The sequence below is a fragment of the Papaver somniferum genome, chromosome 9, assembly GCF_003573695.1.
Source record: "Papaver somniferum cultivar HN1 chromosome 9, ASM357369v1, whole genome shotgun sequence".
NCBI lineage: Eukaryota > Viridiplantae > Streptophyta > Magnoliopsida > Ranunculales > Papaveraceae > Papaver > Papaver somniferum.
This window is the reverse complement of record NC_039366.1, coordinates 111,654,689-111,726,777: the sequence shown is the minus strand read 5'-3', so window position 1 is coordinate 111,726,777 and position 72,089 is coordinate 111,654,689. Positions and strand designations below refer to the sequence as shown.

Here is a 72,089-nt window from a genome sequence, read left to right as displayed (position 1 = left end):
CACGAAGTTTTTGGACTAGAGAGTAAATAATCTAGTCCAAAAACATGTTTTTGGACTAGAGAGTAAATCTTCTCCACGGGTGGACTAGCCATTAACTGGGTCTGCTAGAACTGGACTAGCCAGTAATTCCTACTTTCCAAATTCCTTGAAACTCATGTTTATCTTCACATAATCAACTAAATTGATTTCAAATTTCCATCAACAACAATTAAAGAAACAAATCACATGTTCAAAGATCATTACAATATTCACTGATTCGACCGATCGATCCAATTTCAGTCCCTTTTCATTAAAGAAAAAACAAAAAAAACATATCAATTCTCAAACAAAATATGATATCAAGAGTCGGTTAAAAATAAATCGACTTCAAATTCGAAAAGTCTGGATACACTTCGACTTTTCACCGAAATGTGCACCGACTGAAACAGACGGCGGGACCCACTTTTAACCCTTACTGATCCAAATGCAGAGAAGGTTTGGTACTACTATTATTCGTCGATTCCGCTCTCAATACAGATCGAAGTGTGAAACCTCGGTGTGTAGAATCACTCCTTCAAATTAGTTCAAAGACAAAATTATGGTCCCATTTCAGTGATCAAATCTTTTAATTCTTCTTTAAATTCGAACAAATTTGCCACAATCAAAATCAAATGTTATCGTAAAAACCAGAGTACTGGACCTGACCATGTCGAAGAAACCGACGGGTTATTTATGGGTGATTAGTTAGTAGAAATTCGTGATTGTGGTACTACTATGGATGGAGAGGAAGAGAAATATAGGGTGAATCTACTATTGTTGATCGATATTGAGACTGAGAGGTGAGAGCTCAAATGGAGATATAAAAACCTTGAGGCCGACGCTAATATATTAGCCGGAGATGGCGGTTGTCGAAAATAAGAAGGGAGATGGGTAACCTAATACTATAAATTGACAATGTAAATTACCAACGTATCCTCCACATTTGACAAAATAACTTAAATATCCGGTGACCATGCATTAGGGACAACAACCAGTTTACACATGGAAACAATTACGCACCTCTGGGCTATAATAACACATTTACACGGTTTTTGTTTGATTGGAGAGAACTACACGTCTACACTTTTACTCGTAGTCGTGTACCTTTAGTAGTTTTTTTTTTTTATTGATAAACAGGGAACCTTTTCATTAATGGAATTTCAAGGTTACAATGAATTTAAGATCGAAAATAAGAGAATACAAAGTGACAAGAACATATCGTAAGAGTACAATACCGAGAAATCCGACAAGAGAAAGAGAAGGATTACCAGAGTAAGACAAATACAAGTATGAATAAGATCCGATTAAATCAGAAGAAGGATGGTTTTTCTCGGAATTAAATTCGAACCATTTAGTTTGTTTTTTTCTTTAGAAAGAAATGCTCCCAAAGTAGGAGTGATTTGCTCAAATCTTTTATAACTAGTTATGAAGCTTCCATCGCCAAAAAGACCACCTATGGAGATTCCGTCTCCGAAAAAGTTGATGATGAAGATTCCATCGCCGGAGACAACCAAGATGAAGATTTCGTCATTGGAGAGCATGAAGAGCATCACTATTGATCTTAAAACCCAACCCAATAACCAAGAATCGTCATTAAAGCGAAGATAAACCTCAAAAGAGTAGATAAAACCACCAAAATGGTGTAGATAAGTAGAAAACATAATAAAAACCAAACTAATCTACTAACTAACCTAGAAAGCAAGGAAAAATGAAGAAATCTGCTCAGATCTAGTTCAAAAATGGACTGGATCTGAGCCGTGTACCTTTAGTTTTCAATTTTCTTTCCATTTTATTATGAAAATCCTTAAGTTTTTTTCTTTTTTTTTTATAAGAGAAAATCCTAAAGTTGGCACAAATAGCATGAGCCAAATACGGGACAATCAAACCAAATATTTGATCATTCTTCTCTCCACCCTTCCATCAATCCCCCGGTAATATAGTCATTTCATTCTCCACCATTCAGATTGTGTTATATCTTGTTCCAAATCTGGACCAGTCCTTGTTGTCCCAGCTATAACAAAGTCGTTTTTATTAAGACATACATAGAGCTGCACAGGAACCGAACCAGAACATGAGAACCGGACCGGAACCGATAAAAAAACCCGATACCGGACCAGAACCGGCCAAGGAAGTACAGGTAACGGTTCTCATTTTCAGAACCGATGTATAGGGAGTACAAGTACCGGTTCTTCTAAGATTCCTGACCAACCCGGTACCCAAAAATCCGGTGAATGTGAACCATTGATAAGGTTTTAGAAATAAATCTGGGGACATTGATTTTAGGTTAAGGATAACTCTCTATCACCACCTTATATATTTCCCTTATCTCTTCTTCTTCGTTATCTCTTATCCTTCCTTACAGAGACAGAATCACATCTTTCTTCTCTCTTATTTTTCATCGTCACAGAGAGGGATACCACCACCATGAATCATGAATCCAAAATAATCACCATACAGTTCTCAATCATCTTCATCTTCTTTTATGTTTTTAGTTCTTCTTCTGTTACTTCTTATTTTTTTACAGGTAATTCATATATGTTGGGTAATTTAGTTATAAATTGATTTAGGGTTCTGTTTAATTGCATGTTTGGTTTGAATCAGTTAAATGAGAAATCAAAGGTATTTTTAGATGGATTTATGGATTGAAATTTCATATTGGTTCTAATCAGTTTCTTCTTCAATTGATTAGTTGATTATTCAATCAGTTCTACTGATGATGATTTTGTTTGATTATGTTCTTAATTTATTCTATTGTAGTTTAGTTTTTTTAATGAACACAATATTGATGAGATTAGGGTTCATAGGATTCAGTGGGAGTAAGATGGAGGAATTGGTGAAGAATAATTGAAGTTAGGATTTGAAGCTCAGTAGGTGTGGAAGAAGACGATGATTCAAAGTATTTGAATGATGAAATTTACAGGGTCCTGGTAATGAAAATGAAAACTGAATTAGATCTGAAGAGGTGTTTTTTTTTTTTGTGCAATTTTGTGCAATTTTTTTGATTATGTGTAAATCTGATTAGTAAGACTTTTGATTATGTGTAAATCTGAAAAAAAATGTTAGTAACTATTTAGATCTCAAGCGGTGTTTGTTTTTTTTGTGCAATTTTTTCCCCAAAATTTCTACCATTTTCTTGTACATCCAAAATCTTGTAAATCACGGGGAAAAACCCGGTACTGGCTAGGACCGGAGTTGTAACACCGGTACAAGTACAATTCCAGGTACAGGTACAAGTACAGGTCCTCAAAATGAGGAATCGGTCAACACCAGGTACAAGTATCGGGTTCACAAAAACCCCGAACTATACCGGCCCATGTGAAACCCTAGACATACATGTACTCTGATCAGAAAGAGTTTCATATTTCATGTAAGATGATTGTTTGAAAATTTTACATGAGTTTAGGTATCCTTCTTGATAAACCGACATCCCAATAAACAACCATGTATGTAATAGTGACTACTAGACTCACAAAAACTGCTTTCTAGACTAACCTAACCCGTTTTGGATTTTGAACTTTATATTGGTAAGTTATGCTCCAAGTTAGAATAATCCAGGGATATGAATCCGTTGCCAACTTTTTTCTCTTTAATATGAATCCGCTGCCATTAGAGTTTTGCATCGGACTTTTTGTTTTTTTATATACAAATTGTAATTTTACTTTTTTGTATAATTGTGATCTTAATCGGGCTATTGTTTTCCTGATTTATACGGGATGATACCACTTCTAATAGGGGATGATGCCATTCCATACAAGACAAAAAATTTGTAACGTTCCTGATCATTGGATCGACCAAATGGTATCAGCCCTTAGCAAGAGTGGTATTATCTCATGTAACTGGTTAGTCATTTTTTGATCGGCCTCCCCATTGTGTATGGTCATTTTCTTTATTTCTTTTTCAAGAGTCGGGTCAAAAAAATATGTGTCTGCACACTCGCTCCATAAAACCCATATATTAAAATAACAATAAAACAAAATCCTCGTGTAATACGAAATTATAAAACCGTGGGGTACAACAAAATATAAGGGTCACAAAATTAAAGGATTTTGGTTAAAATTTAATCAGATTGAAATTGAATGAAATTTCGGTCGACCCCCACTGCTGCAGCAGTAATCTAGTTTATTGTTCAAAGATATTCATTGATGCTCACGGTGACCCCAAATCGAAATATTGAAAATGTGAATGTGAAGTGATAAAGAATATTTGATTTTCAGAATGTACACTGATGTTGCTAAAATGATGAGATCACACATACCAACTGCAAACATACTTGTAAAGTTACAAATCCTCAATACGGGATATACACCATAGACTAAGGTGTTGCAACTACACTCAGTGGAAGTGTGGTTGAGGCCGTGGCTCCACAAAGGAAGTCGGAGAGACCACTTGGTTCGATCAATCCTCTCCTTGAAAGGAAGTAGGTGAGTAAGGCACAACTTATTTATATCATCAGAAATCATCTCATAAGATTGTCTCTGAATATGTCCATGAATCAAACTGGAGGACGCTTCGAAGTTTTAAATGATTCTAGAGAAGAGTGAAATCCTAACAGATTATGAGAATGCATATGAGTCAATGGAAGGATCATGCGTGCACAATGATGATATAATCCATAAAAGTTGCTCCAGAAATTGAGCACAATGAGATCGAACCATGCTTTATTTTAATTAATTTCAAATAACTAGCATATTTGGCCTACACAATCCAGGTAGAACTTAGTTCTTTGACAAATATACGGGTATTTGGTGTGGTAGTGCTAACCAACCTAGTGTAAAGCCAGTGGGACATATGTGGTTATTTTATCACAAAGTGTAGTGAGAAGAATGAGGTCTTAAAGTATAAAGAATCACCTTGTGGCGCGAGGTTTCTCACAAACCCCTGGATCGCTTACTATTTTGAACATCATAATGTTCAGTTAATTAATTTGCTTGGTAGTTTCAAAAGAACTTGAAACATAGTAGATGTGGTTATATCACTGGAGATTTAGACTCAAAGATATTTATAAAAGTGCATGATGGCCTTTTGCTTCCCAAGTCAAATGACTTTAAACCACGGAGTGTGTTTGCAGTTACACTGGAACACTCACTTATTGATTTACAATCAGGTGGATGTGGTATACCCGTCTAAGTGACTATTTGATTGGGAAGGGATTAACAAGTAAGGTTTGGTGCCATGTGTATTAAATAAGTTCTTGATTCAGAATTACAGCTATCTATGTCGACCGTTTGGACATTGAAAAAGTGGGGGTACAACAACCACACCCAATATTTCGCTTAGCAATCTGTATGTACAAACTCCAATATACTTTCTAGAGAATCAACTAGATAGTCAGACTCAATATAGATAAAAAGTATATTAAAGAGTTTATATCTCAATCTCTCGATTTGATATATACTCAAGCAAATAGAAATCTGCGAGTCTTTATCAAATACTAGGGAGATAAATTGGATGGTACCAAAGACCAATATCCAAGTATCAATCAATTTAAATCAACAACCAAAAGGTCAGATATTCTAATTGATTGAACAACGCACAACCTGTGATATTTCAATTATATAACAAAATATAATGCGGAAAAGAAATAACACAGACACCAGAATTTTGTTAACGAGGAAACCGCAAATGCAGAATAACCCCGGAACCTAGTCCAGATTGAACACATACTGTATTATGCCGCTACAGACACTAGTCTACTCCAAACTAACTTCGGTCTGAATTGTAGTTGAACCCCAATCAATCTCACACTGATCCAAGGTACAGTTATGCTCCTACGTCTCTGATCCCAGCAAGATGCTACGTACTTGATTCCCTTAGATGATCTCACCCACAACTAAGAGTTGCTACGACCCAAAGTCGAAGACTTTTATAAACAAATTTGTATCACACAAAAAAGTCTATGGTAATAGATAAATCCGTCTCCCACGAATATACCTACAAGTTTTTTTCCGTCTTTTGATAAATCAAGGTGAACAAGAACCAATTGATAAACCAGACTTATATTCCCGAAGAACAGCCTAGTATTATCAATCACCTCACAATAATCCTAATCGACGCAGCGAAAATAAATATTGTCGAATCACAAACGATGAGACGAAGTGTTTGTGATTACTTTTCTATCTTGCCTATCGGAGATATAAATCTCGAGCCAATTATTATAATTGTACTCGTAACGATAGAAGATGCAAGATCAGATCACACAACTACAAGAAAAGTAGCATCATTCTGGCTTCACAATCCCAATGAAGTCTTTAAGTCGTTAACCTGGTTTTAGAAGAAGAAACCAAAGGTTAAAGGAGAATCGACTCTAGTTATGCAACTAGTATCACACATAAGGTGTGGGGATTAGGTTTCCCAGTTTCTAGAGTTCTCCTTTATATAGTCTTTCAAATCAGGGTTTGCAATCAATGTTAGCTTGGTAATAAAGCATTCAATATTCACCGTTATATGAAAACCTGATTAGATTCAAGCTAATATTTCTCAACCGTTGGATCGAAAACTTAGCTTGTTACACACAAATGAAATGTCCAATTTTGGGTTTATGTAGCCGTTCCCAAACATTAACATTTGTTGGTTCAACAATAGTTAACCAAATGGTTAGCCATATGATTACTTTCATATCCACCATATTCTTCTTCACCATAACTAGTTCAAATGACTCAAATGAACTAGTTATAGAGTTTTTCAATTGCTTAGATCTTATGTAACTACACAAGACACAATCGAAGCAAAAATGGTTTGATTCACTCGAATCGTTTCATGAAATTTATAGCCAAGGTTTGCAAAAGCATTCCTTAGTTTATATAAACATGAGTTCAAGAACAACCGATTTTAGATATAACCTGCTCAAGTTCGCGGACTGGGTTCGCGGACTTAAGCTCATGGAAGGAGTTCACAAACATCAGCAAAAATTCTCGGGTCGAGAACTTCCGCCAGTTCGCGGACTGAGTTCGCGGACTTGGCTCACGCTACATTCCGTTTCTCTTGATCAACAAAGTTCGCAAACTTTGGTTCAAGGAATAAGGAATTATACATATATGTGTTTCCACAACAATGCTTATATCCTACCAATGGTTATGTAATCTAAACTCTCATTTCAATTATTGAAACATTCTCAAAGGATGTTATATAGCCGTTATTTACAGACCTGTGGATGGGGAAAAACGGTTTGCTGGTTTCTTAGGAAAGTAAAGAATCGAGCGTGTGGACAAGACTCCTCAACCGAGCAAACTGCTGAACCTCACACAGATGCACTGCAAAGGGAGTGCTTAGATTCGAGAGATCAATCTGTAGGACTCCGGCCTAAACCAAGTCAATGGCCGTTCCAGAGTTAATTCGGTCACAAAGAGGGAGATGGGTTGATCTGTAGGAGGGAAGCTGAGAATTGTGTGGGATCAATGATGATCAAGGATTGTGGATGTATTGAAGGTTTCTGCAATTTTTAGTGAACTGATGAGTTCGAATAAGTTCTGATAGATTGATGAATACTTGAGAGTAGTTACTCGAGAAATTCGACAATTATTGATAGCTAGTAATCATTCGTTGTTTTCAATCATGGATTCAAAGACTTATTTATATTGTTAGAGTCGTGAACACCTTGATCCCTGTAAGTGTGACGGTTTCTTGAGTGAAAGAGTTGGAAACTGGGAGATCGTGGTGAAACCAGTTCCAGATTGTGCGGAGACTTGGTTGCTCATTTACCCACTACTTTGCTAACTCTTTCAACCGCTGACACGACTTACTCACATTTCTCGTTGTGGATGAATCCACGTGCTGTAGGCCGCCAGACCAAAACCCTAATTGATATCCCCCAATTTGACGTGATTGATGTCTCACAAATCGTGGAGTCTGCATGACAGACGTGTATTAATTAGTCAGTTGTTGACTGATTAGACAACGAGTCTAGGTTTTGTTGAATCGAGCATGAGTGATGAATGCTCAGCGATTCATGGATCGAATATGTAGTTCTCTGAAATGATGTCAATATTGTAGATTCAGTGATGAATTACTGACCAGTATTTGAGCGACTGAGCAAGTATTGCTCAATTCGGCGAACTATTGAATATTGAGAATTTGACGAGCAACTGGGAAATTACTGCTCAATTCGAAAAATTAATGAGTATTGATAATTTGACGTGTAACTGAGCAAGTATTGCTCAATTCGACAAATTACTGATGAATTACTGAATATTGATAGCTGGATCAATATTTGAGCAACTGAGCAAGTATTGCCCAATTCGACGAATTATTTATTGGTGACATGACCCAATAATAAAATATTAGTAGATTACCAAATATTATATGATTAATTCAGATGTTGGTTGCTGAATCAACATAAATTCATTAGTGTTTTATTCTTGCTCAGAATGATGATTCGTGGAACATTTATACGAAACCCTAATTTCAGATCAATTATCTGTTAATTGATGAATCGCTCAAAATAGGTCATGAGTGATAGAGGGACCGACCACATGGGATTATAGGATTCCATGTGGTTCCCAATGCTCGAGTGAGCATGCACCAGAGTCCTCAATTGGAGAGTTGGTGAAAGAATGATGATTAAATGCCGGTTTCATCATTTATTGAAATATTGCTCGATTCATCATTAGGTGATAAAACCCAGTTATGAAAAGAGTGCGGGACCGACCAAGAGAGCATGATACCGGCTCTTGGTGGTCACAGGACCAGCTGTTGGTCGTTTGAGCAATCCCCGGGTTGGTTGGAGAGAATTTGGGTCCAGTGTGAGCAATTGAGCAAATTAGGTCAGAATTATGAAAATGTGTGGGACCAGCTTTGTGCGATCCCTAGGGATGACCCTAGTCGGTCAAAAAGGCATGCACATGTTACAATGGTGTCCGAGTTTCCATACTGAGAGTTTCAGTGTTTTCTGATGTGCGTTCGAGCAACATTGTGAATTTTCAGAAGAGTTTCATCTTGACTGAAATTCTTGATTTTTGATGGAATGAACATGTATGCTCAATTGATCAATATTTTGTAAATATTAAAATAAGAGTATTTTAAAATTTAAAAATACCGTGAGAGGCTAGACGGTCGTGTGACCATGTTGGCTTTTGGTTTTTCATGATTCGAGCAAAATTTGAGAAATTACGACGAAATCTTGATTTTTGCTCAAACCAAGGAGTTTCATGAATTGAGGAAAATAATAACTATGAAAGACTAGGGATTACAAGGTGTGGGACCGGCCACGGATATGGCATGGTCGGACGGCTATGTTTCCCGGTCCCACAACACTTTCCCTAAAAATTTATTATTATTTTTCATGAAACCGTGATATTATGGAGAATCCATGAGTTTTGTTGAAACGGAGGAGTTTCATGAAATTGAGAAATAATAATTATAAAAATATAGGGATTGTAAGGTGTGGGACCGGCCACGTCTTGGGCATGGTCGGCCGGTTAGGTTTCCCGCACACCTTTCCCTATTTTGTAATATTATTTTTCATGAATCCGTGAAGTTACGGAGAATCCATGAGTTTTGCTCAAACAAGGAAAGTTGCTAAAATCAAGGAGTTTTCATGAATTCATGAAAATAACAAAAATAGGGAAAAATAATGGAAGAGGCATGGCACCGCCCACGGCTAAGGCACGGCCGGCCAGCCGGTGGGCCCGGCCCATGGCGCCTCTTATTATTTTATTATTATTTATTGTTTTCTCCTGTTTTGCGTAGGATTCCTCATATGTCCATATTTTTGAATGCTCATTTGTGCATCCGGGTGCTCAGTCGTGCATCATTGTCGAGTACACTTGCACCATTTTTGTGGGGCTTACTCAGCGATGGTCCAGATGCCCAGTTATTGAGTATTATTATTAGTTTATGAAATTCAATGGAGAATAATTCATGAAACTGAGCAATAAAAGTGAGTAGTTGTTTTATTATCAATTCATAAAATCAGTCGTGGATTCGACCATGAATTCAGAATAATAATAAAATTACCTATTACCATTCCATGAGATCAGTCGTGGATTCGATCATGAAATCGGAGTAACAAGATAGCATAGCTATTTATTGCCATTCCATGAGATCAAGCCGTGGATTCGATCATGAAATCGGAGCAAAAGATAATTGTTTATTGCCATTCCATGGGATCAGGTCGTGGATTCGACCATGGAATAGGAGCAAAAATAGATCATTCTGGGAATTCAGTAGTGAATGTCACGGCAGAATTAATCTATTGCAGAAGGATATTAGTCAGTTAAAGCGTCATACACATTCTGAAAGGTGCATAGTCAGAGAGCAGCAAGTGTTGCCGTAATCTGAAGGCGTTGATGCTCTCAATCTACGGAGAACCGCCTGGGTCTATCCACGGTATCTCCACATAATCAAGGAATAGTTAGTGTCACCAACGTCCTGAAGGCGTTAATGCTCTCAATCTACGGAGAACCGCCCAATCGTTCTTCTATGTGGAGGGATCTCTCTCTCATGTAGTCAGGAAACAGTGAGTGTTACTGATTTCCTGAAGGCGTTAAGCTCTCAATCTACGGAGAACCGCCCAATTATGTTATTCTACATAGAGGGCATGATGAAATGTCAGGGATCGAACGCTCAGCTAGTGGAGGCCTTTCGACATACATGTTCATCATGGCTTCGTAAAATATGAATTGTTGCATGCCTGAAAGCCGTGTCAAAAACATGCATCATGATTTTACGGTTTTGACCTTTGTCGAAAATCCACCATCAACATTAAGTCCCCTGCTTAGTGAGGGACAGTCATGTTCCGCAGTATGCATTAAATGGTGATTTTTAGTCGATGAGATCGGTGGTTGAACTCAGTCTACAAAGGTATGTTCAGAATCCCTAATTCGCTCCAGTAGTGTTACACATGAGCAAATATTGAGGTGGGGACCCTGATAATATGATAGAGTGTCATCCCGTGAGCACGGAGAGATGAGGCACTGTTGATTTGGACGCCCGGAGGTTCAGTTCTGGTTGGTTTAGCGTTTGCGGGCTCGAGCCCAAAAAGAAATCCTTGTTTTAGGAACATACGTTCGTTCTTTGCTAGTTTAAGAAACAAACAAAATAAACCTGAGTCTAATGATAAAAATTTTGTCTATGCGCTTTCACGGAAGCCAAAAATTTATTTTTTAAATATGTGAGATTTCCAAAAAGGAATAAACTCTCGTTTCAAAGGTGGATGCTCGTGAGAGGGAGCAAAAATATATACATATATTTTCAAAGTTACATGAGTTTCACGTTTAAGATGTATATTTTTGTAAAATCAATGTTTTGATTTTGAACAACTGTTGAAAGTAGACAATTATTCACGGTGAGATAATGTCTGTATGTGAGTTTTCACAATTGTAGAATGGACGTTTGTCAAATTTTTGAAAAATCATAAAATGTTCACACAATGAAAATTTATGTGAAATTAAATTTTTGATTTTCCGCAATTGCTAGAAGTAAGCAATTTTTGATAAAATACTGTTTGTATGGATTTTGTGATCTGATAGTGTATGCACAAAACCAATGAGTGTTCACTCGGTGGAAGTCGCTCACACGGTGAAAATAATGTGAATTGTTCACAGTTTTATGAAAATCACGTTATGGTTTTGAATAACAAATTTTGTTCGTCTTTGCAGGTTTGAAGGAGCGAATAAATTCTCGAGATTGTAATCACTACAGCTTGTGAAATTTTAAATAGGTAAGAGTTGGATGGTTACCATTTTTGTAGACGATGTTGTGAGCACCTTTATTCCATGATTCATTGTTTTTTCGAATCTTGCGCTTCGTATGAACGATGTGCCGAAGTAGCCACTTTGCAAGAATGACTGACTCCCATGATGATAATTCCAAAGATGGTGTTTCCAGAGATGACATCTCTACGGATGCAACTTTAAGAAATGGTACTTCTGGTACCTCTGAGTGATGGTGAGAGATCCTTCATACTGAGTTGTACTTATGGTTATTTCATTAGCTTTACCACAGGATGATCGAATAGTGAGATCCCGAAACAATGTAGACTCCACGGAAATGGAAGAAAGTCTACGGGAGTGGAGAACCCAGTAGTAAGGACTACAGGATGACGTGCAGTCCCCAGCCGTCTCTTTGGTGAGTTGTTAGCGCTCCTTGTGTCATGACTTTTCCCTGCCCGTGCAATTAGGATCACGAGACCAAGGTTTGTTATTTATTTTCAGACTTTTGCTCCATGACGGTCTTCAACTTGTTCCCGGACAAACAATTCAGGAATCCAACACTGATGAAGAAGTCGATGTAAGTATCTCTTTCGTGCAGGTGATCGTGGCATCTCATTGAATGAAATAATAATAATTGTTGTCGATGTACCCAGGAGGAAATCATTGTAGATAAGCAGAATGTTGACGAAGCGTGCTCTTCTTTGGGACATGAGAATATGGAGAATTCCCGAAATCCCGAACCGAATGGAGATAGCGGCGTTGCCGATGGAGATTTCGGCGTTGCTAAGCCTTCAAATGATTTAGAGACTCCCCTAGTAAGTATATCTCCTGTAATATCTTTATATAAGTATGAACTTGCTGATTTGTGAATGAATGAATGAGAATCCATGTGAGTACACAAGTAATTTTGCTGAAATACGTTACCAGAAAATTTCAGACTTCAGCCTTTTAGTAAAAACACTGTATAATCTTCGCCCGGAGTTGGAATTTCGCAATCTTCATATGTATCTTCAAGCCTAGAAAATTTCCAAGCTTTATCAAAGAAGCTTTTTGAGTTTTGAGCATGATTAGGGACTGAAAAATGCGAAACAATAAACTTCCAGGAGACTTTCAGAACTTTTTCAGATTGTATGTTGTCCAATGTTTTGGCCACATCTCTTTGCTCGTTTGTCCGATTGCTGTGAATGTTTGATATGTTGTAGAGGACATCCATACGAAGAGAATGGTATATGACCCATACCTAGATTCTTCACCAATTGTTCCAAGTTCGTCGTCTTATACAGGGCAGCGTAAAATTATCTTAGACGGGCTTGTTGTAAAACACTCTTGTTGTGTCTTTAGACCATTCACTTGTGTCTTGAATGGTTGGTGAAGGATTTTGATGTCATTGATTTATTTGAGATCAGGACCCCTTGATTGATACATGAGCATGGTGCTTGCAGCACCATCTTGTTTTTGTCAGTCGTAGAAACATCACTTCTGAAAACCTGGTCACGGGACCATCACTGAAGTTGCTCTCAAGAGGGGGTGATGTAATGACCATGATTGCATGTCCCGGTGGCAGCATTCCTTTTATGATGAATGATCAGCACATGAGAGTCTGGTGTCACGAGTCTTGGACTGTGAGAGTTATCGCCATGATCAGTGGACCGTCAGTCCCCAGTATTTTGTTAAATCTCTCTTTCCGTTTTCCCTTCTTCTGGCAAGACCTAGATAGAGAACCCAGGTAGAAAAATTGATGTAAAGACCTAGGTGGTCGAAGTTGGAGGTACCTTGATGAAGGACTTAGCGGAATGACCCGGTGGACACCGATGTGGAAGTTATGAATCCCGTCTAAGAATTGCTGCTTGCATGTTGTATGCTCTGGAAACTGTAGGAACCTCATACGACGTCGGAATTTGATGCTTGACCCAAATTTTGAATCTAAGAGACTGAGTTATCACATGAGAAAAGAATCACTCAATTTGGAGTTGTAGAGGTCAGCCAACGAAGCGTGCACATTTGTAATTTGTAATCCCGTACAAATTTTTCAGATTTCGTAGACCTGACGGTAAAGGCCATATCTTTCAGCTCGTATGTCTGATTGATGCTCCCTTTTGGTATGTTTTATAAGAGACATAGAAGAACATCTTTCGTTAAGGAGGAGTTGTCCCATTCCTCACCCATTGGTACGTTTTTGTAAACCCATGGCCTAAAATGTGTTGTATCTCTTTTGTGGAGGCGATGAGAACATCTTGTGGAAGACTTTGGTTTGTGCCCGTCTGTCGTGTAAGATTTGGGAAGACGTTCATGTTACCATGTTTTCAGGTCTAAACATCTTGATATGAATCATTAGGGCTTGAAGAAGTACGATCCATAGAGTAACGCTTCAGAGAATGGATAGTTGATGAAGCTGGATGTTGCGTCTGAGACTGATGAGATCACAATTGAATTTTCTCCAGAAATTTTTGTTGATGCTGAGACCATGAATGGAGTTCCTAAACATGTCCTTGTTGATGCCGATACTATGGTTGGAGTTGATCAAGAGACCGAAAATGATAGTCTTTGCTCTTCCATCCAGTGAGCCTTTACATGCACGAACCAATTGGTGAGTTGAGCATTCCTTAGATGAAGGTGTACTAGGATTTCAACCTAAATTCTTCTGAATATGACTTTACTGTGAAGTGGCTTCGTCATGGAATCGATGTTGTTGTGGTAGATAACAACGACAGTCTCCATTCTGGATGTGATTGGTGAAGGTAGGAAATTCCCAAGTCGTGCATGGCTTGCGATGTAGAGAGTTTCGGGAGACCGAGAGCTAACTATCGAGACTTTGGGTTATCCGGGCACATACTTCGTGAAATGGTTCATGCGTGTTTGTTGCCGGGGGAAACTAGATCCAGTGCATCCCTCATTCACTTAACAGAGTTGAAGGAGTTTGTAGCATCCATTGACGAATGAATGATGTTGCATCTGATCCAGAAGTCTTATCATGGGATAGTGAAAACTTATCGATTGATCATGTTGGTGTTGAATCAACGTGTCATCGTCGAAATATTTGTGCTGAAGCCATAGGCGCTAATGAAAAGGGTGTACTCTTTGATTGGGAGTGCAATTTGAGGAATTCTTGGATACTTGAGCGTTGAAGCGTCGAATGTCTTAGGCTTGATCGTCTTGTCTCGTGTATCTTTTGTTGATTCAAAATTTCGCTGCGATAGTGGGATTCAACACTTTTGCAGACATCAAATATTTATGATTTTGTGGCACTCATGGACATTCCTACAAGTCTGTGGAGAAATGCTCAAAGCGTTCTTTTCCATGCTTCCGTCATCTCTCAGTAGTGAATGTCTCGGTGAGATGATCGATTCGAAGAGGTGTCATATTTAACCACTTGGTAAAATATTGCAGAGGTGAAATTACCAATCACAATGTCTTGCAATAACAGAGATGCTAGCAGAATTGAGTCCCCATGCTAGAATAACATGTGAGGATATGGGAGGAATGAGACTTACCTGAATGCGAAACCTTTTGATGAATGTCAATTTGGTTGCACCATCTTGAATCCAGACTTCCAGTAACTCGATCACTTCTTCAATGAGAAGATATAAGTTTGAATCTGTCTGATCATTTCCTCGTTTGTTGATGCAGGGTTGAGGTTTGTGCATTTCAGGATTGTTTATCCTTTATTTGCGCTTCCGAAGGATCCCGAGAGATTAGAGAAGTATGCTTCTGCTGTGGTGCTTCGGATTTCCTTTTGCTTCCTTCGGCAACAACGTTCATGGAAGGTTGGAGGCTGTATTGTCTGTTGAAGAAACGCTGAGTATCACGAGGTTCTCAGTCTAGGTCTTTCTCTTTCAGTAAAGCATGCGCGGTAGTTGCTGATCGCTTGGCTGCTTCAAGGAGTTCTGAGAAAGTCTGGAACCGGAGATTTTCCAGTAGAGCTCTGTAGACAGGGATCATCCCATTGATGCACAAGTCCACCAGTTGTTGTTCGGTGACATTCGGATCATGGCAATCCAAGGCTTGAACCCTGAACCTCTTCACATATTTGTTCAGGTGTTCAGTGTTCTTCTGAGTTATCCTTCCTAAGTCAGAAAGAGTAATCTGCTCCGAGACGAAGAAGTATTTCCTGTAGAAGGCATCGACCATTTCTCCCCAACTTGCGATGCTTCCTGGTGCAATGTTATTGTACCACGTGTACGCTCGGCCCGTCAAAGATTTTGAAAATTATTTCAAACGGACGACATGGATGTGCTCATGTTCGCCTAGCGCTTCTAGGAACCGAGAGACATGTTCTCGAGCGTTCCCCGTTCCGTTGTGCAATGTGAATGTTGGAGAAGTGTAGCCTTTTGGGAGAGGGATATTTTGTGTAGCAGCAGGGTACGGAGGTTGATGACGGTGGACAATTCGTGTAGTTCCTTTCCCAAGGTCCTCCATGAAGCGTTCCATATCTTCACGAGTGATGAAACCGGCGGGCTCCTTTGATGTCGGTTTCTTTGCAGCTTTGTGGACTTCATCATCGTCGACTACATGGACTGGGACAACTTCTGGATCGGTGGTTGAAGCTTCTTCTTGGCCTTTTCCATTCTCCTGAGTTTTTTCTGACATCTTTTCAGTGAGAGTTTTGAGATAATTGCATAGATCCTTCTGTGTTGCAGCCATATCTGTTTGATTTTTGGCAAGAATCTCTTGCGCCTTCATGAGATCAGCTATGGTAGGCGGATTCTCTCTGAATTCCTCGGGATATCGGTCAAAGAGAGGATGATTTTAGATGTTGGTGTGAGGAGGAGTAGTATCAATAGCACCGATGTTGGAAGCAGGAGTGGTTTATAGAGTACCACCGTTATTGCTAATGCTAGCGTTGTTTGTGTTAGGATTTGTAACTGAACCTGACCTAAGATCAACCATTTTATAGAAGTTGAGATTGCAACCGAGAGATTAATCTCCCACTGTGGTCGCCAATTTGTAGATGGGGAAAAATGATTTGCTGGTTTCTTAGGAAAGTAAAGAATCGAGCGTGTGGACAAGACTCCTCAACCGAGCAAACTGTTGAACCTCACACAGATGCACTGCAAAGGGAGTGCTTAGATTCGAGAGATCAATCTGTAGGACTCCGGCCTAAACCAAGTCAATGGCGGTTCCAGAGTCAATTCGGTCACAAAGAGGGAGATGGGTTGATCTGTAGGAGGGAAGCTGAGAATTTTGTGGGATCAATGATGATCAAGGATTGTAGATGTATTGAAGGTTTCTGTAATTTTTGGTGAACTGATGAGTTCGAATAAGTTCTGATATATTGATGAATTCTTGAGAGTAGTTACTCGAGAAATTCGACAATTGCTGATAGCTAGTGATCATTCGTTGTTTTCAATCATGGATTCAGAGACTTATTTATATTGTCAGAGTCGTGAACACCTTGATCCTTGTAAGTGTGACGGTTTCTTGAGTGAAAGAGTGAGAAAGTGGGAGATCGTGGTGAAACCAGCTCCATATTGTGCGGAGACTTGGTTGATCATTTACGCACTACTTTGCTAACTCCTTCAACCGCTGACACGACTTACTCACATTTCTCATTGTGGATGAATCCACGTGCTGTAGGCCGCCAGACCAAAACCCTAATTGATATCCCCCAATTTGACGTGATTGATGTCTCACGAATCGTGGAGTCTGCATGACAGACGTGTATTAATTATTCAGTTGTTGACTGATTAGACAGTGAGTCTAGGTTCTGTTGAATCGAGCATGAGTGATGAATGCTCAGCGATTCATGGATCGAACATGTAGTTCTCTGAAATGATGTCAATATTGTAGATTCAGTGATGAATTACTGACCAGTATTTGAGCGACTGAGCAAGTATTGCTCAATTCGGCGAACTATTGAATATTGAGAATTTGACGAGCAACTGGGAAATTACTGCTCAATTCGAAAAATTAATGGGTATTGATAATTTGACGTGCAACTGAGCAAGTATTGCTCAATTCGACAAATTACTGATGAATTACTGAATATTGATAGCTGGATCAATATTTGAGCAACTGAGCAAGTATTTCCCAATTTGACGAATTATTTATTGGTGACGTGACCAAATAATAAAATATTGGTAGATTACCAAATATTATATGATTAATTCAGATGTTGGTTTCCGAATCAACATAAATTCATTAGTGTTTGAATCTTGCTCAGAATGATGATTCGTGGAACATTTATTCCAAACCCGAATTTCAGATCAATTATTTGTTAATTGATGAATCGCTGAAAATAGGTCATGAGTGATAGAGGGACCGACCACATGAGATGATGGGAGTCCACGTGGTTCCCAGTGCTCGAGTGAGCATGCACCAGGGTCCTCAGTTAGAGAGTTGGTGAAAGAATGATGATTAAATGTCGGTTTCATCATTTATTGAAATATTGCTCGATTCAGCATTAGGTGATAAAACCCAGTTATGAAAAGAGTGTGGAACCGACCAAGAGAGCATGAGACCGGCTCTTGATGGTCACGGGACCAGCTGTTGGTTGTTTGAGCAATCCCCGGGTTGGTTGGAGAGAACTTGGGTCCAGTGTGAGAGTTTGAGCAAATTAGGTCAGAATTATGAAAACCTGTGGGACCAGCTTTGTGCGAGCCCTAGGGATGACCCTAGTCGGTCAAGAAGGCATGCACGTATTACCATGGTTTCCGTGTTTCCATACTGAGAGTTTCAGTATTTTCTGATGTGCGTTCGAGCAACATTGTGAATTTTCAGAAGAGTTTCATCTTGACTGAAATTCTTGATTTTTGTTGGAATGAGCATGTATGCTCAATTGATCAATATTTTGTAAATATTAAAATAAGAGTATTTTAACATTTAAAAACGCCGTGAGAGGCTATCCGGTCGTGTGACCATGTTGGCTTTTGGTTTTTCATGATTCGAGCAAAATTTGAGAAATTACGACGAAATCATGATTTTTGCTCAAACCAAGGAGTTTCATGAATTGAGAAAAATAATAATTATGAAAGACTATGGATTACAAGGTGTGGGACCGTCCACGGATAGGGCATGGCCGGTCGGCTATGTTGCCAGGTCTCACAACACTTTCCCTAATTTTATATTATTATTTTTCATGAAACCGTGATATTATGGAGAATCCATGAGTTTTGTTGAAACGGAGGAGTTTCATGAAATTGGGAAATAATAATTATAAAAAGCTAGGGATTGTAAGGTGTGGGACCGGCCACAGCTTGAGCATGGCCGGCCGGTTAGGTTGCCCGTACACCTTTCCCTATTTTATAATATTATTTTTCATGAATCCGTGAAGTTACGGAGAATCCATGAGTTTTGCTCAAACAAGGACAGTTGCTAAAATCAAGGAGTTCATGAAAATAACAAAAATAGGGAAAAATAATAGAAAAGGCATGAGACCGGCCACGACTATGGAACGGCCGGCCAGCCGGCGGGCCCGGCCCATGACGCCTCTTATTATTTTATTATTATTTATTGTTTTCTCCTGTTTTGCGTAGGATTTTTCATCTGTCCATACTTTTGAATGCTCGTTTGTGCATCCGGGTGCTCAGTCGTGCATCATTGTCGAGTACACTTGCACCATTTTTGTGGGGCTTACTCAGCGATGGTCCAGATGCCCAGTTGTTGAGTATTTATTATTAGTTTATGAAATTTAGTGGAGAATAATTCATGAAACTGAGCAATAAAAATGAGTAGTTGTTTTATTATAAATTCATAAAACTAGTCGTGGATTCGACCATGAATTCAGAATAATAATAAAATTACCTATTACCATTCCATGAGATCAGTCGTGGATTCGATCATGAAATCGGAGTAACGAGATAACATAGTTGTTTATTATCATTCCATGAGATCAAGCCGTGGATTCGATTATGAAATCGGAGCAAAAGATAATTGTTTATTTCCATTCCATGGGATCAGGTCGTGGATTCGACCATGGAATAGGAGAAAAAATAGATCATTCTGGGAATTCAGTAGTGAATGTCACGGCAGAATTAATCTATTGCCGAAGGATATTAGTCAGTTAAAGCGTCATACACATTCTGAAAGGTGCATAGTCAGAGAGCAGCAAGTGTTGCCGGAATCTGAAGGCGTTGATGCTCTCAATCTACGGAGAACCGCCTGGGTCTATCCACGGTCTCTCCACATAGTCAGGGAACAGTGAGTGTCACCGACGTCCTGAAGGCGTTAATGCTCTCAATCTACGGAGAATCGCCCAATCGTTCTTCTATGTGGAGGGGGGTCTCTCTCATGTAGTCAGGGAACAATGAGTGCCACCGACGTCCTGAAGGCGTTAAGCTCTCAATCTACGGAGAACCTCCCAATTATGTTATTCTACATAGAGGGCATGATGAACTGTCAGGGATCGAACGCTCAGCTAGTGGAGGCCTTTCGACATACATGTTCATCATGGCTTCGTAAAATATGAATCGTTGCATGCCCGAAAGCCGTGTCAAAAACATGCATCATGATTTTACGGTTTTGACCTTTGTTGAAAATCCACCATCAACAAGACCATTTTTATTCAGAGCAATTTTCAAAGTGATTGAAACATAACATGACATTTGTCACTAGGTAAAGATGAATTTGGCTAAAGAGAAAGCTTACCAACACATATTTCGAGAAATAGATAGGCGAGTTACACTCGGCTCGAAATAGCAAATGTGTATAATGAAAGTCTATCTATCAAAACAACTTTTATCTCAAGAATAGGAGATAGAGTAGATATAATTTTGAGTGACATATAAGTTCAAGTCTCCAAATACCTTTTAGTCGATGAAGATCCACCAGTTCCTTGAGTAGTCATTCGTCTTGTATGATGATTGCCATGGAGTCTTGAGCTCAACTACACTTTCTATCCTAGTCCGAGACCTTTAGCTATATAGGCTAGAAATCAAGACTTATAGTTTTGATCATTAACATTGACAAACATGCTTGAGATAGCAACGCATGCGAGTTCGACCGAGCAATGCTCTAACAATCTCCTCCTTTGTCAATTTTAGTGACAAAACTATTAATACATATGAAATACAAAAAATAAATAAATTAACTTTTGTAGCTCCTATTCCACATGCCTAATCTTCAACATTACTCGAAATCTTCGTCACTTCCAAGTACTCCAATGATCCCAAAGGTTGTAAGTTTAGTATCATCGTTGTTGAAAATTCATAGCTATAACAAAAAGAAAACAATAGTCCTCAATCATTGTTATATAGTGTCATAATATCATTACACAACGTCAAAGTCCAATTGTATCACAACTTCAACAACAATACTATGGTGATATGTATCACTCCCCCTTAGTCAATACTCCATCTCACATGGAAACCACTCCCCCTTACATAATGACCCGAAGACCATATGTATTTGTAGTGTGAACTACATATTAATTCTCCCCCTTTTTGTCAATAAAATTGGCAAAGGTACAAGAACGGGATCATAATGAAATTTCCGTAAGAGACATTTCATGACTAAGGAAAAAGACATTTCTGAAGAACAGCCTAGTACTATCAATCAACTCACAATAATCCTAATCGACGCAGCGAAAAAGATATTGTGGAATTACAAACGATGAGACAAAGTGTTTATGATTACTTTTTTATATTGCCTATCGGAGATATAAATCTCGAGCCAATTATTACAATTGTACTCGTAACGATAGAAGATGCAAGATCAGATCACACAACTACAAGAAAAGTAGTATCGGTCTGGTTTCACAATCCCAATGAAGTCTTTAAGTCGTTAACCTGGTTTTAGAAGAAGAAACCAAAGGTTAAAGGAGAATTGACTCTAGTTATGCAACTAGTATCACACCTAAGGTGTGGGGATTAAGTTTCCCAGTTGCTAGAGTTCTCGTTTATATAGTCTTTCAAATCAGGGTTTGCAATCAATGTTAGCTTGGTAACAAAGCATTCAATATTCACCGTTAGATGAAAACCTGATTATATTCAAGCTAATATTTCTCAACCGTTGGATCGAAAACTTAGCTTGTTACACACAAATGAAATGTCCAATTTTGGGTTTATGTAGCCGTTCCCAAACATTAACATTTGTTGGTTCAACAATAGTTAACCAAATGGTTAGCCATATGATTACTTTCATATCCACCATATTCTTCTTCACCATAAGTAGTTCAAATGACTCAAATGAACTAGTTAGAGAGTTGTTCAATTGCTTAGATCTTATGTAACTATACAAGACACAATCGAAGCAAAAACGGTTTGATTCACTCGAATAGGTTCGTGAACTTTATATCCACGGTTCGCAAAATCATTCCTTAGTTTATATAAACATGAGTTCAAGAAAAACCAATTTTAGATATAACCTGCTGAAGTTCGCAGACTGGGTTTGCGGACTTTAGCTCACGGAAGGAGTTCACAAACTCCAGCAGAAATTCTCGGGTCGAGAACTTTCGCCAATTCTCAGACCGAGTTCGCGGACTGAGTTCGTGGACTTGGCTCACGCCACATTCCGTTTCTCTTGATCAACAAAGTTCGCAAACTTTGGTTCAAGGAATAAGGACTTATACATATATGTGTTTCCACAACAATGCTTATATCCTACCAATGGTTATGTAATCTAAACTCTCATTTCAATCATTGAAACATTCTCAGAGGACGTTATATAGCCGTTATTTACAGACCATTTTTCGTCAGAACAATTTTCAAAGTGATTGAAACATAACATGGCATTCATCACTAGGTAAAGATGAATTTGGTTAAAGCGAAAGCTTACCAACACATATTTCGGGAAATAGATATGCGAGTTACACTCGGATCGAAATAGCAAATATGTATAATGAAAGTCTATATATCAAAACGACTTTTGTCTCAATAATAGGAGATAGAGTAGATAGACTTTTGAGTGACAGATAAGTTCATGTCTTCACATACCTTTTAGTTGATGAAGATCCACCAGTTCCTTGAGTAGTCCTTCGTCTTGTATGATGATTGCCATGGAGTCTTGAGCTCACATACACTTTCTATCTTAGTCCGAGACCTTTAGTTATATAGGCTAGAAATAAAGACTTATAGTTTTGATCACTAACATTGACAAACATGCTTGAGATAGCAACGCATGCGAGTTCGACCAAGCAATGCTCTAACAGACATGATAAGTACTCTTAATGGAATAAGAGATCTTACAAGCTATTTAAAATCTGAATTTGAGATGAGAATCCTGGGAAATCTCGATCTTATCTATGTTCTAAACTAGAAGACCGAGCTTGTGGTATATTATTCCACCAGTTTGCACATGTCCATTGTCAGGCAATTTAACAAGGACGTGCATGCTCCTGGCACTCCCATGATTAGTCGAGTTTCAAATGTACAAAAATTACGAATTCTTCTAAAGGAAGATGACGAAGTTGGGTCGGGAAATGAACTTTCCTCATCTAAGTATAAATGACGCATTATTGTACTTAACATAATGTAGTTCACCAAATGTTACATCCTCAATGAACTTGTTATCTATATATAACTCAGCGCCAATACAACGTCATTGAAGTGGTATAGTGAATGTAATTGTTAGAGCATGGCTCGGTTGAATCCACCAAGCATTGGTATGTCAAGTTTGGTTGTCATATTTTAGTGAATCAAAACTCATGTTAAGAGTCGCTTGATTATGTACTGAAGTTAAACTTTGTACAGGTTAGCTTGAAATCATTAGGATATGAGACATTACAAGTATTGCAAAGACTTGAAGATGTGAAGAAGCAAGGAGCTACAACGACAACAATCATCCTTCCACTTGAGGTTAGTGATATTTGACTTGAACTGTTTCATTACCTAACGTATCTTTCAAGTCGTGCATATTGAAAACATTACTGCGAAGCATATTTGAACTCTAGATAGACATATTATTAAGGAATACAATACGAGGTTTATTTCTTAACCATTAAACTTTGTAGATAAGACATCGCCATAATCATATGAATGCTATTGTGATTATGTACGGGTATGAGGTGAGGATTTCATCTTAGGGAACAATGTTTACATGTGTTTTAAGGAAGTAAGTTCATAAACTTGTTTTGTGAACCGAAAAGGAAATTGCCAGGTGTTATTGGTTTTGTTATTCATTGCATATCTTATGAACAACCAATATGTGTGATAAAGTAGAACCGCTCACAACTTGTTGTGTTTTTGGTAGAACCATTCACAAAGGCCTGACTTTTGTATTGGTATAACTTTTATTAGTAAAACCAATCTTAAGTAATCACCTTGGTATGATCGGATTTTGTCTGCCTTGGAGAAAGGGAACCGATCCTAGTATGGGAAAGGGGGAACCGATCCTTGTAAGGGGTGTAGTACATCAAGGGGAACTGATCCTTGTATGGGGTGCAACAAGGTTTATAGCAGAAAGGGGAACCGATCCTGTGAACATGTGCAACACATATAAGTTAGATACCATATATATGTGGGGAACCGATCCTAGTACCTAGTCAACCGAATATTTTGGGAAGCTAGTGTGACTATGCGTAGTACTCACATGGAGGTAAAACCGAAACTTGTTTTGGTAGAACCGTAAACCCATGATTGTGATTGAATGTTGGTTTGATCAATCACATAGTTCTTAAAAGTCAGATGAACCAATTCTAAGCTTGTTTGGAAGTGTGGCAAATCGGTTTCAAGGTTGTAAGTGTGGAAGAGAAATTACAAAGTAAAGATGTCAACAAACTTTGAACACGTGCTGAGAATGTTTATTTCTATAATTGTTCAAAGATATTCCTTAACGGATAAGGGAAGAGAATCCCAAGGTCGAAACACAAATAAGTTAAGAATCTTTTAATTAAGGTTATTAATTTCATTTGTATGAAAATTACAAAATTAGTAATGTGCATTTGCTAATTATATTTTCCAAGAGATTTCGATTGTTATTTTTGGACATAGCATTTCCAGAAATTATGAAAAACCGAATCTGTGGATTTATAAATATCTTGAGAATATTTTCGGTTTTGGAAATTCCTTGGTGTCCAAACTTCCTTGTCTATAAATACACGAAGTTTGCCTTTCTAGCAAACTAATCCTTCGTAACAACAAACGTCCTTTTTTGTCTTTGTTACTGGTGTAGCCGCCTATCGGAGAGGAGAGTAATCTAATTAGGTGAAATCTCTTACGGCCGCTCGTTTTAAAGTCTTCTTTGGGATTGAGAAGCTCTAGCGCGACCCGTTGGTGGGAAACTAGATAATTGCGGTGTATCTTTGTTTTCGATTGATTTGATTGACTAACGATGGTTGAAATCTGATTGCACCTAGTTTGTTTATTCTTGAGAATCTTCTCTTCTGATATAAGATTCACTCAAACTAGTTTAGAGTTTTGACAGGGATCTTTAGACTGTTGTTAGTTCTAAAGACGATCTTGTGATAATCCATTGTTAACAGACTCCGTTCTGTGCGTGATTGATCACAAGAGATTCAAGTGATTGTGTGCAGGTTTTTATTGAAGATTTAAGAATATTTGAAGACAAAGAAGATATTGAAGATCTGACTTGGATTTTATATTCTTTGGTGTGCACAATACTTTTTTAGGTAAAAGAGGATCCAATTAATAATCTGTTTATCCTTGTGGTAGATTGGATTGTTTAATTGAGTAGATCGGCATCAACACGGTTCTTCGGATTAAAGGTGGTGTTCGCTTAATCTTAAACGATTACCTTAGGGTGACTGAACATAAGATAGATCTAGACCCGACGAAGGAGTTTATGTTAAGATAAACGGAAGAGCCTTTATCAGACTCACATCACTTGGTTGAATAGAGTTGATACCAAACAGATTTCTTGTTCGTTTACTGTTTGGAATACGAACCAAAGGGATTGTTCCAAGTACGTGACTTATTCATAGATCGGAGGCGTGGGAATACAGACGAAACTAAGTGAACTATAGGGTTAGTTACTTGGTCTCAACTATACGAAGTTAGGTGTAATTTTGTGTAGCGGCTGAATCCTGAGAGTATTCAATTCTGGACTAGGTCCAGGTTTTTTTTTGCATTTGCGATTTCCTCATTAATAAAATCTTGTTGTGTCATTTACTTTATTTTCCGCATTATAATTGTTTTATTATAATTAAAGTAAATTACACAAATGTTAACTCTTATTTACTTGATAAGCAATCCTATTGTGTTTGGTTAAGTCCGAACCTTTGTATCAAGTAAACATACTTCGTTGTTGTATTGTCTCGATCTCGTATCTATAGACAATCACACGGTGTGAACCGATTAGTTGTATTGTCTCGACTCAGTCCATATACAATCACTTTCGGAGAAAGGACTTATAGGTAGGAAAAGTTTTATCTTGAGGTATATTTGGGTACCCTCACCTTTTCAATTGGTATCAGAGCAGGCAAACACGTAAAGATCTAACAATCTGTGTTTGGTGCGATCCAACCTATAAGAATTGAATCCATATCTGATTCATTTAATGTTATGAAAGAGTATGAATGCTCAAATGTTGAAGATGTTAATACTTCGTTGACTCATGATTCAGGGGTTACGAAAACATCTGTGTCTTTTTCTGAAGAAAAAGAAGATGCTGATAAAGAGTTGATAAAACTCCTAAAGCCTATACAATCTTTGTCTTCTAAAGTGTTTATCTTAAAGACAGAGTCAAATCTTCTTAAGCAGGAGATTAGAGAAAAGGACATTCAACTGAACTTTCTAGACAAAGAGAAAATGGATCTCGCTGTTAAACTAGAAGCTCTTGGTAAATCTCTTACAGATAAAGAGACACATCATATGATTCTGACTAATGATGTTGTTGTGATTTCTTCTGATGAGGAAACTAAAAGTCCTTGCTCGACTTTTACAGACTGTGACAAAACCGGGTTAATCACATATGAAACAGATCAAGACGATGGTAGTTTGCCTAACTACATCAAGTTAGAAGAGGATGAGAAACCAGCTTCTAGATCTACTGATGATCAAACGAAATCTTATCCAAAGGAAACTTTGAACCGATTCCGGGATGACTCTAAGGAATACAACTTTCAGTCACTTGACAGGACACTTATACTTCCTCGACATACGATGGTAAACATTTTGAAAGAAGTTTCTTGTCTTAAAAAACTGAAAGATTATTCCTCAGTAGAAAGACAGATTATACTACATCCCGATAAGATCAACTCAAAAGAGTCATAGGAAAGAGTTGATAATCGCTTCTGGAAAAAGGTTCCTCCGCACCCATATCGAAACAGTTCTGGTTTTGATAAGGAACGACTTCAGAAGGAAGGGAAAGAACGAATCTCTGCCAAAAGAAACAATCAGGATTTTCCGATAGTTGTTTCAGATGATCACACTAATGTGAATAATAAGGAAGTCCTTAGAATGAGAAAATCTTATGAAAATCTCATTGAAAGAATTAAGAGATATCTAGCTATCTTCGAGAATTCTCACATTAGTACATTTTCTCCACATGATCATATCTCTAGAGCTAGAAAAGATCATCGTCTTGGAAGAAAATATTTTGGGCAGAAACTCCCTAGAGGAAACATGAACTATGTTTCTGATAATCACTGTAAGCTGGAAAAGGCTTACTCTGATGCAATTTAGTTGTATCGGAATTGTGCACTCTCATCCCATACTGTGCTCGTGATATTGGATGAGAAAAGGCACAATAAAACAGGAGCACACGTACTTTGTGTAGTCGTTTATCAGAAAAACTCTGTAATTTATGGGTTGCTTCGAATCCATGGGAGTCGAAAAATTATTCATGTTTAACATGATTTACCAAAAATAGGTGTTATTTGGAATTTCGGATTTTTAATAATCCTTCCAACTTGAGATTTTCGGACTAAGGAAACGAAATATATTATTTCATATTTTCGGTTTTACCAGAGGTCTTTTGGTCCGAAAGTTGACTCTTTTAAGAAGAGAAACTTTATCTTGTCTGTATTCGAAACCCTGAGGAATCCTTTATAAATTCATTCATAATTGAACATGCCTCCAGTAACTCGCAGTGTCTCAAAGACTAATAAAGAGGAAGCTCAAAAAGTTAATGACTGTCAAGGAATCAATACAGAGAGAAAGAAGAAAGGCGTTGTGTCTGATTATGACTCTGATAATTTTGTTGGATCTCAAGATGAGTCATGCCTGTTGGCTTACAACCTTCAAGATCCAGCCAAAACCAAGTGGATTCGTTCTGATAGTATGTCTCAATATATTCAAGGTTTTGGCGAACTAGAAACCAATCCTGCTATGGCTATTCGACATCAAGATTGGATAAAGGAGAGGTACGAAAGTACAAGAGGAATTCTTGTGAGATCAAGGCTCTAATTGAAGATCTTGAGAAACAAGAAGTGGTTGCAGATAAGTCCCTGGAGACATGCTTTAAGAGTTTGAACACTGAAGAGACCTCGGTGAACAACAAGAGCACCACTAGAGATTAAGTTATTTGCTGTAATACTTAATCTAGTTTAATAGACATCAATTTTTGATTTCTTTCATTGATTGTATTGGTCTATTATGAATAAAATTATTTGATTAGTAATTTTTCTTGTGATAGTTTTCGGTTTACATAGCATGTGCTTAATTGCTTTTACCTTATTAACTATGTATGTTTATGGGATGTTTGATTTCGGTTATATACCTTAATATTCGATCTCATATATAGTGAACCCTCATGGTTTGGGTGACTTTTTGATTTAGTGGGATTAAGTTCTAGCCCTAGTAGGTAGGCTTTATCAAAGGATTATGAGGGGTTCTAATGGAAACAGTATGTGAAAAGTCACAATATGTTGAATCGGTTTTGGTTTAGCATAAAAGCATATGTGTTTCGACGGTTTTCAACTTTTGCTTGCAATTGTTAAAACCGGTTTTCAACCTTTCTCTGGTAAAGGTTGAGGTATGTTGTTATTCTTTTGTTCACGCATAAGGATGACAACATGGTGATATTTCGATATCAATTCTCACTGGACGAAGATGCATTCATATTGGAGAAGTGGATGCGAAATTTGAGGTAACAATCTTGTTAGTTAATTATTTTCCTGTTAAGAAAAGCCTGAGTTTATATTATATATATTGTTGCTTTTGCTTAACGAAATTTAGGTTCAATTGATATTTATTCCATGATGTGTGTGTGGATGTGTGTTTCAATTGGTCCTGTTAAGAAAAACTATTGTTATCTTGCTTTATTGCGTGATATCAATCATTTAGGCTTACAAAATTTCGGTACAATTGATGTGTGTGTAATTCAATTGGTTCCGGTTAAGAAAAACTATTGTTATCTTGCTTTTGTATGGTATCAATCATTTAGGCTTACAAAATTACGGTGCAATTGCGGTGCTTATAATGTCTATTATTGTTTCAATTGCTTCCGGTTAAGGTGAATAATTATGCAAGTTGATTTATTTTGGTTTGTATGAATTATTTATGGCTTGACGAAATAATATGTGTACGAGATGAGTTGTTTAGTCCAATTCGATTCCGGATAAGAAACTAAGTTAATTCTGATCTTAGTTTGTCTTATCAAAGTGAGGTTTCGGTTATTCAAGTCTAATCGAATGCCTAAACAAAGAAATACTAGTTAACTAACCTAGTATTTGGTTTGTTTAAAATTGAAAGGTCTAAGTTTATGGATAATTAGAACCCGAGGAGAAAAATGGAGTTTATTCTTTATTTTGGTCTTATCGAATTAAGCGGTTGTTTTTGAACAATTGGTTTAGCAAAGGAACTAATGTGATTAGTCATTTTTGGTTTGCTAAACTAAATGGGAAAAAAAAATTCGGGAAATTGTTTCCTTGGTAACATATCAAAATAAGACTACTTGTAGTTTTGGTTTTGATATTGGTTATCAGAACATGATGTGTGGAACCCTCGTGCCCAACTCTACAGGTTTGGAAGTCTATTCTGAGATTTGTAAGATTCTTTTCGTGTTGTCGTTTATTTTTTTCGTTTCTTTGTCATTTTTGTGACAAAAAGGGGGAGAAATATATGGAGAAAACAAGTGATACTGGCATTGATTTTTTATTAATTGGTATCACTAAGGAAAATAACATTGGTACTTGAATGTTTTATCTAACGAAAGGGTGAAAGCACAAACTAAGAGGGAGTAACATGTCATATATATTGGTATAACAAAGACGTGCAGATTGAATATCTACCTATCTTCCTTAGGGGGGGGGGGGTATTTTCTTTGTTATTATAATGTCAACAACGACATTTTCAAGGATTGAATGTAAGCAGTTTCACTGTGCTGGTGAATCGGGAATCAAGCGGATTGTAATGAATTATTGTAATTTGTTTATCCATATGATGTAAGAGTTTTGTCACTAAAATTGACAAATGAGGAGATTGTTAGAGCATGGCTCGGTTGAACCCACCAAGCGTTGGTATGTCAAGTTTGGTTGTCATATTTTAGTGAATCAAAACTCATGTTAAGAGTCGCTTAACTATGTACTAGAGTTAAACTTCTTATAGGTTAGGTTGAAAGAATTAGGATATGAGACATTACAAGTATTGCGAACACTTGAAGATGTGAAGAAGCAAGGAGCTACAACGACAACAATCATCCTTCCACTTGAGGTTAATGATATTTGACTTGAACTGTTTCATTCCCTAACGTCGTATCTTTCAAGTCGTGCATATTGAAAACATAACTGCGAAGCATATTTGAACTCTAGATAGACATAGTATTATGGAATACAATACGAGGTTTATTGCTTAACAATTAAACTTTGTAGATAAGACATCGACATAATCATTTGAATGCTATTGTGATTATGTATGGGTATGAGGTGAGGATTTCATCCTAGGGAACAATGTTTACATGTGTTCTAAAGAAGTAAGTTCATAAACTTGTTTTGTGAACCGAAAAGGAAATTACCTGGTATTATTGGTTTTGTTATTCATTGCATATATTATGAACAACCAATATGTGTGATAAAGTAGAACCGCTCACAACTTGTTGTGTTTTTAGTAGAACTATTCACAAAGGCCTGACTTTTGTATTGGTATAACTTTTATTAGTAAAACCAATCTTAAGTAATCACCTTGGTATGATCGGATTATGTCTGCCTTTGGGAAAGGGAACCGATCCTAGTATGGGAAAGGGGGAACCGATCCTTGTAAGGGGTGTAGTACATCAAGGGGAACTGATCCTTGTATGGGGTGCAACAAGGTTTACAGCAGAAAGGGGAACCGATCCTGTGAACATGTGCAACACATATAAGTTAGATACCATATATATGTGGAGAACCGATCCTAGTACCTAGTCAACCGAATCTTTTGGGAAGCTAGTGTGACTATGCGTAGTACTTACACGGAGGCAGAACCGAAACTTGTTTTGGTAGAACCGTAAACCCATAATTATGATTGAATGTTGGTTTGATCAATTACATAGTTCTTGAAAGTCAGATGAACCAATTCTAAACTTGTTTGGAAGTGTGGCAAATCGGTTTCAAGGTTGTAAGTGTGGAAGAGAACTTACAAAGTAAAGATGTCGACAAACTTTGAACACGTGCTGAGAATGTTTATTTCTACAATTGTTCAAAGATATTCCTTAAAAGTTAAGGGAAGAGAATCCCAGGATCGAAACACAAATAAGTTAAGAATCTTTTAATTAAGGTTATTAATTTCATTTGTATGGAAATTACAGAAATAGTAATGTGCATTTGCTAATTATATTTTCCAAGAGATTTCGATTGTTATTTTTGGACAGAGCATTTCCAGGAATTATGAAAAACCGAATTTGTGCATTTATGAATATCTTGAGAATATTTTCGGTTTTGGAAATTCCTTGGTGTCCAAACTTCCTTGTCTATAAATACACGAAGTTTTCCTTTCTAGCAAACTAATCCTTCGTAACAACAGACTTCCTATTTTGTATTTGTTACTGGTGTAGCCGCCTATCGGATAGGAGAGTAATCTAATTAGGTGAAATATCTTACAGACGCTCATTTTAAAGTCTTCTTTGGGATTGAGAAGCTCTAGCGCGACCAGTTAGTGGGAAACTAGATAATTGCGGGTTATCTTTGTTTTCGATTGATTTGATTGACTAACGATGGTCGAAATCTGATTGCACCTAGTTTGTTTATTCTTGAGAATCTTCTCTTCTGATATAAGATTCACTCAAACTAGTTCAGAGCTTCGACAGGGATTTTTAGATTGTTGTTAGTTCTAAAGACGATCTTGTGATAATCCATTGTTAACAGACTCCGTTCTGTGCGTGATTGATCACAAGAGATTCAAGTGATTGTGTGCAGGTTTTTATTGAAGATTTAAGAAGATTTGAAGAGAAAGAAGATATTGAAGATCTGACTTCGGTTTTATAATCTTTGGTGTGCACAATACTTGTTCCGGTAAAAGAGGATCCAATTAATAATCGGTTTATCCTTGTGGTAGATTGGATTGATTAATTGAGTAGATCGGCATCAACAAGGTTCTTCGGATTAAAGGTGTTATTCGCTTAATCTTAAACGATTACCTTAGGGTGATTGAACATAAAATAGATCTAGACCCGACGAAGGATTTTATGTTAAGATAAACGGAAGAGCCTTTGTCCGACTCATATCACTTGGTTGAATAGATTTGATACCAAACAGATTTCTTGTTCCTTTATTGTTTGAAATACGAACCAAAAGGATTGTTCCAAGTACATGACTTATTCATAGGTCGGAGGCGTGGGAATACAGACAGAACTAAGTGAACTATAGGGTTAGTTACTTGGTCTCAAATATACGAAGTTAGGTGTAATTTTGTGTAGCGGCTAAATCTTGAGAGTATTCAATTCTGGACTAGGTCCCGGGGTTTTTCTGCATTTTCGGTTTCCTTGTTAACAAAATATTGCTATGTGATGTACTTTTATTTTCCGCAGTATAATTATTTTATTATAATTAAATTAAATTACACAAACGTTAATTCCTATTTACTTGATAAGCAATCCTATTGTGTTTGGTTAAGTCTGAACCTTTGTATCAAGTAAACATACTTCGTTGTTGTATTGTCTCGATCTCGTATCCATAGACAATCATACGAAGTGTGAACCGATTAGTTGTATTGTCTCGACTCAGTCCATAGACAATCACTTTTGGAGAAATGACTTATAGGTAGGAAAAGTTTTAGCTTGAGGTATATTTGGGTACCCTCGCCTTTTCAGTAATCATGTGCTTAAAAGTAACCATTGACATAAATTTGTTTTATCCATGCAAAGACATAAAAAGGAATGTTAACGAAAGTGTAATCCGAAGGTTGTTGATTATAAAGGAACAATAATCTCTTCTCCAACGAAAGTAATCAGGGGGAGATACGGTAGACTATTTTCTAGGTCATTACCGACATTCAGTTTCGAAAAGTACACGACCAAAGGAACAGTCTGGAACAACTCTGAAAGTAATCATGGGGAGATGCCGACATCATGGGTAGGATCCAAGGATATGATGTCGACATATTTTACTTCGAAATTGAAGATGGGTTGTACTCTTTTTCCCTTCAATCGAGAATAGTTTTTCCCAAAGGGTTTTGTTACTCGACAAGGTTTTTAGCGAGACAACACTAAATACATCAAGTATGTTGAACATTGAAGACATAAAGATCGCGTTGATATTACTGAATAAAATATCTGAATCAAAGAAATGAAACGCGATATTCTGTTAAGCAACGCAACTTCCAGAATCAACAACGTGGTCTTATAAACATTCAAGTCACCAAAGTAAAGTGTGATAAACTCCCTTTGACTGCATTAAACTAATGAAAATTGTCTGACATCATGGGGGGCATCTAATGGTGTGTTGAACTATTTTATTTCACCGAGGTTACTTTTTCCCATATGGTTTTGTTACTCGGCAAGTTTTTTAATGAGACAACAACAAACACCGGGAATGTAATTTCCCAACTAAGGCTATTGTCTTTACCACGAGGATTTTCTGCCTTCAGAATTGTGAAGCAACTAGCCAACTTCAACGGAGCAAACTGATCATCTGCAACGGATCACCTTTACTTGCATCTGTCACATTGTACTCTTTTCCCTCCGTCAAGGTTTTATCCCACTGGGTTTTCCTTGTCAAGGTTTTAATGAGGCAACATATTTGAGTCCAACTATGTTCTAAGTTTGCCTAATATTGTACTCTTTTTCTTTAGTTCATGTTTTGTCCCACTGGATTTTCCTGACGAAGTTTTAACGAGGCAATTAACTTAGACTCGTCGATCTTTGAAGATCGTATTTCATGTGATGAAAACCATGTAAAGTACGAGACACCATGTGAAGTACTACATGTAAATATTTGTACCAAGGTTTTATCCCACTGGATTTCTCCTTGTCAAAGTTTTAGTAAGGCCATTAATTTCGGCACAAGTCATCAAGGAGAGAACGACATTTGAAGAACTACATTCAAAGCACTATATGTGAAGCACTATGTATAAAGTTTTGTTATTGAACCACACAAGGGGGAGTGTTAAAGGGCCCATGCCCATGGATGTGGGGTCCAAAACGGGAGTCTTTTGGTTTTCCCTTCTCCATGTATACAAAGATATGATATCCATATAACCACATTTCTCTTATCAATGGAATCCCTCTCTTTCTCTTTCTCTACCTCTTTCTCTTTCTCTTTCCCTATCATATTCTACTGCAAAAGATTTTCAATTTTATAAGAATTCCAGCATTTAAAGCTTATACTCTAGAAAATGTTTATTAGTAAATGTGTTATATAATAGAATTTTTCTAAGGGGATTTATTTAATATGGTTTGGCATTTAATTGAAAATAGGAAAACCGAAATTAGGTACTTTAATGCATATTTTGAGAATTTTTTTTCGGTTCTTGACAATTTTTTTATGTCTCTTGAAGTCAGAAGCTACTGTCCAACCTGGTATTGTTAAAATCCAGAATAATTTTAAGTGTATGTCCTCGTATTAATCGGATAATACTTTACGAAACTTGTTTTCGTGTATGAGATCAAAATATTTACGTCACAATCAGAAGGAGATTATAAACTAATAAGTTAGTGTTAATTAACTTTAAAAAGTTATATCAGTTTCTCTCCCATTATGATCAAATCGAAAAAGGAGTCCATCAAATAACTAGTGTAATGATTTTCCAATTAGTATAATGTCGATTCACAAAATCAATAGATAAGTTATACTTCGTAACTCTATATACTCAAGTTGTATAAAACAACTAGTATACAGTTGTATAAAACAAATAGTATATCATTCCTTGATACTTCGATCATAGTATAATGACCAAGTCACTAATATTAGATACAAGTAAACAAATTTTTCTTCGTATATTATGTTTTCAATAAATACTGACTTGAAAGAACAAAGATAAAAATGGAACAAGTCAAGTCCATTGTTCCTAACATCGAGCAGAAGGATGATATGCTTTTTTTATGCCGATACGTCTACATGTTCTTCATGAGTAATAAGACTAATCCTCAACATTTTTATGTTTCTAGGCTAACCTAACGAAGTTGATTCTAAATCAAATCAGGCAAGTTAGAGTTTTAGAGCCAAATTTGACAACCAAACTTGACATACCAACACTTGATGGGTTCAATTGAGCAATTCTCTAATACCGATAAACTTTGGATCAGTAAAAATGATGATCAATTAAACCGTTTTCTTATACAATACGTTTTCCGGCATATATAATTCTTAACAACATTGCGTTTGCGATGCGTTTTATGATATAAATACTGCTTGTATCTCTGATATTCATAATGCTAGATTTGTAACACAAACATTTGCATATGAAATCCTAAAACTTTAGTCAAAATGAATCCTTCGACCTGGTTGTAATGGCTTCCCTCCAAGTCCCATTAGGCATTATTTGGATCTATCATGTGTGGTGTGCTTAAACTTGTGCAAAGTTTTTTACTAACCATAGGTACTTGATTTTGACTAATTGGCTTATTCCATTTATGGATAGAATCATTAGTCGACATCAATATGCTTTTGTTTCCAAGGGACATATAATGATAATATCATAGTTTCTCATAAACTGCTGCATATCGTGAAACTAGAGAAAGAAAACATGAATCTTTTGCTTTCAAATTGGACCTTACAAAGGATTTTGAGAAACTAGAGAGGGACATTGTGATGTTTATTCTTGAGTGCATTTCAACTGTTGGCTTTCATGTTCGTTCTATTGGGTGACCGGGACCAACATTCTATCATATTAGAGGAAACAACAAGGGGATCCAATATTCCTTATCTGTACATTTATTGAAGGTTTGTCTAGATTAATAACTAAATTTGAAAATAATGAAGTAAAAAAATGAAGGAATCATAGTTTCTAGTACTGACTCTTCTATCAATCATTTGCTTTTTTTGCAAATGATTGTTTTATTTTTTTATTAAGCTGATTTTGCTCAGGTGAGACAACTATTAAAAAAATACGATATCTTTTACTTTTCTAATGGACAAGTCATCAATTTTCAGAAGTCATGTATTTATTTTCCCCAAAAAGTTAATCGTAACACTGCAAGCTTACTGTCAATGTTCTTAAGGTTAACAAAATCTGTCTTTGGAATTCTATACCAATTCTAGATGATGAGATTGATAAACACAAATGATGTTTACTAAAGATAGAGTTCCCAGCCTAAATCTACTTACAATACATTAACCAAAGACTTGGGTAACTCAAATGCTATATGGAAAAAAAAATTGGAACTTAAAAAAGTCAACCTAGAGTCCAGCTAATTCTTTGGAAACTTTTGTCCAATGTATTTCCTGTGAACTATATAATTGTTAGGTTTCCATAGAAAGCTTCTCCTACTTATTGTTTATGTAATAAAAGTCAACTGGAAGACTCTTTGCATTAATTCTTGTTGCAGTTTGGTTTAGTCTCGGTCTAAACCCTCCTTTTGCAGGTCCTAATGTCCATATTATATTCAAGATTGGATCAGTTATTTGTGCTATGGTTCATTTAGAAACATAGATGCAATGTGATTTTTTAGAATCAAAACCCTAAGCCTAATAATCTATTTAGAGACATCGAAACACCTTAATAGTATGTTGGGGAGAAACATGAAAATCATGCTAATAGATAATTCTTTTGATCATTTTTCAGGATAATACAAAACTGCTCCAATCCTCCTTAATGAACATGGAAAACACCTTCATGCCAAAGCATCCTCGGGATTCACCACTTTTCTTGAAGTAGAAAGTATTCCACTCAGAGACGCAATAAAATGGGCATTGAAAATGAAAAAAACTGACACGATTTACTTTGTGGGGGATTGCAAATCTGTTATATAGTCTGTTAAATATTTTAACGTCAATTCAAGATGAAGAGCAAGAAACATATTACGAGAATATCGTCACTTTTTGGGTTTTTAATAAACTCTTTTCTTATTTTCATATAAGTGATTTTATTCAGAAAGCTGATACACTTGCTAAAGGCATTAGAAACCCTGTGAATTTTTATTAATTCAGTACTTTAGATATGTCAGAGTGACAAGTCAATTTTTTTTCAAACTTTTATTGATGGACAATGCCCTAGTTTGATCTAACTTTAATAAATATTTTTCGTTATAAAAATAAATAAATAACGACGCCGACAAATAAAACAAAAATAGTTTAATGCTTGGACACTAATCAATGGTCATAAACATGCCCATGTATTACGATTACTTCAATGATTTAGGTACAAAACAATAATATGAAGGGGCTCTCCGAAACAAATTAACTGTGTTGGATCGTTATAACGTCTGAAATACAACTTTTTAAAACTATAAACAAAAAAATTATATTAAAGCTATAATTACATTAAATAAACTATCAAGAAAAATGCACTCAATAATTATCATTATTACTCGACGTACATTAAACAAAGATGTGTCAAAAATGAGATATATATGCTAACGATGTATAGTCACCATAGAATGTATGACCATAACCATTAGAACAATCGTTGAAACATTTTAAACCACTGTGGTCAAAAACTATATATTCCAAATGTAATTTTCTCGATAACTATCACAACACTATTAACACATATACGTTTGTCTTTTCCAAATATAACAGTTAGCTTGCACATTGCTCCACCGTTTTAAAACTAACATTATCACGATCAACAATTTTATATATATGGTTTAAAGTCATTCACATTTCACAGTAGTTAATTGTGACGTTGTAAGATCAACAGTATTTAAACATCGGCCGAAAGCGTGAATCAACCTTTTACACTTTGCAAGGATGGATGATTCAGTCGCTTTCAATTTTACCTTCGCTATATTCCAAACAATTTTAACAAACGTTTTTCATGATAAGTAGGGAAGCTTTTGAAAACGCAGTGGACAGAAACCGATTCAGGTGGCCCATGTTGGCTAACTGTTTTTGAATATAATTTTCCTATTTACAAGATAAAGTTTGAATATAATTTTCCTATTTACAAGAAAAAGAACAGAAAAAACGCAATGCACCAAGTAAGCAAGGAACTTGAGTGTATACAGCTAGCTGGGACTATGTCAACCAGAAATGATCTATCAATAAACTAAAGCAATTCCCCAACAACTGAGTTTGGGACTACGTCAACTAAAGGCTAGCTCTATTATAGCTGGCTTTGCAAGTGCATATATTGAATGTTGACCGTCAAATGCTTGGGCCGTGCATTATCTTTATATATGGTCAATACAACGTGCTAAAATGATATAAATACTAGTATGTTGATATAATTAACTGGAAAAAAATCATAGGTAGTAATCATAGTATCTTGAATTTGAAGTTTTCTAAGTTTCAGTTTAGTCTCATTTGAACTTGGCATGATCACGACAAGTCGACAGCAAGTTAACAAAAGAAGAAACTACATTTACTCGATGAAGAAAATAAAAATACGGAATTACAAGATGAGGAAGCATAAGTTGACTGACTATCATTTCAGTGTTCGGCCAAAGCTGTGGTCTGCACAGGTAGACATAGACTTTGATTGAAGATGAGTTGAAATATACCATGCTTTTTCAAAGATTGTTATAGGGAGTTCACAAGATTGTTTGAAACTATACCAAAATTCATATAAATCAAAACAGTTCAAAGCACTGAATTGGTACACCCCCAAATAAATTGATAATCCCCATAGCAATGATGCACTTTTGAGGGACTATCTTTTTCTTGTTTTGAGTTTTGACTACACTGTGTGCCTCCTAGCTATAGAGTTTATAGACTGTTGGTTAATAATTTCCCACACCAGCCTACGGGTATATATATGTGTGGGGTAAACTGGTCAAACCTCAATAGTCCGGTATATCTATGCATGATAAAAGATTTTTAAGATGTCGTACACCTACTATTTACCATTTAGAGAAACCTATATAGCCTTGTCTACCGCAATAGCATGTTTATGACTGCTTTGTTAAGGTGTTACCGTCACATTTTCCCCTTTTCAGAGTCACCATCAAAGGAAAAAGTAGTAAAGAGTTAAAAGCACACATTTTTTTGATGACGTTCACTTTATTTCCTGCTTTATTTTAGCAACGTTGCTAATAGGGAGCAGCTATAGCTTGGCACACGGGCCTTACACGTAGTAAACCAACTTCGCCACGGCTGCGCCGAAATCTATATACGCACATTTTATCTTGTTAAATTTTCGTTTTCATCCTTTCATTTATTTATATTGCCATAAGCAGTTGAGCACTGTATGTTTTATCTATAAATCAGAAATACACAACAATGTCGGCCTGCCACCACAAGTACTCCTGCTCCACGAGTATATATATATGTAGAGACCCCTTATTTTTTGTTATAGCTTACCTTGCTCTCTCTTCTCTCCTTTTTTTAGCCAACCACTCCCTAATCTATATCTCTTTCTTTCGCTCTATCTTTCGCTCTATAAATAGTGTCTCGCTAGTTTCTAATAGATCATATCAAAATCATGAGTGCACAAGATTCTTGGCCTGAACCAATAACAAGAGTTCAGGCAATATCAGAAAATGGTTCTTCTGTTATTCCAGATAGATATGTCAAACCTCCCTCAGAAAGACCTAATACCAGTACAACTTCACCCACTAAGTTGTTAGGTTTGTCAGTCGAAACCAGTACTATTACGACTGTTGATGCTGCTGATCTTAATATCCCGCTTATTGATTTCCAAGGGCTACTTGATGATGAGGATAATCATCTGGTTCTACCAGATACGATTCTGGATCAAGTATGCATGGCGAGTAAAAACTGGGGATTTTTCCAAATTGTCAATCACGGGATAAGTCCAGAGTTAATGGATCAAGTTCGAGACGTATGGCGACAGTTCTTTCATTTGCCATTTGAACAGAAACAAATTTACGCCAATACACCGGCAACTTACGAGGGTTATGGTAGTCGATTGGGTGTGGAAAAAGGCGCCATTCTTGATTGGAATGATTACTTTTACTTGCACTATCTTCCTCAATCTTTGCAGGATCCTAACAAGTGGCCTGCTCTACCTTTATCTTGCAGGTGATCTATACTTCACATATTGTATGTTTATTAACAAGCACGTAAAACTCTATATAAGAATAATTTTGTTGATATGCATGTCTTTATTTTGTATAGGGAAGTGATTGCTGAATACTGCAAGCAGTTGGTGAAATTAAGTAAGAAGATAATGAAGATTTTATCAATTACCCTTGGGTTAGAAGAGGATTATCTCCAAAATGCATTTGAAGGTGGAGAAGCATTTGGAGCTTGTATGAGAATAAATTTCTATCCAAAATGTCCACAGCCTGATCTTGCACTTGGTCTCTCTTCACATTCTGATCCTGGTGGTATGACTCTTCTCCTCCCCGACGATGACGTCGTCGGTCTTCAAGTTCGTAAAGATGATACTTGGATTACCGTTAAATCTGCTCCAAACTCATTTATCGTTAACATCGGCGATCAAATTCAGGTCCCTCTCACTCTCCTTTTCATTATCTCTCAAGATCATTATCCTAATTAACAGTAACATCATTATATGTTAATTATATTATTTATAATAAGGTCTATTTTGAAAACTCAAATCAGGGGGGCATGAACTTTAAATCCAGTCATGGCATTATGGTCAATGAAAGTTTTAGGGTTTTTTTATTTTTGATTTAGTATCATTGTTTCCCTTTCAACAGCAACACACTTCACATAGTTAAATGTTCACTTTTAAATCTGAATTGTCTTATATGACGTTCTCAACTAGCATGAGAAATGTACAAAAAGATGAATAAAGAACCGTCAGTTTCCATCTTTAATATCCACAGAAAAAGAACAAAATAAAAAATCAAGGTTGTCGGAGATCTTTGTGGTCCATCAAAGGATGCAAGTATGCACCTGACCGGCGTGGTCGCACTTGCTACCTCAGAAAATATATCTTGACGGGTAGCATAACGTGTATATATATGAACTGCATAATATGATCATATCAATCTGATTTTGAATTTACTTAAGCCGAATACTAATGGGTGATTAATTTTTTTAATTTTAATTAGGTGCTGACTAATGCGATATACAAAAGCGTTGAACACCGGGTTACAGTGAATTCAATGAATGAACGCTTATCTCTTGCATTCTTCTATAATCCTAGAGGAGATTTAGTCATACAGCCGGCTAAAGAACTTGTAACACTGGAACGGCCAGCTCTTTATTCGCCGATGACGTTCAACGAATACAGGCGCTTCATTCGAACGATGGGTACTCGTGGAAAATTGCAGCTCGAATCTATGAAATCACCACGTTAATTAACTATTATATTGTACCAATATTTGGATTTACAATTAATCATTGGTAAATCCAAAAAGAAATATATACGATGTAAATCGTATAAATAATAAAGAAGAAGAAGAAGACATCAGTTGTCATGTAAGTTTGCTAAATCAATTACTTGTGCATTTGTTAATTATGAGTGGCATAGTATGATGTACTCCATCCGTTCCTTTTTAATAGGTTCGTTTTGTTTTTAGAGAAAATTAAGAAAATTAAGAGAAGTAATCACTGAAAGTGGTCCTCATGACACTTGTAAATAAAAGAAGTGAAGTGAAATGGTCCCCATGACACTTGTCAGCAAAAGAAGTATAGTGAAATGGTCCACATGACACTTGTCATCAAAAAAAATTAAGAGAAAAGTGGTCTCAGAAAACTAAAGTAACATTTGACTATTCCAATTAGGAAACCAACCTATTTTTTTTGCAACATTTATTTTAGGAAACCAACCTATTAAAAAGGAACCGAGAGAGTATATATAGTTTGAATAAATAAAACTTCAAAAATGGAATAAAAAAAAACGAAAAAAAATAAGATCATTTTCGTGGGAAATTTGGCATTGGTTTCAAAGATGAGTTGCATTGTAAAACTTGGGTTCTTATTCATGCGGTCGCGAACTCGCGATCTCCATTTCTTAGGTTGTCGGCAGTGGGCTCAAACTATGTCCTTGCTTTCGAGCTTCTTTTAGTACAAAGCAGGAGCATCTTTAGTCTTTTCTATATACACGAATGCATCCTGGATTAAAAAATAATGGGTTCAAAATAAGTTGTCTTTCCCCACACAGGAAATCATCTTTTTGACAACATTGTTGTTGAGATCAAACGAAATCCTCGTTGGGACTTACAGCCGACATTCTTCAGAAAGAGGTGTTTGTTTTTTCAAAGTAAGATCTTTGCAACCCGGTTCCTTTTAGAGCTAGTAAAGGTTTAATTAATTTCACAATCACCGAAAGTGATGCCAGTCTTGTAATCTCAAAGTTAACACAAAGTTTTTCTTGGAAGTTCCAAGATTGATGATAATTGATATCTTTGTCTTCAAACTATGCACTGTTAAATCCAATGTGCCAAAACCCTGGAGTTTGTAATGTTGCATGAAGCTTCATATCTCGATCAATTGTGCCCAAAATCCAGCTATACTTTGTGGTTTTTCCAATTCTAGCTCTTACCCGAGATTGAAGAAGCAGTCAAGCAGTTATCTATTCGCTTGTTTAAGTCTTACGATTCCGTTTTAATATTTTTTCATTCTCTGTTAAAGTAACCCCCCTCGATTGGACTGGAGAAGATTGAAATTTGTAGGGTTACCATCATCCATCATCATCGCCAATCAATCACTTTTTAAATTAACAACTGACTTAACTACTTAACTACTGGCAGCAGGATCTTTCAACTTCTAAAATTAAATATAAAGCACGTGTTTAAATGTATCTGCTGTTTGTTAACTTTTATATATATATATATAGTAGATGATATGAAAGTCAAAGAATCAACCATCAGCGTCGCACAACTCATATGCTTATCTGTGCGCCAGATCCTCATTTTCGTGACGCTTTTCTCACGGGGACACTCTACAGCTACCTCACTCATGACGCATCTCATTTCATTGGTGGTACCAGGTCAAGTGTTTTCCAGTTTTTCTCCCGAGGCAAGGGTTACTAAATTTTACGGAGAATTGCGTGATTGTCAACAGAAGCTGGTAAATTTCATGAAATTTGATAACCCCTTACCCTCGTAGTAAACTTATTTTTTTTAAGCCGCTAATCGTGTCGTTAGTTATGTGAATTTGGGAAGACACAAGAACACACAAGACAGATAGAAAGTCAGTAAAATTCTAAGCTAAATAATTGTTGCGGTGTTTTAAAACTAGGTTCGCAGAGAAGTAGTTTTTGGTCCAGTCATGGTGGAAATGGAAACTTTCAAATGGTATTGTGAGGTATGACGGACGACCACCTATATCATGTCTCCATCTCTAGCTTTTCATTGATATTCCATATTGGGCCAAGTCAAGAAAATGTAGATTTAGATGCGTGACATGTGATTCCCATCTCTCATGTAACATAATGAATAAGTTTGAGCATGCGGTTTAGCTCCATTTTCTCAAATTATGTTGAGAATCACATTCTTACAAGCTTATTCCCATGTGATTGAGGTGAATTTAGACCTTCATATCACATGGGTACATGAGGAGAGCGTATCGTCCGGTGGGCCGTCATTCCTGAATACATTTGGGTCTACAAAAACCTCTCTTCTTTTATTATTCCTCCTCACCAATCACTGTCTCGCATTTTAATTTTTATACATGCATCTGATTGCCTTCGTTCATGGTATTTAGGAAGGTGAGAAAAAAAATTCCTATGGTAGAAGTAGAAATAAAAATATAGAAGTGTAAAACCACAAAAATTAAACAGACATAAATCTAAGATAGAGTGCGTCGTAAGTTTTCTGGGTGAAACAGACTCGAAAGTTTCGATATTGTTTATATGAACAGGAATCAAAGAAATACTGTTCATTTTTTCATTGTGGATATTTCATCCAGAATATTTTTTATTAATTAACTGGAACAGACCAATATGTCCCTATCTTTTTCAATTACACGTATCTTTAACGGTTCGTAATACAACTACAAATCATATTCAAAAACTCAAAAAAAAAGTAAACATCGTTTTGGCGAACCTATACTCACTTCGTATTGCAAGCGAGAAAATCAAGTAAAGAGGCCACACAAAGATCACTTTGACAGTTAATTTGGATCCCATCTCCAACCGACCAAACGGCTGCACACTCTTGTTATTCCGTTAAGTTGTGATCACCATGAATCTGAATTACGATGGTACAAAATCAACTAACATAACTCAAAACAAACCAGCCTCTTGTATCGGGGGGCGACTCCCAGTTTGAGATTCAACTAAGGAACTGAAAATCAAAGAAATACAAAGGTCTGCATCTCAAAATCAATACTTGACATCGTCTTCTCTTTCTCTCGGACATTGAAAACAAGAACAATTTTGTAAATTTGTAGCAAGATCATCAACTGGTGCTTGATTTCCATGTTGGAAGAGCACAACAACACTTGCTACAGGAGTTTTTACTGAAGCAGCCACAGTCGCAATCACCGCAATAGCACCTGGGCCAGCAACAAGGTCCACTACATGATTTGCAACAGCCTGAGAAACAACTCTTCTTACCTTTTTGTGGACATAATGTACAGTTCTTTGGTTTCATCTAAAAAATCATAAGAAATTCACACAGAACGCAAACAAAAACAGTTTTAAGCAATTTTAAGAAAACCCACTACAAAAATCTTAAATTACGGCAGAATGAAACTAGTTTCATCCTACTTTAAACATGGGCGAAATCAAATTCAACCCAATCTAAAACAAGATGAAACTAGTTTCATCTTAGTTAAAAATAAGGCGAAACCAAATTCAACCCAATATAAAACAGGATGAAACCAATTTCATCCTAGTATAAAAATTGGATGAAACTAAAATTAGTCCATTCTAAAACAGGAAGATGTACAAAACATTCATCTAGTAGCAACAAAGGAAGAAACCAGGCTCATCCTGTGGAAACTCAAAATGAAACCAGTTTCATCCAGTAAAACTTAAGATGTACAACAAATTCAACTAGTAGCAACAGATGATGAAACCAGGCTCATCTTGTGGAAACACAAGACGAAACCAGTTTCATCCAGTAATAACACAAGATATATGAAACATTCATTCAAATGCATCAAAAAAATAAAAATAAATTAGGGCTTTATCAAAATTGGGTTTAGGAAACTTACTCATCTTGTGAAATTGACAGAAAACAAAACCCAATTTCTTTAATTAGCTTCAATCATTCTAAGAAATTAACCTCAATTTAATTACGGTATTTAAAAAAAAATATTTTGATATTGGTGGCGTTTTCGACGATGGTGTTGCTGGAGTTTGTAGTGGTCAGGATAATGAAGGAATACGGTGATGTTGTTGATGGTGGTGGTGGTGTCTTTTGATGGTGAGTTTGTTGTTTCTGGTGGTGGAGATGATATGTTGTTGGTTTTTATGGTGGTGGTGTTGATGATGTTGTTGGTGGTGTTTGTGATGATGGAGAACGAGATGCTGATGGTGGTGGAGATAATATTGATCCTGGTGGTGTTGGTTTTCTTCTGATGAAGACGGAGGAGGAAGAAATGTTGTTTGTGGTAGAAGAAGAAAGATAACGAAGAGATAGATCTAAATTGAAACGACGTGGGGTACAAATGTCTAAACTGAAACCACGTGACGTTTGTCCATCTCACCCAAACCAAATTGTTATACGTCCATTTCAACCGGAAAATACACTTTTTTGGTCAAATGACCCATTCACTATTTATTATTCCTCCTCACCAATCATTGTCTCGCATTTTAATTTTTATACATGCATCTGATTGCCTTCGTTCATGGTATTTAGGAAGGTGAAAAAAAAAATTCCTATGGTAAAAGTAGAAGTAAAAATATAGAAGTGTAAAACCACGAAAATTAAACAGACATAAATCTAAGATAGAGTGCGTCATGGGAATAAGATCTTGACGGAAAAGTTTATACCACAATCGTACTATCTCTGGGGATTCTTCATTTTTGTTTATTTGGTTTCTATTGTATCCTCATTCGGTTCAATGCAATTGTACCTCTGTCGTTTGCTTCGGAAAAGAGAAATTCATGAAAAGTTTATCTCTTTTTTGATCCCGAAAGATAATAGGGATATTTGATTTTGAGTCATAAAAAAATGATTAAAGTAGCGTTTAAGTCATCAAATTTTTTTAATTAAAAGTTGGGTTACATGATTATTATTGACGACCGTCTTGACTGTTATTAAAATAAATTTATTTTAAACAATTTATATGCAATTAATTTGAACCGTTAGATGAGATGGGTGGTGGTGGAGGTGGTTTGGAGTTTTTCTCCTCTCTGAGTATTTTTATCGAACAACAGAGGTGCGGGGATAAATATGTTATATGGTGATGTTTTGAAATCCCCTTTTTTATTCTTTTTATAGTTGACGTCTTCTTTCTGCAACTTCAAATTCACAAGAAACCTTTTTTCCTAATCCATCTTAAACTCTCAAACACACGTTAATCTTCATCACTATCAATCGATTATTACAATCAAATCACGGAGTATAGGGACTCGTTATTAATCTTTTTAGATAAATTTTCCATCAACGGTTAACAGGAGTGAGAACTAATTTCAATACATACCTATACTTTCAAGGGAAGAGACGCAAATATAGGTGAAGAGAAATGTCGATTACCTGTAACTGTTTCATTTGATGATGTGGCACATATGCCACATTTTTGTTTTTCAAACATTCTCCCGCTTGGCCCATATGACACACATTGGTCTCATAGCAGGTATTTTCCTTCATCTTATAAGTAAATGGTTTTGGAATATTCTTTATATGACCAGTGACAGTTCTCAATAAATTAGAACCTGTAAACGAAATTAATGTACTAACCATGGTAGTCAAAACTTTATTAGCAAGCAATTCCTTCCATGTATCACGATAACATCATTTTCATAAATAGGTTCGGCTTTATGATTAAGTACCAATTACTTATTCAGGTCCAACTGTTATCTCTAATGAGACGTTTCTAACTTTTCTAAAACTTTATGTATAGAGGGAGGATCCGTGGACACTCTTAGATGGACACTATCATACATGATTTGCGTCATTTTCTCCGCAAATTCCAAACGACAATGAATTTAAATCTAATATTTTGATGATACGTTCCTCTTATAAGACTCTACATTCCTAACAAAAATGAGTACAATTCGAGATACCAAACCTTACCATCTACCGATCTTGATTTCAACCGTTAACTTTTAACGGCTGATATTCAAAGGGGCGGATGGTGTTGTTATACGTTTCGAATTGTGCTCATTTTTGGTAGAAATGTAAATTCTTATAAGAGGAATATATCATCAAAATATTAGATTTAAATTCATTGTCGTTTGGGTTTTGAGGAAAAAATGACGCAAATCATGTATGATAATATCCACCTAAGAGTGTCCATGGATCCTTCCTCTTATGTATATAACTAATGAAAAATATAAAAATTAACAAAAAGTGTTTACATGTACGATACATAATACACATCAAAAGTTGACCAAACCCATAGCTTAACATGCTCCCTGTGTGACCGAAGGTACAATTCTTTTGTCAATGGATCAAGAAGCATCATTTCAGTGTTTATGTGCTTTATAGTCATGTGATTTAATTGGACACGCTCTCTGACAAAAATGTACTTTATATCGATATGTTTATTCTTACTCCAACTTTTCTTGTTGTTAGAATAGAAAGCTGCAGCTGAGTTATCACAATATAAAATTAATGGCTTAGAGATATAATCTATAATTCTTATCCCAGCGGTAAAACTCCGTAACCATACAACTTGTGAAGTAGCTTCTTAACATGCTACAAACTCTTCTTTCATAGTTGATGTTGCAATCATCATTTGTTTGTCACTTTTCCAAGCAATTGCTCCTCCAGCCAGAAGGAAAATATATGTTGAAGTTGACTTTTTAGTGTCAACATCACCGGCAAAATCTGAATCTGAATACCCAGTTACTTCGAAAGGGTCATCAAATCGTTTGTATGTGACTGTAAATTTTTGATTCCTTGTAAGTAACGTATGACTTTCTTTGCAGCGCGCCAATGCTCGAAACCTGGGTTACATTAAGCTCGAAACTGTGAAAGAAATGCAAGGTCTTGTACATACTTGTGCATACATTAAGCTTCTAACTGCTGATGAATATGGAATGGTTTCCATCATTTGTCGTTATAGATCATTCTTTAGACAATGATCTAAACTTAACGTATCTTCCTTTTATATATGTGCTATACTGATAGACGCATTTATGTGTCTAATTTATCTCAGTTGTGTATATTGTTAGTGCCCATTGTTGTACTTATTTTGGTTTTTAATCTCTTTGTAGGTGTTTTTGGATAAATAAGGCTTTGCGGCAAAAATTGGCTAAAAATGTGGCCCTTGGATTGCCGTTGATAGTGTACCGGAAATGCCCCAGAAGTGTACCGGAAATACCCCGGAGGAACCCTGAAAAAGTGCGGAAAACATCCCAGAAGAATTGCTAAAGGCACCCCATTTCAGGGCATGTACTAAAGGGAAACCGAAACGGGATAGGGGGAGGTCATCTTCAAAATTCAAAACAGAAATTGGCGGGAAAAAAAGGCAGCAGCGACAACAGTTTTTGAGCAAAGATTTGAGCGACTTAGGAGGAGATTCAATGGGCATATTTGGTACCTACGGACTCTAGAAGACATAACAGGCCTAATGCAATCATCTAGACCCATCCAATTGGGCTGGATAAGTCGGAATAATTGATCAAAGTCCCAACAGGATACGGCTTCTCTGTTTAGGGTTTGGGATTGGTCAGAGAGATTTATGGTATTTTCTTGCGTGGGATATACTTCAAATAAGTTGAGTCCATGTCCTAGAAGATATTTGAGACGAGAGAATATCTAAAAACAGGGTGGAACGCAACAAGAAGAGGATTATTCTTCAAACTGCCCGTAGAGAATAATGGAGATTTTCAACGAGTTTGATCGAGTTTCAAGGTGATTCAAAGCCTATAAATAGTTGTGTATAAGTCATAGAAGGGTTAGAAACCTTTAGGAGAGAGCTTAGAGTCCAGGAGAGCCGAGGAGAAGCGATTACAGAGAGTTACAGTGCTGCTGTTGCTGCTGTTCGAGGAGGAAGAAGAAGAGGAAGAACAGACCTGCTAAGGCAGTCGTTCTTCAACAGTCTTAAAAACAGAAACGAGTGTCGTTGTTTTACAGCAACAGAAAAGTATCGTTTAATTTTCAGCTCTTTCCCTTTTGTAACAGTGACACTGTAACACTATTACAGCGTTACAAACTTCAATTCTACATTATTTACATCATTAAAAACACCTATTAATCCATGGATACATCTTTTGAGTGTGTTTTTGGGATGAGGAGCTAAACCCATTAGCCAAGGCGACGGAGGAAGCCATTGTTCCACATTAATTGGTATAATTCTAAATTTACTATTTATTTGCAATATTATTATTTGATTATTTTCATGGAACTGAAATTGAAATATTAGTTTTTATTGAATAGTTATGAATTAATTTGATGAAGCATGCTGGGTTTAATAACTTTTGATGTTTTATACTTTTTGATTACAATTATTACTTCAAAAACATATTTGAGGCAAATATTAGAATTGATTTTAAAGATAGAATTGCATAAAAACTATTTAGAGTTTACTATTTATTTGGTCAATGGTTGAATCCTAGTCTTGGTAATTTTCTCTATAATTGAATTATTTTATTTATTTTCCTTTTTAAATTAAATCTAAAAAAAATTGTTTTCTTCACAAGTCTGAAAAGACCCAGTTTTACCACTACAACTACAATAATCATTTGAAAATACATCAAATTTTTGGCGCCGCCGACGAGGATTTGTGTTTAGGTAGCATTTTTTTTAGATTTATTTTTTATTATTATTTTTATTTGTTCCTCTTTACGTTTCTTTGGGTGTGTCTTTGATTTGCAGGTTTGAAGTTGGATACTAAGGACTTGGAACAAAGCTTAAAGAAAAGAGAAGAAAAAGAAGACAATTTTTAGGATTTAATTTTTTTTTTTTTTTTGTATATAGCTTTTATTTATTTTTTTTAGAATTTGTAAATAGGCTTTATTTTTCATAATTTTTGGACTTTTTATTTGGACTTTATTCTGGACTTTTGGACATTTTTTAATTTTTTTAATAAAAAAAATTAAATATAAACTGTTTGCAGGGAAGGACGACGATTACAATATCGTCTCGGCCCCTCGAGTTCGTACATGACATAGGAGTCGTGGCCCGAGTCGACTACAACGGTTCATCCCCCGTCTGGTACGGGAGGTAAGTCCATCGAAACACTCGCGAATCTCCTGTAAGCGAGTTACTGTATTCCTTAAGGTGATTCATTGATTGAGGACGAATTTGGACTGTTTTTAATTTCCTAGTAAAGGGCAAGGCCTGGCCAAATCAAGATAAGGACTCGGATTTCATCACCGTTTCCTTCTTGCCCGCCTTAGGAAAACGAAACCTAACGCGAACCCAAGCTTAAAACTTGACTAGAACGAGACCGATAGGGTATCGCGCTTAATAGGAAACTCGTTCGAAAAATATTGGTTGCTCTTTAAGCACACTTCAAAGTTCATGATGGTTTCTGTGAGTTGAATGCGTGACTGCGCCGCCTTGTGATAGCGGTGAGGCCTTGGGTATCAAAGCTCCACTGAGCTTCCCTCGCCTCAATTCAACTTACTTTGACTCGGATTGATTCCAGAGGGGTGTGCTCAAATTGTAACGAATTCCTTTTCGAAGGAATAGAAGCTGGTCTAGAAACAATCTAAGTGGAGCCATCATGCTTGTTGTTTGCTAGATTTTATAGGTTTGATTTGGTCGAGTCAGCCTTGTTTGTGATTGTGTAGAATTCCCTTGCAATTAAGAATGTCGAACTGGTATGATAGAAGCCAATATAATGAGTATCGATCTGAATTTGAATATGGACATCATCATTTTTATGACCATGGTGGGAATAGTAGTTGGGAACACCAACCTTTTCAAGGTTATGGTTCATACCATGGTGAGCCCAATTACTATCCACACGCGAATTGGTCTTACGAGCAAGAAAATCAGGAACACTGTAGTACTGGTTACTCATTTTTGGAAACTAGTCCTGATTATGATATTTCTGAACCTGTTCCATATCTAGAAGAGACCCAACAACGGATTGAAAGGACGTATAAACGTTTAGTTGCAATGAATAGTTCAAAAGAAGAGTGTACACGATATTCTGAGATGATAAACGAGAGTGGTGAACGTATAAGTGTTATGCTCAGTGAAATTCAGGCACGTCTAGAGGCAGAAAATGAACAGTTGGCCAATGCTGCTCGAAATAATCTAAATTTCCAAAGTAGGGTTTCTAATTCTACCTTTGATATCAATAGTGAATATTTGCCTAATTTAGAGGACGAGGCTAGAATAAAAGACACTACTTATTTAGATAAGGTTCAATCATCTTCGTACTATGATGATGAGGATAGCAGTAATGAAGAATCTGAAATATGTAGGCATAGTGATCAGGAGTCTAGTAATCCAATTGAGTTGTATAGTGATTATATTATTTCTAGTTCAAATCCAAATAATTTTTATGATTATTCACCTATTCAAAAGTACGAGGATTTGATTAGGGATACCCCCGTTTTAGACGATGAAGTTTTTCCTTTTGATTACGAAGCCGATAGTGGTTTAGAGGAACGGGTTCATTTCGAAAATACTGTTTTAGAGTCTAGCGACTTAGAAACAATAGTCTTGGAAGAAGAAGATAGACCCGTAGAGATGAGTAAAGATGCACTACCTGATAATAACTTAGAAGAATCTCTTGAATATTTTAAGGACTCTGAAGATACGGAAATTCAAGAAATAATTAGAGGTCTATCTAGAGACACTGAAAACTCTAAGTTTGGGGGTGATTATCACTTCCCTAGTGCCTTACCTTTAACTCTCATAAAGTCTCCACACTTAGAACTTGATATCTGTGCCTCGAACATTTTACAAGATTACCTTCATACTCGTTTTCCCGAGCCTAATGATGTCCAGGAAGAAGTTCAGTCGTTAGAAACCCATCCTCTGGTTGATGTGGTTTGCCCAGGCTATGATCCCCAGATTGACTTTGTTTTCCCACCAAATAGTTTTTTTCCAACTGTGGGAACGTTTATATTCCAAATGTGTCGAATATTAAGTTGTGAGACTAAACCTAAATGCTTTAGGATATTAGAATCGACACATTTTCTTAAGAATGACCATTACTCTCACTGTGGTCAATTATGTAAGTCAAACCTGATTGACTTAGAGGATCCTCAATTATTTAGGTTATTATTATGTGCTTCTAAGTTCTTATTTGAGTATTTACAGACTCTAGGACCTAATAATTCGGATCTCAATTTTGAGGAGTTGCAGCCTAAAGAAATATATTTAGACCCTTTTATAGAACCTGAACCTGAACCAAAATTAGATATAGATATCTTAATCAGGAAACTAGGTAAGGGGTTGCTAGTCTTGTTCATTTTCTTGGTTTATTGCAGTTTCCTTTGGTCATCTCTATTTGGTTTTGAAGACCCACAGTTATTTCGACTGTTACTATATGATTCGAGTTGACTAATCCTTGCTTAGTCTGGATGAAGACTTTAAACTTAGCACTTCTTGGGAGGTAACCCAATATTCATGCGACACGGTAATATCTTTCCTTATCTCTTTTGCTTCAAATGGTAACAGTTTCTCCTTGTTCATGCTTTTAATTTCATCTTTAGAACATTGAGGACAATGTTAGATTTAAGTTTGGGGGTATGGGAGAAACTTTTTAGTTGCAGTATGAATAAATAAACTCCAGAACCTAGAAATTTATGCCTATTGAGGATTGCACTAACTAATCTAAGTGGATGGAAGCATTTTGGTTGTAGGAGTTGAGGAACCAATCTGATTAGATGAAAACATCTAAAGAGTCTATTCATAAAAGCACAGAGCTCAGTTGTTAGGAATAACATGATAGTTTCACCATATCTCGTTGAGTCCTTTTCACTTCTTTTTTGATGTTGTTTTCTTTTTAAATATGTTTCTAAGTGATTTGGTGGGGCTCACGATTCAAGTTGTTACCAATGCTAGGGTGAATTAGAGTGACTGAGATACCATGAAAAAAAAAGAGAAAGAAAAAAAAAAGAAATAAAGTCATGAAAAAAAAAGAGAAAAGAAAGAGAAATTGAGACCAGAACATTAGACCAAACGGAATAAAACTTAATAAAGTCGACCACTGGAACCCTTGTATATGCCAGCTGTGTTGACCTAGAGTTAGGATTATCGACCACTGGTTCCCTTGTATATGCTAGTGAGTTGATATTAGTCAGACTAGTATCTCAGTCATTTAGGTTAGGTTCATCTTGGCATAGGCCTTCAGACAGATATGGGAAACACCGTTCGCTTAGTAAACATCAAAGCCATCTATGTTTTTCTATATCCATCTTCTTGATCTATCCATGTGATTAGTTTTGACTCCGAATATGATGTCCATAGTGCAACTATCTGAGTAGAGCTCTGTCACTTTATATAAATTTTAGTATGCTTGAGTGCAAACTCGTGTACATCAATTGGAATTTCGCATCAGGTTACTTCTTCTTGTAGTCAATAAGTATGCCAACCAAGGAGATTGTTTAGTGCCTTCCAAGGTTCGTTGTAGATAGCTAGGATCTGGAGTATTAAGGTTTTGTGGGTATATCTCTTATAAGCCATCCCGAGACTATAACTCGGCCACTAGGGCCACCTAGGGGTTTAAAGGCTTATTGCATACGCTAAATGCAATCGACGATGCCTGCGACAGTGAGTTAGGATTTTATTTTGTAGTTTTGATTTGCTCGGGACTAGCAAATAATAAGTTTGGGGGTATCTGATACACGCATTTATGTGTCTAATTTATCTCAAATGTGTATATTGTTAGTGCCCATTGTTGTACTTATTTTGGTTTTTAATCTCTTTGTAGGTGTTTTTGGATAAATAAGGCTTTGCGGCAAAATTGGCTAAAAATGTGGCCCTTGGATTGTCGTTGATAGTGTACCGGAAATGCCCCAGAAGTGTACCGGAAATACCCCGGAGGAACCCTGAAAAAGTGCGGAAAACATCCCAGAAGAATTGCTAAAGGCACCCCATTTCAGGGCATGTACTAAAGGGACACCGGAACTGGATAGGGGGAGGTCATCTTCAAAATTCAAAACAGAAATTGGCGGGAAAAAAAGGCAGCAGAGACAACAGTTTTTGAGCAGAGATTTGAGCGACTTAGGAGGAGATTCAATGGGCATATTTGGTACCTACGGACTCTAGAAGACATAACAGGCCTAATGCAATCATCTAGACCCATCCAATTGGGCTGGATAAGTCGGAATAATTGATCAAAGTCCCAACAGGATACGGCTTCTCTGTTTAGGGTTTGGGATTGGTCAGAGAGATTTATGGTATTTTCTTGCGTTACTTCAAATAAGTTGAGTCCATGTCCTAGAAGATATTTGAGACGAGAGAATATCTAAAAACAGGGTGGAACGCAACAAGAAGAGGATTATTCTTCAAACTGCCCGTAGAGAATATTGGAGATTTTCAACGAGTTTGATCGAGTTTCAAGGTGATTCAAAGCCTATAAATAGTTGTGTATAAGTCATAGAAGGGTTAGAAACCTTTAGGAGAGAGCTTAGAGTCCAGGAGAGCCGAGGAGAAGCGATTACAGAGAGTTACAGTGCTGCTGTTGCTGCTGTTCGAGGAGGAAGAAGAAGAGGAAGAACAGACCTGCTAAGGCAGTCGTTCTTCAACAATCTTAAAACCAGAAACGAGTGTCGTTGTTTTACAGCAACAGAAAAGTATCGTTTAATTTTCAGCTCTTTCCCTTTTGTAACAGTGACACTGTAACACTATTACAGCGTTACAAACTTCAATTCTACATTATTTACATCAATAAAAACACCTATTAATCCATGGATACATCTTTTGAGTGTGTTTTTGGGATGAGGAGCTAAACCCATTAGCCAAGGCGACGGAGGAAGCCATTGTTCCACATTAATTGGTATAATTCTAAATTTAGTATTTATTTGCAATATTATTATTTGATTATTTTCATGGAACTGAAATTGAAATATTAGTTTTTATTGAATAGTTATGAATTAATTTGATGAAGCATGCTGGGTTTAATAACTTTTGATGTTTTATACTTTTTGATTACAATTATTACTTCAAAAACATATTTGAGGTAAATATTAGAATTGATTTTATAGATAGAATTGCATAAAAACTATTTAGAGTTTACTATTTATTTGGTCAATGGTGGAATCCTAGTCTTGGTAATTTTCTCTATAATTGAATTATTTTATTTATTTTCCTTTTTAAATTAAATCTAAAAAAAATTGTTTTCTTCACAAGTCTGAAAAGACCCAGTTTTACCACTACAACTACAATAACCATTTGAAAATACATCATATACTAGGTGCACAATTATGCATCTGGAACCGTTCCAAAACTTTGTTTATATATGCCTTTTGGGACAGTCCTAATGTCCCTTGGGACACATCTTTAAGAATCTCTGTGCCAATGACATAGGAGGATTCACTCATATCCTTCATTTCACAGTTTTGCAAAAGAAACTGTTTAACTTCATGTAACATTCCCAGATCGTTACTAGCTAAAATATCATCTACATATAGGATAAGAAAGATTATTTTGCTCCCACTAACCTTGAGGTATATACATTGATCCACAATATTTCCTACGAAACCAAATGAAAATATCATTTAATGAAATTTTATATATCATTGGCAGGATGCTTGTTTAACCCATATATAGATTTTTTTAATTTGCAAACTAGATGATCACCGTGACTTGAATAGAAACCTTGAGGTTGCACCATGTACACTTCTTCATATAGACTTTCATTGGGAAATGCAGTTTTCACATCAATTTGGTATCACTCTAAGTCGAAATGATCTCCTAATGTCATGATTATTCGAAATGAGTTTTTCTTTGAAACTGGAGAAAAAGTCTCATGGTAATCGATACCCTCCCTTTGAGTAAATCCCTAATTAGATACAAGTATATCCTTATATATTTCGACATTACCTTTGGAGTCTCTTTTGGTCTTAAAGATTCATTTACAACCAACAGGTTTAACTCATATGGGTAATTCTACAAGGTCCCAAACTTAATTACTGGCTATCGAATGCATCTCGTCTTTCAGGGCTTCGAGCCAAATGTTGGATTTGGTACCATTAATAGCTTGTGAAATCGTCATTGGATCATCTTCCTCTCCGATATCTTAGTCACATTATTGAAGATATACTTCATAGTCCGAAGAGATTGCAAATTTTATTATTCTAGAGGGTTTTCTTAATATGTAGGGACCCGTTTTTAATCTCCTTCAATAATTCTTCCATCAACAATTAACAGGCATGAGAACTAATTACAAAAGACATTTACTTTCACGGGAAGAGACGCAAACATAGGTGAAGAGAAATATCGGTTACTCGTAACTGTTTCGTATGATGAATATCAAGGAATATGTGATCCAACTCTATACTTTGCAAAAACAATTAGAACGTAATTGTGATAGAAAAAATTTATAGCATGAGACAACAACCTAATTTATCCAAACTATTTCGAGCATAGTTTTTGTCCTGAACCGCAAAACCATTTACTAGGAAAAATTATCCAGCATATATGTTTGATTGTGCTTTCAAAGTTAATCGTGTAGTAGGTTAGTGTCTGTAGCGGCTTAATACAGTGTGGTGTTCAATTTGGACTAGGTCCCGGAGTTTTTCTGCATTTGCGGTTTCCTCGTTAACAAAATTTCTGGTGTCTGTGTTATTTCTTTTTTGCATTATATTTGTTTATATAATTGAAATATCACAGGTTGTGCGTAGTTCAATCAATTGGTAAATCCAACCTTTGGTTGTTGATTGAAGTTGATTGACACTTGAACAATGGTCTTTGGTACCGTTCAAGTTATTTCTCATATTGATCCGGCTCACATATTTCTACATGTTCGATTGCAGATTGATTTGAGAAATTGAGATATAACTCTTGGATACTTTTTCGTGATTAAGTCTGATTGTTTAGTTGATTCTTTTAGAATAGTATTGGATTTTTCCATACATATTGCGAATGAAATATTGGGTGTGGTTGTTAGACCCCCGCTTTTTCAGAAAAAAAAAAAGCAAATCAAAGAATCAAAATCAAACAAAATTAGCAGTTAAATACAGATCAACAAAAATTATATATCGTCAATTTCAATCAAGAATTTACAACAAAATCAAAATCAAGATATAAAACAAACGATAGTAATACCTGTTTCAGAGATGAATGATAAATCTCGAGATCAATTGATTTTTGACTAAAACATTAAGTAAACACTAAATTCAAACTCCATAAATCTATGCAAACCAAATGATGAACAAACAAACCAGAATTAGTATCTATCTTCGATCCCTAACAAATCAAAATGTAAGCGAACTGAGAGAGAAAATCGATCTTACCTTCGATTTTGTATCTTCAACTGAAGATTTACAGTACAATGGAGACTAAACCTAGTTTTGATTTATTTTTATTTTTTTTGTTTTCTCTGATCTTCTATGTGTCAATTGATCTTGTACGTAAATCTCTGTGATCTATTAACAACAATTTTTCAATCTGATTTTTAATATTTTCTTTCGAATATTTCAATTGTCTGACGATTTTGAGAGGTTTTTGAGGGGACAGAGAGAGAATGAACATATAAAAGAATGAAGTAAAACTTGTGAGATTAATGTCTCTCGGTAATGGATATGTGATTTTATAAAAGGGTATTTTAATAATCTAATAATTCGGATTTTGGGCTTCTAGAAGCTTGGGGATATATATTAAGTTGGAAAGGGTATTTTTGAATGGGCATCAAGTTTTAGGCTTCACATAAAAGAGCTTCGGTTTTTTCTTTTTTATTTTCTTTGGGTATGTATGTTTTTTCACATAGGTTTTCCGCTAATCATGGCGCAAAATCAATCAAAGCCACCTGATCATGAGTATCAAGCCAATCAAAGCCACCTGATCATGGCCGAAAACTAATGGAAACCCTAACTTGGCCGAGATTAGGAAACCAGTTGAGGTTGATGTTAATAGCGTTGATTCTAGCCAGAATAAGGAAGGAGGAAGATTTTTTGCTTCTCTATTTAAGAAGCGCACCCATGTTTTCTCAGAGATTGATGTTGAAGCCTTATAAAATCCGCCAGTACGGGATACAATAGGTAACATGGTTGTTACACTATAACCTTGTTTGCCGTCTTGATTTCAAGAAGATCACGTTTGATGATTCCAAGAAGGAGTTACTTAATCAACGGAATCTTGATGGTTCATTTCAGTTTATTCGATGGATTAAAGGTTATTTTATCATCAAGTTACAAAGTGATGCTGAAAAGAAACGCGTTAACTATGAAGGTCCGTGGAAAGCTAAATGCCAACGATTGAAGGTACGGGAATGGACTCATATGTTTGATCCAGAGAAGGAGAAAATTATTAGAGTTATGGTATGGTATAGATTTCCTTTTGGCAAACCGGTTGTTGTGGATGCAAGAACCCTAAGGCATGAATAATGATATTTTGCTAGTGTTTTGATGGATATAGATTTCGATGAACCAATACAATATGAGTTCATCATTGAACCTGGAGGTGAAGAAGGTTTTTGCCAGGGTGTTGCTATTCTTAATAAGCCTGAGTTTTGTAGTCATTGTAAATCTATTGGCCATGCGAAGAATGAACGCAAATATAAAGAGTATGATGATTTGAAAGAGGCTGCTGATGCTGAGACTGATCCATTTAAACAACAAGTTATCTTTGATCAAATGCCGGAATTGAAGCGGCGTAAGAAACTAGCTTCAAGAAAACAACTTGAACAACCTTAACCTCCACAAGACACCGCCGCTCAGTCACCTGTGGATGCTGTTGATAAAGTAAAAGGTATTAATTTTGCTAGCACTCACACTTAGTTTAAGAAGAAGAAGAAGAAGAAGAAGAAGAAGAAAGTTGTGGAGGACCAAATTAAGAGCACCACAACTGAGTTACACATATAATGATGGTTTTTGCCCACCAACTAAAAGAGCAAGAAGAGCGTCTCCAGTTTCTCTGAGTCAAGATGGCATTGTGACATCTAATAGATTCGAAACTGGAGATAAGGAGGCAGTTGAGGAGGAGAAGGATTGTGAGGAGCTTGTTGTTGATAAGCCACCAAATCTTGAGCAATCAATTAATCCGAGAGCTGAGGTTTTGGAGAATGAAGATGAGAAACTGGAATGGGGAATTGAGGCTGATCAAGCTGTAAGAGAGAAGAAAGAACTAACAGAAAAGAAGAAGCGCAATGCTTTGGCTAATAAATTGGCTATATCTTCCAAGCCAACCACAGATGATAGTGATCAAGGTTTAAAGACTAGAATAGGTCGAAGTAGAGTTAAAATCTCTCAATCAAAAGGTTCGGCAAGCCTTACAAAAGGAAGGTTTAATGGGTTTTTTTACTGGAATGCTCAAGGATTTGCTAAGGATGGTGCAAGGGCCAAGTTAAATTATCTCTACACTTTGCATAAATCGGGTATTACTTGTATTGCTGGATCGATGTTTTTTTGTACTCCACGTTTTGTATGGAGTTTGAAGTTGGATGATTTTAGTGAAGATGTTATTACTAATGAAGCTGATGGTGCTAAAGGTAACATATGGGTGCTTAGGAAAAATAGTTTGGCTTGTCCAGGTATTCTTTCTTGCTCAAAACATGATATTACTTTGGATTTTAGTTGTGACTTTATTACGGTTGCATGCTTCTTTTAATCATGTCACTAGAAAACAATTACGGAATCAATTTGGATTGAGTTTTATATTTATCCCTTGGATTTTCACTAATGACTTTAACTGTATCCTGCGTTTGGATGAGAAGAGAGGTGTATGGTTCCAAAAGAGGTTTATGTTGGGTGAATGATAATGGTTTAGTTGAAGCTGATGTTATTGATAAGAAGTATACTTGGTCTAATTATCAGAGTGACCATAATAGAATTGTTTCAAAACTTGATAGAGCCATTGTGAAGATGCTTGGATATGGAAGTATGAAAACTGGAGATGTAAAGCTTTGCCAAAAATTGTGTCTGACCATTCTCTTCTTTTTGGTTTTGCTTTTGATAATCCAAGGCCAATTAGAGCTCTTTTTAGAATTCATAAGATGTGGATCTCTCATCCGGGTTTCATGGATTTGGTTAAAGAGATTTGGCAACTCCGTCTTGATGGTGCTCCTCCTTTTGTGAGACTTTGAATTTATGGAATAAAACTGTTTTTGGTGATGTTCAATTTAGGTTAAAACGAGCTGAACTTAAGTTTGAAACAAATAATGATCTTCTTGATTATGATATGTATGATAAGCTATAGTTCATTAGGGTGATGGATGCTAAGTAGATTGTTGATGACGTGAGAACTGAATTAGTGGTAATACTTAAGATGAAATCTAGAGTTAATTGGATGGAAGATGGGACCAGAACACTAGGTTTTCCCACAATAGCATTCGTATGAGAAGGATCCAACATACAATCTCAGAGCTTAAGATTTCCGCTGACTTTACTTTGTTTTTGTAGGATGATTAAACGACCACTTTGTCAATTATTACAAAGACAAGTTTACTGGTGGAGATACTTATACTGATCCTAAACTTTTGACATAGAGCATGAGAGCATTACTGATGAGAAAAGTGTTCTTATGGATGTTGTGCCAACAATAGGGGAGATTATGGGGTTGTTTTTAATTTGGGAGCTGATAGTGCACCTGGTCCGGATGGCTTCTCTGGTATTTTCTATAGGCAGTGTTTGGATATTGTCAAGGATGATTTAGTTAAAGACATACAAACTGTTGGGAGATGAGAAAAATTCCTAATGGCATTAACTCAAGTTATATTGTTCTCGTTCCAGAGAACAATGCATCTGATGCTATTAAGGATTATAGGCCTATTGAATTGAGCAATTTTTTTTTCTTTTCAAAATCACTACAAAGATATTGGCCACACGACTTGGTATGGTGCTCAACAAGTTGATTTCTAAAAAGCAAGTTGCTTTCATGAGGGGAGAAATATACATGAAAATATTGCTTTGGCATCTGAATTGATTAATAAAATTGGTGTGAGTAAGAAACATGATAATGTTGGCCTAAAACTGGATATTGCTCAAGCATTTGATACTCTTAGTTGGGAGTTTGTTGTTGAGGTTTTTAAGAGGTATGGATTCTCTGAGAACTGGTGCAGTTGGATTCTCAATATTTTACACTCTGCTAGAATTTCTAATGGAAGTCCTGAAGGTTATTTTAGCATATCTAGAGGTTTGCCACAAGGTAATCCTCTGCCACTTTTGATTTTTGTGCTTATTAAAGATATTTTGAGCCATAATCTCTAACAACTTTTTCCCAGGAAAGTATGCATGTTATGGTAAGTAAAATATGTGTTGTGCCTACACATTTTCTTTTTGCTGATGATATTTTGATCTTTTACAAAGGTAACTGGCACAGTTTGCACAACTTGAATGAGATGCTTGGTATGTAGCAAAAGGCCTCTGGTTAATATGTAAATCGTACCAAGATTAAATTTTATTATGGAGGTGGCTCTTGTTCGTGTGACATAATTATTTCTAATTTTTTGGGGATGGAAAAAAATGTTTTTCCTGACAAATATTTAGGCATTCATTTCAAGCCTGGCATTGTTAGGCACATTCATGTCAGACAAGTGGTGGAGAAGATTATGTACAAGTTGGCCGATTGGAAGGGTGAGATTTTATCTTTTCAAGCTAGACTGGTTTTAATTCGTTCTGTGATTTGAAGTTATGTTATACACTCTATGGTTGTTTACAATAGGAGGATGATTGAACAAGTTGAAAGGGACATTAGAAATTTCCTATGGTATGGTGATGCTGGAAAGCTAGGTATTTTACTGTGGCATGTGATAGCTTATGTTGTCTAAGAAGAGAAGATAATTTAAATATTAAGAGGTTGTTCATGGTGAAAAAGGATATGCTGATGAAGTTTTGGGTGAGTATTAGAGACTCCGAAAAAGTTTGAGCTAGATTTTTGAAGGCCAAGTATTTTAAAATCAATGACAACGACTAAAAATTGATGTCCACGATTTTCCTTGGAGTTTGATGGGTGTATCACTTTGTTGAGAGACATACACGCTGTATTATTGGTGATGGCACTAATACTTCCCTATTTTTTGATAATTGGTGTGGAGATTTCGCAATTTCCGAAAGGCTTAGGATTACTTCTCTTGGTAGGAATAATCTTAAGTGTAAAGTGATTGACTTGATTGTTGATGGCCAATGGGTTATTCCCATTAGGACTAGAAATTTGATGGCCATATGTGGTATTGATATTAACTCTCTTCCTCTCATTTCTAGTGGTGATCAGGATTATAATATATGGTACTTGGATATTAAAGGTGTGTTCTCTGTTAAATCGGCCAATGATGCAATCAGAACCCCTTATGAAGAACAACCGGCCGCAAAGCTTTTATCAAGACATGTTGTGCATCCTATTTTGGACGTGCAATACTGGAAGATTTGGAGGAAGGAATGTTGTGGTACAGATGATCAAATGATTAAGAAGATGAAGAAGGAGATGCCTACTCGGTGTTGTATTTGTAAAAAAAGATAGTGAGTCTCTTAACCACATTGTTTGGCATTGTAGATTTGTTAGGAGAATTTGGGCATGGGCTGCTGGGATTATTGATCTCCAACCAAATGAAGATATTGTGGCCTCTTATAAGGACGCAATTTTCAAGAGCATGATGATTAAAGATTTGTGTCTTGTTGCAAATATTGCAATTATCACAGAATTATGGAAACTACGCAACAAAATTTTCTTTGAAGATGCGACTATTAGCTGGTTGGGTTTCAAAGGTAGGGTTTATCAGGTAATTTGTGATAACTCTATTTGAATGAAAGGTTTTACGTTTAACACTATGGAGGATCTATGAATTATTTTAAAGTTCAACATAGATATTGTAAGAATTTCACACCTGTTGAGATCAGACGATCTCCTCCAGAACAGGGTGAAATGAATGATCTGTTGTGATGGTGCTGGACTTAGTAATCCAGACCAAGCTGATGCAGGTGTAAGTTTCAGAGATGCTAGCTCAAATTTTCTTGGCGCTTTATGTGTTGGCCTAGACTGGCGAACAATTTTTATGCTGAAGTTAATGCAATTATTTACGGTTTGCTGATTGCTAAAAGATGGAATGTGAAGAAGATTTTTAAGATCGGATTCAATGAGCTGTATTCAAGCTTTTCAACAAGGAAACTTGTCGTGGGAGACGACTCAGAAGTGGAAGATGTCCTGTGCTTTTTATAGCAATATATACGCTATGTTCATAGAAAGGCTAAATTTGCGGCTGATGCCTCGGCTAAGCAAGCATGTTTGTTGGCTGGGGATATTTATGAATTTTATGATGGCAGGCTATAGTTTATTCCGGCTGTGGAATGGCTTGGAAAAGTTTATTACCACTTCAAATAGGTTGTGTTAGTCTAGATGGGCACTTTGCCTAGCTAGTTTGACTTTGGCATGGACTAAAGCCCCGTTTGGGATTGTTTTTTTTTAACCAAAAGCACTTTGTAACAAACTTTTACCAAAAATTGTCTTTGGTAAATTCTTTTTAAAGTGGTTTTGGAGAGAAGCACTTTCATTTTAGGCCTGCTTTTAAAAACTACTCAGCACTAGCTTTTAAAAGATGAAAATGTAGAAGTTGTGGACCCACATAATTTGATTTAATTGGTTCTCTATTTTAGGGGTTGTTTGGTAACCATTATAATAATGGATTATCAGCCATAATCTATTATATATGTCATAATGGGTTATGTATGTGTTTGGTAATCATTATAATAATTAATTAATTTAATCATAATTGAAAAAATCTGTTATTTTCATAAACAGAAAAAAAGTTGTTTTTAAAATTTATTATAATCAATTATTATTTTTTTTATAAAATTGAGTTGGATTTTTTCTTCTTATTTTCTCTAAACTATCAAGAGGGACCTAAAAAACAATAGGGAACTTAGAAAAGAACTCCTAGATTATTGTTTTTTCCTCTCATTTTTGAGTGCATTTTCAAAGATAATCAATCATTTTAGAAAGGTGTTTTTGAAAACTTATCATAAAATTGATTATACTAAAATCATTTATTTATTTATGATTATCTATAATCATAAATTTTAACAAACAAGGCCTTAACCTTGTTATTTTATTATAAAGACAACTTTTACCCTTGAATATTGTATACTTATCATTATATTTCTAACTTCCATTTTATTTCTCTATTTTTTATGTTAAAATAATTACAATATAATAATATTGTCTAATGATAATAGAGACTCGTGCACAAAGAAGTTGCCCTGGGGTTTTTGTCTGATGATAATAGAGACTCGCCCTGCTGATATTCTTGTTCATAATTGGGAATGGCCAAGATGTGTGTATGGATGTTACAGACGTCTCGCCCTTCATATGTGAAGGAATTCGTGCTTTTATCCGGGCCAAGCTATTTCGAATGTTATTTTGCGCAAACAAAATAAATACTTGGATCAGTGCATTTTGCATGGTTATGGTTTGGATGTTCTAGCCTTTTCCATGTTGGGAGAACCTGGTGATGATACTTTGTGTTTTTTTAGGAGATTGAGGAATTGTCTAGTTAGTAATGATGTTAGTAGTGGTGTAGGTAAATTTCTTTTTTATAGATTAGGTGTCATATTCAAAAGGGTGTTGGTGCTCAACTTGTTGCATGCTAGGCTACCAACCATAGTTCTATACGAGTCTATTGAAGATTAATTTATCTACGTTTTTAAAATAATAAATAATAATTACAATATAATAATATTTTTCTAAGCAAACATAATTATAATTTTTTTATTAAATAATAAAAATAATAATAAAACAATAAAATAAATATTACTAATTTTATTAAATATATAATACTATAAGGCTTTTTATAAACAAGATAATAATCATACAAAGCTCTTGGTTGGTAACCTAGCAACAAGCTGGGCTCCAACTCCTTTTTGAATAGCGATGCCTAATTTATGAAAAATAAAACTACCCAAGCCACTACTAGCGTCGTTGCTAACCAAACAATTCTTTAGACGCTTGAAAAAACACAAAGTGTCTTCACCGAGTTCTCCTAAAGTAGAAAAAGTTAGGACACCCAGACCATAGCCGTGTGAAACACACTTGTCCAAGTATTTAGTACGTTTTCGTGAAACATCACTAGAAATAGCCTTTCCTGGGACGAAAGAGCGGACACCTTCACCAATGAAGGGCGAGATACCTGTAACATCCATACAAGCATCTTGACCATTCTTCCAGTTGAAAACAAGGATATCATCCGGCCTCAAATCTTTGTCATCATCTGTCAGAAAACCAAGAGAAACTTCCTTGCGCGCAGGCACACCATCTTTGTAACAAATGTCCGCAATAACATCACGAACAAGATCACGTCGAAACTTAATTCCAACATCTTTAGCACAGTGAAGCGCGTGATCCCCAAAGATGTCCATAGATATGTTACAACTTGAGCATAAACTATTCTCAACAAACAATGAGATACCAAGTCGATAGCAAAGCACAACTCTGAATTATCTTGGTCCGAGTAATGATTAAGCCGACTAATAGGTACAACTAATAAATAATCTTGCGCATGATTGACACGATTACACTGCCAGAAAATAGAGTCTCTTGCAGACCAAGAAAATTGGTCTAGGATTTGCTTCTTAACTACATCAAAATAGGTAACTTCCATGGAGTGCATATAAGGGGAGGCAGTATCATCGACATAGTAAGTAGAAGGTAATCCACATACCTGAATAAAATTCTGAAGAGCCAACTGATAAGCAGAGCCTTTATCTGTTGAGAATAAATTACCAAGGATCACCTTTTGCACTGAAGCAGTCTAGCCCTGAGAAGCGAGATAACAGTAGGTACGGGTGTCCGCCATGGTATAAATTCGAAGTCCACCATCTTTGATAGGCAAGGTAGCTAATCTCTGCTGTAAAGGACTAAAACCCGCACCATCAGCAGTAATTAGGAGTCTCAAATACTTAAGCAAATGATCATCGAAAAGATTAGTGGCTGGTTGCAGGGCTGCAGGATTGGTAATACACATTGCAAAATATAATCTAGACACACCAGTGCAATTGCGAAGTAATAACATCTCACTTTGAGGATCCTTGAGTTTTTTGATTGCGGTCATCAATTGAACAGTATTGTGCACCCTGCTCAACATCATATCGCTAATACAGTCTAAATCCAAACTCACAGGTCCACCCAAAATCTTAACACCATTAGAAGGTCTACCAATGTCTGGAGGAAAAAAACAATCAGCTGTGCTGCTGGGATCTATAGAAGGCCAAAAGACTTCCTTTTTCTTTATATTAAGGTGTAAACCTCTGTTTGGTCCTCAGTTTCTATTATGCTCAAGGCCTTAGCTACCTCTAGTGTATCACCAACAATTATACCATCATCAAGGTACCAAGCGTGCAAATCAAGTTTGGAACGAGAAGCAATAGTCTTCACCAGAGGGTGAAGTGTCAACGCAAACAACAAGGGACTGAGAGGGTCACCTTGCTGGACACCGAGTACAGAAGAAAAAATGTATTGGTCATAATAGAGTTTAGCAGGTCGCAAGTAACAAAATTCTACCCAGCGAGAAATACTTGTACAATGAAGACGAACTTCCTTGATGAGCTGAGATCTGCTCACCATGTTGAACGCATTAGAAAATTCAATGAGCAACATTGACATTTTGTCCGAGTGACCTTTCAACTCCAATAAGCGGTTTACAGCATGTGAAATACTTTCACCCCCAACAGGTACACCAACCCAGAATTGGTAGTCACCTAAATAAGAAGTCAGGTATTTTCCAACATAGATAGCAGCCACTTTAGAAACCAATCTGCGGCGAACCGTGACAACTGCAATGGGCCTAAGACCACCCCCGGGTTTAAGTAACGGTCTCAAGGGTGCACTAACAACGTACTCGCCTAAAATATCGGGGCATTTACCGGTCAACCAAAGATTGAAAACCCCTGAAATCGAAGAGAGTAAATCATCCGCTACAGCTGTTGCTGCCCCACTCAACACATCGACTAAATGTTGCACCCGTAAGCCATCACGACCGCACAACGTGCCTTTTGGGAAGCTTTTGATAGCTCCCAAAACTTCCCTGGAATCTGTCGTGACAGGATCGGCTATGACATCATCAACGGGAACCTAAGGAGGAAGCGCAGGTGGATGTTGTTAGAGCACTGCTCGGTCGAACTCGCAAGCGTTGCTATCTCAAGATTGTTTATCAATGTTAGTGATCAAAACTATAACTCTTGATTTCTAGTATACTTATAGTGATGTATCGGACTAGGATAGATTGTGTAGTTGATCATTAGACTTCACGACGTTCATCAATTGAAGAAGAAGAACTACTAAGGAGAGCTTGTGGAACTTCATCAATGAAAGGTATGTGGAGAGTAAAACTCAACTATCACTTGGAAAGTCTATTTCTACTCTATCTCCTATATTGAGACAAAAGTCGTATTACTATATAGTATTCGATTATGCAATTTTGAGATTTCGAGCTGAGTTTAACTCACTTACATATTTCTCGAAATATGTGTTGGTAAGCTTTCGCTTCAACCAAGTTCATCCTATATTCTTGACGAAAGTCAAAAGATGATCATGTGAAAATCGTCGACTAACATCTTACATGGTTTTCGTGATACAATCATTTGATGCAGACTTCGAATGTTTCGTTATGATTATTTCAATAACTTGAAATTTTCTTTGATGCTAATAGTGTGTGAAAACGACTATTGTCATACTCTAAGAAAGTTTCAATGATTGAAATAGAGTTTAGAATACTTAACCATCATTGGATTATGAACGTAGTATGCATCTTGCATGTATGTGATCCAGGACCGGAACTATAGTATACATACCCGTATGCGTACTTGTAGTTGTGGAATTCCAGGTACCTAAGTACACATACCCGTACACGTACTGGAGAAGGGTTTGAGTCCGGAAATTTATGATGTGTTTGGAAGTATGCGTACCCGTTTGCATACTGGCGCAACCCAAACTCAGACCGAGTACTTAAGTATGCGTACCCGTTTGCATACTTGAGTGGTTAAAGTTCTAAAATCAGTTTGTTCATGAACTAATATAAATATTAAAGAATGCGTTCTTTGCAAACCATGGCTATAATGTTCATGAATTGATTCGAGTGAATCAAACCGATTTTGCTTCAATTGTGTTCTTGTATACTTCTATGAGATTATAGCAATTGAACAACTCTATAACTAGTTTCATTTGAGTCATTTGAACTAGTTGTGGTTAAGATGAATAAGGTTGATATGAGAGTGTTCATATAGCTAACCTCGGTTAACTACTGTTGAGCCAACATAGTGTACACATTTAGGTACGGTTACTCAAACCTAAATGAGGGTATATTTCATTTGTGTATAACAAACTAAGTTCGATATAACGGTTTAAAGATATTAGCTTGAGTCTAATCAAGTTTTCATCTAACAGTGAATATTGAATGCTTTGTTACCAAGGTATTAAGCCGCTACAGACACTATCCTACAACCAATGAACTTCGGACTGGAATGTAGTTGAGCCCTAATCAATCTCATATTTATCTATTCCAATAGACTTTTTTGTGTGAGACAGATTTGTTTATCAAGTCTTCAACTTTGGGTCGTAGCAACTCTTGGTTGTGGGTGAGATCAGCTAAGGGAATCAAGTGTGTAGAATCCTACTGGGGTTCAGAGACGTAAGGAGCGCAATTGTACCTTGATCAGTGTGAGATTGAGTAGGGCTCAACTACATTCCAGTCTGAAGTTCATTGGTAGTAGGATAGTGTCTGTAACAGATTAATACTGTGTAGTGATGTCTCGGACTAGGATAGATTATGTAGTTGAGCATTATACTTCACGGCGTTCATCAATTGAAGACGAAGAACTGCTAAGGAGAGCTTGTGGACCTTCATCAACAAAAGGTATGTGGAGACTATAACTCATCTATCACTTGGAAAGTCTATTTCTACTATATCTCCTATATTGAGACAACAGTCGTATTACTATATAGTATTTGATTATGCACATTTGAGATTTCGAGCTGAGTTTAACTCGCTTACATATTTCTCGAAATATGTGTTGGTAAGCTTTCGCTTCAACCAAGTTCATCTTATATTCTTGACTAAAGTCAAAAGATGATCATGTGAAAATCGCCGAGTAACATCTTACATGGTTTGTGTGATAACATCATTTGATGTAGACTTGAAATGTTTCGTTATGATTATTTCAATAACTTGAAAATTACTTTGATGCTAATAGTGTGTGAAAACGGCTATTGTCATCCTCTAAGAAAGTTCCAATGATTGAAATAGAGTTTAGAATACTTAACCATCATTGGATTATAAACGTAGTATGCATTCTTGCATGTATGCGATCCATGACCGGAACTATAGTATGCATACCCCTATGCGTACTTGTAGTTTTGGAATTCCGGATACCTAAGTACACATACCCGTACGCGTACTGGCGAAGGGTTTAGGTCCGGAAATTTCTACTGTGTTTGGATGCGTACCCGTTTGCATACTGGCGAAACCCAAACTCAGACCGAGTACTTAAGTATGTGTACCCATTTGCACACTTGAGTGGTTAAAGTTCTAAAATCGGTTTGTTCATGAACTAATACATTTATATATTAAGGAATGCATTCTTTTCAAGTCGTGGCTATAATTTTCATGAATTGATTCGAGTGAATCAAACCGATTTTGCTTCAATTGTATTCTTGTATACTTCTATGAAAATATAGCAATTCAACAACTCTATAACTAGTTTCATTTGAGTCATTTGAACTAGTTGTGGTTAAGATGAATAAGGTTGATATGAGAGTGTTCATATAGCTAACCTCGGTTAACTACTGTTGAGCCAACATAGTGTACACGTTTAGGTACGGTTACTCAAACCTAAATGAGGGTATATTTCATTTGTATATATAAAGCTAAGTTCGATCTAACGGTTGAAAGATATTATCTTGAGTCTAATCAGGTTTTCATCTAACAGTAAATATTGAATGCTTTGTTACCAAGGTAACTAAGATTGCAAACCCCGATTATAAAACTATATAAGGGAGAACTCTAGCAACAGGGAAACCTAATCCCCACACCTCCTGTGTGATACTAGTTGCGACTAGAGTCGATTCTCCTTTAACCTTAGGTTTTTCAGGAAACCATGTAGGTTAACGACTTAAAGACTTCATTGGGATTATGAAGCTAGACCCAACTATTTTCTCTGTAGTTTCATGTTCTGATCTTATTTCTACTATCGTGATTGAGTACTATCTTTGCTAAGATTTACTTGAGATATATCTCCGATAGGTAAGATTAAAAGTAGTCACAAACATCTTCGTCTCATCGTTTGTGATTCCACAATATCTTGTTTCGCTACCATACAATTAAGATTATTGTGAGGTGATTGATAATAATAGGATGTTCTTCGGGAATATAAGTCCGGTTTATCAATTGGTTCATGTGCACCTTGATTTATCAAAAGACGGAACAAAACTCGTAGGTATTTCGGTGGGAGACAAATTTATCTATTCCAATAGACTTTTCTGTGTGAGACAGATTTGTTTATCAAGTCTTCGACTTTGGGTCGTAGCAACTCTTGTTTGTGGGTGAGATCAACTAAGGGAATCAAGTGCGTAGAATCCTGCTGGGGTTCAGATTCGTAAGGAGCGCAACTGTACCTTGATCGGTGTGAGATTGATTAGGGCTCAACTACATTCCAGTCCGAAGTTCATTGGTAGTAGGCTAGTGTGTCTGTAGCGGCTTAATACAGTGTGGTGTTCAAAGCTGGACTAGGTCCCGGGGTTTTTCTGCATTTGCGGTTTTCCTCGTTAACAAAATTCTGGCGTCTGTGTTATTTCTTTTCCGCAATCTATTTTGTTATATAATAGAAATATCACAGGTTGTACGTTAAGATCAATCAATTAGATAATCCAACCTTTGATTGTTGATATAAATTGATTGACACTTGAACATTGGTCTTCGGTACCGTTCAAGTTATTTCTCTTATTCAATCGGGCTCGCAAATTCCTATTTGCTGATTGCAGATTGAATTGAGAAATTGAGATATAAACTATTTGATATACTTTTCTCTAGATTTAGTCTGGCTGTCTAGTTGATTCTCTTGAATGTATATTGGAGTTTGTCTATTCAGATTGCCGAACGAAATATTGGGTGTGGTTGTTAGACCCCCGCTTTTTCAAATGTTTGTCGAGAAGTTCTAAGTACGTCTTCTCATTGCATGGAGCAACCCCAGTAGAAGATAATACACAGATAACAGCAAAATGGCCGCAACCCATCTTCCTCCGACAAGCTGTCAAATTGGCCATTCCCTGCTTCTTCGAATCTTCCTTATTAGACCCCATACGAACAGGCTGCTGTAGAAATTTGTTCACCAGGACGAAACAACCGTTGGGCTCCTTCCAAACTGAGAGAGCCTGATTGATTGCTTCCACTTGCAAACGCTTTCTATTGCCGGATTTTTCTTCAGTTGCACTTCTCGTTTTGAACAAGGTTAGAGTACAAATGAGAAGAAGTAACAACTGCAGCCAAGCTGACAGGTTAGATGGGTTTACTATAACTCTGTCAAGACAAACCTTCAACGTCCTTGAGAACGCAAGTCTGCATTGATGGGGTATGCATGTTACTGTTGTAAACTATCGCTGGAACACAACATTTAGTAATTCTGTAGAAAGAACTCCTACATCATCACTAACATCTTCCGCAGGAGCATTACAAACTACTTCCGGACAATCGGCACTTACCCCAGCCGGTTTATCCAAACCATGAATGAGAAATTCTGCACCTACACCTGCACCGATGAAAGGACCTGCAACAACATCTCCATGCACAACTCCATCTCTACCCTTGCAAGGCTTCGACCAAGCCTGTAGATAGATACACCTACAACATAGCCACATACGCAGGAAATTGAGGGTCTTCTCCCAGGCAAGGTAAACATTCAAGTTATTGGCAATCAAGTCTCTGCAAATGTTTTTGTTATCCTCAGAAAATAAGTGCATGTCGTGTAGATGACGCACAATGGATCCTTTGGCATAGCCTCTGTCATTAGACCCATCACGACAGCCATCAAAGTTATTGAAGGG

The 72,089-nt window shown here is 36.5% G+C and overlaps 1 protein-coding gene and 1 long non-coding RNA gene across 2 annotated transcripts; one reads left to right on the top strand and one right to left on the bottom strand.

Annotated features, from left to right (window-relative positions):
* The first annotated feature begins 39,258 nt into the window (after positions 1–39,258).
* Positions 39,259–41,368, top strand: LOC113308624 (probable 2-oxoglutarate-dependent dioxygenase JRG21). The gene is made up of 3 exons (XM_026557087.1): positions 39,259–39,993; positions 40,090–40,423; positions 40,995–41,368. The coding sequence occupies exons 1-3, from the start codon at positions 39,434–39,436 to the stop codon at positions 41,241–41,243; spliced, it is 1,143 nt and encodes a 380-aa protein (XP_026412872.1). The 5' UTR covers positions 39,259–39,433; the 3' UTR covers positions 41,244–41,368.
* Positions 41,369–43,770: 2,402 nt separating this feature from the next.
* LOC113307769 lies at positions 43,771–45,465 on the bottom strand. Its single transcript, XR_003339314.1, has 2 exons — positions 45,049–45,465; positions 43,771–44,483 (listed from the first exon to the last, which is right to left on the bottom strand). It is a non-coding gene; the product is annotated as an uncharacterized LOC113307769 (long non-coding RNA).
* Between the last annotated feature and the right edge of the window lie 26,624 nt (positions 45,466–72,089).

What these genes read in the sequence shown, in the direction of transcription:
- LOC113308624 (XM_026557087.1), top strand. Translation starts at nt 39,434, where the DNA reads ATGAGTGCACAAGATTCTTGGCCTGAACCAATAACAAGAGTTCAGGCA. An exon ending in GCTCTACCTTTATCTTGCAG is followed by an intron (nt 39,994 to 40,089) that starts GTGATCTATACT and finishes TATTTTGTATAG; the next exon opens with GGAAGTGATTGCTGAATACT. An exon ending in ACATCGGCGATCAAATTCAG is followed by an intron (nt 40,424 to 40,994) that starts GTCCCTCTCACT and finishes AATTTTAATTAG; the next exon opens with GTGCTGACTAATGCGATATA.